Consider the following 72089-nt stretch of genomic DNA (forward strand, 5'->3'; position numbering starts at 1 on the left):
CGAAGAGAACTACGATGATGATGCAATTGATGGCCAAAATCCTGATGAGCCAGAATGGATGGACCTGGTTAGACCAAATCATGAACATGTCGTTCCCAGCACAGACTTCATTTACGATGATGGTGGTCCAGAGCACAACTGTAGTGCCTCATCTAGAATATATCCAGCAGATCTTGGTGTATCCTGGCTCAATGATCTAAAAAAAGCCCAAACAGAACCAGATCACCTAATCTTACCAGAGGTCTCTATGACATCGATGAACAATGAGCAAAAAGATATACACTGAAATAGCTTGATTGATTCCCGATCAACCCAAAGTGTATCTGCACTTCCTGTTGCAATAATATTGTGAAAGAACAGGCCAAGTTCTATTTACACTGCGTCCACATATTCCATGTCTCATGAATGAACGTAGTTAGCTAGAAATGTATTCATCATATACGAAGTCCTAGAATGCTCATTCATAATTCAAAAATTCGAAATTCCCACCAAATTTATTTAGTCTCTACAATATATGACCACGGCGTACATTAGCTGCGTATTGTGTACATAGTGCATGGGTGGTTTTAAAAGCGGAAATATAGTCCCTCGAATCATAGAGTCCTTCACAAATGCCTGTGAGGAATTCTAGTCCTAAATCCATGCCAGTTCATCCAGAACACAAATCCTGGCCTCTCAAATCCGGTGTGACAGCGGATATAGTCCCCCTGGAGTCATAGTCCGGTAGCATTGTATTTGATCAATTAAGCAGCATGATCTATTGTACCGCTAACCCTAACCAAGACATTTAGCAATGCGGGCTATTGTTACACGGACTATCAGCCCTAGGACTACTATCCCTTGCACACCGGGTCTTTTTTCACCGTGAGTGTAAACCTATCCTAACCACTTGAAATATGTCAAGTGAGTAGGAGTAACAGGTTGAAGTTGAAGTCGAGTGTCAATGGAATTTTGCAGACAGTGCAGTGACAAAGCAGAATTTCCAAGCATTCACGAGAGCTTTGTGCTCAATTACCCGACGCACATCCAGAATAAGCCCTGCTAGACCTGGCTACAAATACTAAACCTTGCCCGAACCAACACCCATTTCAGTCGTTGGACTCCAAGCGTAGTGCAGTGGCATCTTTTCAAAAGGTAAGTGTATTCTGCCAAAAATTCCCTCATTGACATCAGCAGATGGTAACAACGTAGGAGGGTGGTTCTCCCTGACCAAGGTGTCATCATCAAGCTACTTTTCCATACTGGCCCTTTTATATTCCTCATTCGACATGTTATTTTGAACGTCAAAAAGAAGCGGTTTTGTTCTTTTTTCATCTTATCCATGCTCTACGCTTTAGACCACGCTCTACGATGCATGAAAAGCCAATCACCAGGGCAAGGGTTGAAGGCATGACTGCTTTGGAGAATGGTTGAGGTATGATGGCTGGTTTGACAAAACCTTAGCGAGCAGTTAGAAACACGAGCCATCATTTGGGAGGACTATAGAGCTGCATGTTCGCGCATTCGAAGTTCTTCAGCTTTGCGGAATTCTTCATGTGACTTTACATTGGTTGATCCCGCGTAAACACACCACTGACTGCTAAGGATCCCCTGTTTATTGTGGCGATGAAAGCAAACTGGTTTAGTATACGTGTGAATTTCTACGTATTGAGATTTCGCATTTGTTTTAGGGCAGTACAGTGTGGCGTAAATTGAAAAAGCATTGCATGCGTTGTCGTATTCTGTCCGTTCAGTTTGTAAAGGGGGCGCAAAATGACGAAGCCCAGGGTCATTTGCAATCACGATTGCAGCAACGCACGCAATTCATACGGCTTTGTTATTTTACGCCCCACTGCTCGCCCAAACACCCAGACAAACGAGTTTGTTCTGCGATTCAAGCAAATTCGCGTTTGGCGACAAAATACCTTAACTCCTACAACCTTATATATAAGTTTACCACTGAAGGCGATTGCGAGAACGCACATGCCCGCCTTTGCTCTGTTATGCTTCACTGCACCCAAACCGAACCAGCAAAAGCTTATGCTTTGCAACATTGGAAGTGGCTGAATGCGATTCCGACATCGCAAGTGGCAATGCATCATATACAGTGCAGAAATAGTTATTGTATTGGAATTTTTTGCAACATCGCGTAAGTTGGCAATCTTTCAGTTAAAGCCTACCTTATCCCTTGACATAGACAGGTACATGAAGATAAGAACTCTAGCCCAACTGACAACAGTGTCAACATTCGTACTATTTTATGTGTGTTCTCATTGAGGGTGTGTTTTTCAGTCGAGGAGGGGGGGGTGAGCTCTCATTTTTACGTGCCTGTCGTGTATACTGTTCCATTGCGTCGAGACTGGTGCATTACCTCGACAGTTAGAGCAGCGAGATACCTTGTTGTAGTTATCCTAAAAAAAACAGAGTCAGCCGTATCCTCCTCCCCTCGCACACGTTCGGTCGTTAGTAATCTCAGTTTCCTCTTTTTGCTACATTCCAGGAAGTTACGTCTCTCTAGCAATATTTCTCACTGAAAAGATGAAGACCATTTGTGTCCTGTTCGTTCTGGTGGTGATCTTCTCCTTGGTCCTTGGTAGGTTTACATAACACGCCCCGCAAACGAGCAGATTACGCGCTGTTTCTGATTATAATCCCTGCTATGTGCGACAAAGAGATCTCACGCCTGCCTTTAAAACGGGTACTGAATCGCTCAGTTTGCGATAATGTTCATGACATTAATTTTATGAACGAGTAACCTTTGCGATCTCAGAGCCCAATATCCTACTTGCCTTATACTTGGGAAATCAGGAGTTTCTCGAATAATGCCCCGTAGCCTGCTCAGGGAGAATTCTTCCTCTAATATCATTACAGGCTCGTCGAAAGGTGGACCGACATTGCGCGCCGACTTTATTTACCGGGAGGCGAGAGCCTTTTTTCGACGGGGTATAGGTTTTATTAATTACTTGGCATGCGATTGTAACAACGCATGCGACAGTGCATTTTTTATTTCACACGGCTTTTTCAGCGGACACTGTACTCAAGCAATGCAAACATCGCGTGCTTAGTGAAATTCATGGGACAAGTCTTAATGCATTTGGTGACGCGATTCAGTTCCCATGGATTTCACAAATCATTCGATTTTGTACATTGCCTCGGTGCAGTGTGGCGTAAGTTGACAAAGCAGTGTATACCCGGTGGCAATCTCATTCACTTTACCCCAAACTTACTACCCTTACCAAACACCTGAATTAATATGCCCCGTCTATCCGTTACTTGCAGGAGATAACGTCGAGGAAGGATTCAATGAAGAAACGGATCTGGAAAAACGGTAGGTGACACAGCCTTTGGGTTCCTCTCTCTCGCTTGTTCTATTGGTGGCGTCACAGTAAAATTGGCTTTTGGTCACACACAAAGAGGCTTCAAACAGCATCCTCCCGTAATCAGTCCGCCAAGGATCCTCCTACCTTGAACCAGAATTAGCCATTTGCCCCCCCCCCCCGCTGCCGATCAAACTACGCTAGTCATGACAGTTACAGCTTGATCAACGGATCCATCATATGTAAACCTATTTATGGATCTCTCCTTCTCTCCTCCACGCTAATAGAGAGAAATTTCGCTCTCCCGTAACGCCGAGAAATCCACCGAGAAAGAACCCATTCCTGCGTTTGACGTCCCAAGTTTTCGTGAAAGATTTCCCGATCTCGTGCCGGTCTACGTGAACCAAGTGCTTTATCATATACCCTTATGCACTTGTATCTGGGCGCTAGTTTGGGATCGGGAACTCGGGAAATGCCGGACTGATCGGTTTTTGGAACGGGATTGCGAAGCCTCACAACCCCCTTTTATCCCGCTTTCTTTCAGGTCGGACTGCTTTCCTGTCGGTCACTTTTGTACCAAGAACTGGACTTGCTGTAACACTTCAGGTGGCATTCCCCACTGCGGCTGGGACTTTAAATGTTACTAATAATCAGACAACATACCAGTACCAAGGATGAAATGACTTGGATAGAACATTACAGCATCCTTCTGTACCACGTTCGTGCTTTTCTGTAATTGCTTCGACCAAGAATCAATAAAGATTATTCTTTTTTCCTTCTTGCTATACCAAATAAAGAATTAGTTGCAACCAATAAGACTTGTTCCTATGATTCAGTGTTTTTTTTCGCGCCTATATGTTCCACATATACTGTAGTTTCATGAAAATAACACCACTTCGGGATATTCAAGGCCCGGCCTCTTCTCTCGAGTCTATTCACCAGAGGTAACCAATGAGTGACTTCGCTGGCCCTTGTGATGGCTCAGCCGAGCTGTCACGGTTACGCTAGATCACTTATTACCGCAGCCCTATTGATTTCAAGTGTTGTGGGCCTACTGGTCGATGAGTGCGCATGTGGAATGACGTAAAAGGTAAGGCCACTCGCCGACCCTTTATACAGGTTGTATCATAAAACTGAAGCACCTTTTAGATTGATCCAAACCCCCAAAACAAAAAAAGTCCTTATTAAAACTCTGAAGAAAAATCTACGAATGCTTGCATCAGTAAAGCAAAGTGAGATTCAGGCAATGATAGTAGTCACGAAATTCCGAAGAAAAACGAGGAGCTCATCCTCTGTTTTTCTACAACCCTCTTTTTTTATGTAGACTCCCTAGGCCTACGTGGGAGAAAACAGAATCGAAGTTTCTAGGATTTGTGGTTTTCTTGAGTAATTCTAGGGCATCTTAGGCCTATAAATGAAGCCCCACTGAGGGTACCCACATTAGAGACAACCTGTGCGACAATGGATGCTGTAGAGCTGCAGAGAAAACGACGCCGGTGCTACACCGTGACAGAAAAACTTGCCTACCTGAGAGACCAGAAGGAGGCACTTGTGAACGGTACGGTGCGCAGTATGAGAGAGTTCGCCGCCCACTATAACATCCCCTGGGAGACGTTTAGAAGGTGGAATCTCGAGGACCTCGAGCAGAAGCAAGAACAGGGGCATGGCCGGAAGAAGACGGTGATGGAGCCCCGTGATCCGTTATGGCCACAGGTTGAGGACCAGCTTTACCAATGGCTGCAGCAGATGAGAGAGCGTCGCTTCGCAGTCTCCGTTCTCGACATTTAAGATAAGGCGTTGGTAGTGTGGCAAAGCTGCAGTGGAATGAGTCAGCCCAAGATGTCAGAGAAGGGATTCAGCATTGTCGCCCTCAGCTAGGGGATTTCAACGCTTCCATATGCTGGGTGGAGTGCTTGATGAAGAGACGCCACGTGTCCCTACGGAAGAATACAACGACCGTCCCCGCTGATGCTGCTGCAAGGATCCAGACCTTCTGAGATGCGGTTGCTGGGAGCATCGATCATCTTGATATAAAGATGCGGTTCTTCTTTAATATTGACCAAACATTTGTCCTGTTTGATATGAGAACCATGTACACGGCCAACACCACGGGGAGAAGGCCATAGACGTCCGATTATCCAGGTCCAATACCAAGCTGGGATACACCGTCACCCTCTGCATCGCAGCCTCTGGAGCAAAGTTGCCGGCGCACATCACCTTCCCCAGAACAGGTTTCGTCCGGGTGTTTGCAGTCCTCCAAGACAACCCACCAGCAGATGTAAAGATTACCCCATCGGAAACTGGTTGGATGAGGGAGGAAACGGCGCACCACTGGTTAGATGAAGTCCTATCACCCTACGTCACCGACAACGAGACCGACCAGTTCCTGTTAATCGTCAATCATTATCAGGTCTACCGGACAGAGAACTTCCGGACGAGAGTCCGCGACATGAGAGGCAGCCTGGATTACGTACCTGCTGGTTGCACATCCCTCGTACAACCGTTAGACGTTGCTGGACAATCTAATAATGTGTATCTTTAGGTTTGAAAAAAAATTGAATCGGGATTTGCATCGTTCTTTTTTATTCCTTCACTGATCACTTCGGACAAGACTGTACATTCAGAGGGATGTTCGGTTTTGTCTCCAGATATGTGACGGACAACTTCTCATTCTTACCAATTTCGCACTGCAAAGTATCTTTGAAAGCACGAAGCTGGTAAGGGATGATAAGACCCGAAGAAATGCTCCATTACCTCCCTGAGCAGTGCCTCACTTTGAAAGGGCAGGTCAGTCCCTAAAACCAGCAGAAGCCAATATGTCGGTTGGACTTTTTTCATGGACACCCTGTACACTATCAGCCATTAGCACTGGGACACCCTTTACACTACCAATGACGATTAGTTGAAAATGTTCTGGGACACTCAGTACAATGGCCGAAGGCCCGATCCCATTATCCCATTCATAGGAGACCTACGAATCGGTTTCAACAACCCAAACAATAAGGATCGGACTCGAAACTGAAGTATATTGGATATGAGGCCTGGACAACCCTCTCTGGAATCCCAGCCAATGATCGGCCTTCTCAACAGCTCTGTACGCCACCCTATGAGTTAGGGGCGGCGACACCGGCTGTTAATGAAGTGGTGTTATTTTCATGAAACTACAGTATATCGAGAGGCCGAGTATCATACTGTAATATACTATACTATTTTGTCTGCTTTGGAGAATGGTGGAATATTGAATACTACTGTACCAGGATGAGATACTATGCGCTCTTGGTTTCTTTTACAAGTAAATGTCCACATCCTTTTGGGCATCCTGAACCTCAAGCCAACACTCGGCACCAACGATCGAGGGGATGAGGATACGACTGACTCTGGTTTTTCGAGGACCTTTTGGGCCGCTGGGCGAAAACTACTGGCGCAATTTCTTCAAAGTTTGACCTCAGACCAAAAGTACTTTTGCCTTTAAGCAACCAGTAATTGGTCTCTATAGAACCATATTTTGCTTAATCATTCACTCTACATCCGTGCAGTGGCCAATCAGCGCCACCCGTGGGGTCTAACGGTATTAGGCTAGCTCGTTTGCATACCTTTAACGCGTTCAATTTCTAGCGCCGCGCTTCGGTAAGCACCGGATCTCGGGCCTTGAAGCGCATGCCCAGTATGAATCGAGCCCGAACGCTTTGGCACCAGGCCCGAGTAACATTATGGTAATGTAGCGTAAAAAGAAATGACCAGACACACTACCGGGTGTGCGTTGCGTTAACTACAAAAACTACTTACTAATCTTATTGACCAATTTTTTTCACATCTAAATATCAATTTCTTTCAACAGCTATTATATTTTTGCCAGAAAAGTGCAGTCTGATGCAATAAACACATTTCTTTTATTTCGCAAAGCCGGTGTAATGTTTTTGAGTGTTTCTATTTTTGAGTGTTTCCCCTCATTGTTTGCGAACGCTAAAAGATAGATTGACAAGTTTTTCTGTGTTTCCCCCTATTGAAAAGTCATGGTCTCTCTAGCTGCCTATTGTTTGGAAACACTGACACATGGGAAACAACCACAGATGTTACACCGGCATTTACAGGCTCGTTTGGCATACTTTCTCGAAGGTCACGTGCGGCGGCCATTTTATGTCGAAGTAACCCGCTCGCAGGGTCGCTCACTTCGGCCTGGCGCCAGTACCAAAACGAACGAGTGATAAACCCTTCATCCTTATTCTGGCCTTTCTATTTCATAGGATTTGAATGGGAATACGAATAAAAATCTTCAAACGCTTGTTAGTTTTGTTCAAAATCATTATCTACCTTATAAAAAAGTGTTATTGTCAACTTGATTGTTTTAAAATTGTTCACTTAGCCAAACAGTTGTGATCCATGGTTTTTATATGAATAACAAACATCTAGTTGACATTTAAATTTAGACAGATATTTGGATAATCAGAGTATTTTTTTTTGTTGTACTACAACGTTTAGGCCAACTATAGACTAATTAGGGGAAGATTTTCTCCTCTAGACTCCCTTGGAACTCCATCGCATCATCCTAATTTGGTCTCCTTATGGTGTGGAACGAGGTCGGTCCACTGCGTCCGGTGTGTAAACGCAGCAGGTTCACATAAAAACTCCGTTTAGGCTACTCTTTCCTTTAAATCTTGCCTGATTATAACTTTTATCAAACGTCGATAAAAGATCGCAAGGTCTTCATCGGGAAACAAAAAGGCGTGAAGTACAAGGCTTCAAATAGATAGCGCTGACATCAGAATTACTTGAAGGCGATATGCCGTTACATGACTTAAAGGCGATATGCCGAAACAATCTGATTATAGGGCCCTCCAGTATATACCCGAGGTCACAGACTGAAATTAACGACGGTGAGGGCTAAGCAGATGTGTATTAGTGGATTTCTATTTAACTGGACCACAAGTAATACGAACGGTGTTCCCCTTTAAGGAAGCAGAAAGAGGACGAGTTTACGGATAACAAAAACTGAAACATAGACAAGTCACTAGTCAGTTGTGAACTCTCCATTTGTACACAGGTCACGTCGCACCAACAACTTGTAAACCAAATCATCCGCGCATGTTGACAGTGATTTATAATAGCAGCGGCTAAAAACTCAAAAGGGTTACACACGACTATAATTATGATGATTTTGCAGGTTGTCCGTGACGAATTACTGACATAACAGCAGATTTTCGATCAAGATTCTTTCAATTAGCGGTTGTCTTTCTTTCACATTTTCTTGAGTGAGCCTTTGCATTTACACTCCGAGGGCAGTGGACCAGCCTCAATCCTCACCATCAGAATACCAAATTAGGATTACGCAATGGATTGCCAAGTTATTCTAAAAGAAAATCTTCCCCTAATAAGTCTACAGTTGGCCTAAACGTTGTAATACAACAAAAGAAATACTCTGATTATCTACCGGTAAATATCTGTCTAAATTTGAATGTCAACTAGAGGTATGTTATTCATATAAAAGCCATGGATCACAACTGTTTGGCCAAGTTTGGACAATTTTCAAATAATCAAGTTGGCAAAAACATTTCTCTATACTGTAGATAATGATTTTGAACAAAACTAATATCAAAAGTCAAGGACTTAGTGCGCCCCCCTTTAGGTCGGGGAGCACCCCTGAACCCCCCTACAATAGCGTAACGTTTTTACCGAGTACAGTGGAGGGGAACCCCCCCCCCCATGTTGGGTAAATCCATAGTTCCATCCGACACATTTTTGTTTTCGTAATACATTGTCCTTAGTGAGTGTAAGCCACTACTATATATAATTCGGGGGACACCCGCCGCACCCCCCATTTTTGCCTTGCGGCCAGTCAGATTGTTCACCATTCCTTTCCTCAAGTTTTTAAAAGTACACTAGTAAAGTTACCCGTGGTATGGCTTAAGCCACAACCACATTAGCAATTTTTTTTCAGCAAGATATGATGACACCAGATGTCGGGTGGAGCTACTTGGAGAACTAAACTTGCTGTGTCGTCCAGACTAAACATGAATTCTCCACAACACTTCCTAAAGATTCAGTGGGAAAGAGAGTCCAGATCAAAATTACTCGTTTACTGGCCTCTCTTTAGCAAGGAGGGTGCTAAAGGTTGGGTTACAGCATATTTCACAATTCGAGTGCCTGTTTTATACACCACACCTAAAATGCAAACGCCATAAAAATTTCCAACTTGTACAAAAATACGCCCCAAATTAATTTACAATATAGACCTAGGTCAAGTTTTTACATTACAACCCACCCAGAATGTAGAAATGCTTGTTTTCCCCTCAATGCTGTTGAAAACACTGGTTAGAAAGTGGTGCTGCACCATCCACATTACAAATAGTGACCACCTGGAGTGACAACATGTTGCTTGAAAATAGAACAGGCAGCTCAGACAACAATTCTGGTGGAAATTATCAAATTACTTGAATAAGAAAAGTTGTTGAGTTGACCACACTATTCACAGGTGTGTTCTGAGGTCTGGATGGAATTAAAATTCCATTAAAAATTGCTAATCTGGTTGTGGCTTTATAGGTCCACTCCTACAAATGACCGGCAGTATGGGCGGTTATTTCCGCATTAAATGATGTCCTAAAACGCGTCTTTATAACTCGCGACTCGTGTGTGTGTGTAGAGCAACCCGTGCGTACGGAGCAAAACGCGCGTTTCTAACTCGCGACCCCTACAAAGAACATAACGCGAATGTATAACTACTGTCGCATAAACGTGCCGTCGGATAAGTGTCGGATAAGTGCTGTCGGATAACTGCTGTCGCATATAAGGTTCCTCAGCCTCCCGCATCGCGGCGCTCTTGTGTCTTGATGATTATTGTTTTTGCTCTAAGCGACATACGATTTACCAATTGGTAACTGTAATGTAGTAGGCAATATTATCAACCCGATTATCAAGAGGGACCTGGTCCTGGGTAGGCCTGCCCAACAAATTCACAACGTCTTGCAGCATGCGTGCTGCCCGCTGGAGCACATGTGGATCTTGATTAGTAGCCATTTTTTGGCAGGCAGTTCAGCATGCACACACAGGGATGCGTTTGAACAGTTCAAGAATAGGAAAACCGGGAAAAATGATCACTAAAGTGCCTTCGGTACTCCCACTCCCAGAGATTAATTTGTTTTCTCTTTTCCGGTGTTTTAACTGCTGAAACGCGTCGTGCCGGCCGGCGCAGTGTACAGTGTGTCAGCATGCACAGGCCGGCACAGTGTGCAGTGTCAGCAGGCACAGGCCGGCGCAGTGTGCTGTGTAAGCATGCAGCCAGAGGCCGGCACAGTCATTGACAGTGTGCAGTGCGAGTGACGAACAACAGGCCAGCGCTTCTGTCTATTTAATTCCTCTAAGTTCTGTGTCAGTCTGCTGAACATGTTTCTGCACGCAGCATTCTGCACGCAGCATGCACAGGCCGGCGCAATGTTCAGTTGTCAGCATGCACAGGCCGGCACAGTGACGTAGGCCTACGAACGACAGGCATGACAGCCAGGCCAGCACTTCTGACATTCTGTCATTCTGTGTCAGTCTGTCTGCCGAGCATGTTTCTGCCCGTTTAATTTAAACAACCAGTACCAGGTCATGGTGCATAATATAGTAATCTCCAATATCTTAACATTTTGTAATCATAACTGTAACAGAAAGGACGGAAAATTACCAAAAACAAGTGCAAAACTCGCCGGACAACATTGACATTTTGCAAATTGACTGTTCTTCACTGGTCTGTCACTTTGTTCGCTACTGATGACGTCATCAACACGGAACGGTCAACTTCGGCAATGTCCGACAATTTCCGTGAGTTTTAGATCAGACAAAATTCCTGAATAAAATCGCTAAAAAGTCCACATTCCCGGCAAATGTTTAGACTGAGAATCGATCATTTTGTGAACGGAAAGGTAGTGAAAGGTTAGGTGAAGTTTCAAAGAGACAGTGCGCACGGTTGCCGTGATTTCCTTGGAAGTCTATAGATTTAGTAGTGTAGATGTAGTTCTTATTTGTTTGTTCCAATCATGGCAAATTGGTTCAATGATGCTCAAGAGAGACAGGATAGTATTCCTACTCCCTTCACAGACCGTAGTTTGTCGTTGTACGCTAGGGTACAGAAATTCGTTCAATCATGGAACTCTCACCAATTTGCTCGCGCAATCGGTGTTTGGATTATGATTATGATTTTGCTTATGAAACGCTGCTAAATACAAATGATTTTTCTAGTTATGTTGGCATTTTATATCGGTGGGGGTTCAAAAATTTTAATTAATTTAATAAAAGAATAATAAGAGCCTACAGCCAACCAACGACAATCAAATATGCGACTCCGAGGAGCTACCTGGTGACAAGTGTGCGAGGTGGTTGGTGACGAGATTTAGTAACTACCCCGCGAAATCGGCGCAATTTTGAAATCAGAAGTGCTACAAAAAAATATTTCTTGGTATATGGATTGGATTGACCAAATAAGGAAAATATTTCCCCACGTGCATATCGTGCACGTGCATATCTATGGTGGTGCAAAACCTGTTGCCTAAACTTTTGTCATGATTAAGATCAGTCCTTAAAACTCAAATCTCCTGCACAGGATATGACTTAAAGTCTCCACTACTGTAACAAGAGGCCCAAGGGCCTGGCACTCAGCTGAGTAAGCATATACAATTCATAGTTTAGCAGTTTTACTGATACTTTTATATAGATTTGGCAAGGACTATATATAGTTACAATAACCATGGATGCTTCAATTTTTCAACTGTGAAAGATGTAAGTGACATCACATGAAGTAATGCAGTGCGAGTGCGACATTTCCAATAGAGCCAGGATCTATGTCACAGTGACACACATACAGGATTGGTTTTCCTTCTGGTATCAAAATTGATGTCCTCATACTAGTATGTCCTGAAAAGGTATTTGGACACTTACATGATCATTGTACCGTTGAGCTTGGGTCTGGTGCAATACCAACTTGAAATGGGGGGGGGGGGGCGGGGGTTAGTGGATTTAGCAAAGTGTTTGGGATGTGTATGTGAAGAAGTAAGATAAAGAGGTGCTTAAGAAAATTAACTTTATTGTTAAAAGATTGACCTGACCTGCAGGTGATTGGAATTTAACAAAGGCTGATTGCAATCATGGAGTAAATTATATAAGAATCACTGATTTGGCAAAGATTATTACATTTACAAGACGTCAAGATGGAAAGTGATTGTACAGTGTTTGCCAAATCCGGACCTACTTTCCTTCAATGCTGAATACGTCGATGAGAGCTCTCGAACTATCATTCCATGCAAAAAATGGCAAGGACAACACCACTAATAACTTCAAATTATTTTCCGGTTATGATAACACAACACGCATCTTCATGATCATGATCTTTCTCAAACTAACTGAATGACCTAATCGCCTTGGACGCACAACCACATATCAATCCGCCCCGACGATCGACACATCCATCCGATTCGATAACACTCGATACAGTTTGATAAATAAACAAAGTTTTCGTGCTTTTAGCTGTCAACATCAATGGCTATAATATACTCCTGTAGAATAGTAGAACTAATAGAACTAATTTCCGAAGTTTCCAATAGTTTGAACACAACTCAGAACATCACCCATCAGCCAAGGAGAATACCGCGGTGACGTCACATCACGTGATCACGACCCATATTACTGATCGTTATGGCCAATCAGATTCAGTCTACTGACAGCACCAGCACTAAACACATCTCCACGTCTCACTGTCTGGTCTGCTCCTGTACACAAATACACCAATAGACATGAAATATTGCAATACCTTGTATGGATTCTTCCTGTGTAAAATAAAATTTACAGAGCAGATTAACTTCCACGAATAAAAGAGACGTTTGGCGTGGCCAAAGTGTGGAAATAATGTCTCCGCTAAAATACACTACGAAATACACTAGGCAATTGACTACGCGATACACGGTAGAGATGCAGTTGAGTTTGTTATTGTTTTGACTTAGAAGCCCGCCCATATCATAATATATTCATGTATTCATGAAGTATGAACTCATTTCTGTCCCATACAACTCTAAGAACAGTCAATTTCTCCTTAAATCATCACCGAAACCGCGATATCCGCAGGAAGATTTCGTTCTAGTGTCCGAAAATGCATGATTTTACAGGGGCGCTAACTCGACAAATAGAGGGGATCTATGGGGATCTATGCGAGTTTTAGGTCCTACAGGTCTCGAACTTGTAAAATCTGTAAACATGCCTCCAAATCCCATTATGATAATGAAGAGATTGCCCCATGTCTGGGAGACTGTTTTGAAACCATCGCTATTTTGCCCATCAGCTGGACTCAGATCTGCATAAATTACGATAAATAATGAGGTCGTCGCTTCAATTTCGCAAAGGAAGTTGACTCCATTCGAAGGTTGTTTTGACCAAATTCCGTTGAACTCATCGTTATGAGGGCATTTGAACACATTCTCGTTGATCTTTTCTATAAACGTGTGAAGATTCGTACCAAAATACATTTCCGTAAAGGCTTAAATAAGAAAATTTGTCACTTACAAAATCATCGCTCCGGTAGAAATAAAAAGGTCACCGCCATTTTCTTGATGATAGTACTCCAGGTAACCTCGACCGCGCAGTGGAGGGTCGAGCCGCCTCGTCAATTTACCCCAGACGAGCCGTTCATACAGTGAATGCACTGGCAATACCAGCAGTCCGGTATTCCCTGGTTCGAGGTTTTCATGTCAGTTCGCGGCGGGAAATTTAAAGCGGGGTCATCTGGGGTCAAACAACAGTTTTGCTCACTACCGCCAACTGGTGATATAAATCCACACTAATCTATTTTATATCTAAACTTCTGTATCATGAAGACCTTTTCAACTTTATTTCAAGCTTTTATCTGCTCGAATAGAGCGTCAAAAAATTGTTTTTTCATTTACGCCTTTTGCCCCCTGGGGAGCTGAATTTGAGTCGAATCGCCCAAATTTTTTTCTGTAAGCAACATTTTCTGCGGTGTTTATATACAAAACCATATTTGAAGTGCCTTGGCTGTACGGTTACACAATGCCCAACATGGCTAGATGGATGGCAGGATGGAAGGACAAACACCAATCAATTAGCTATTTGACTAGCTCCGCTGACTTTGTCAGCAGAGCTAAAAACACTTATAACATGAACTTTTAACACTAAAATCAAAGAACATTAACTGAACAGCGCTTCAATCCACTATTATGACATGATAAAACACAAAATATCTCATCACTGAGTGTAAACACCACCAATCTTTCTATTCACCAAATAAAGGGAACAAGGTGATCAATCTTGTCCCAAAGTCCACAGACTATAATGGCTCCTAGTTTCTGCTTGCAAGAGTCAGTTCTTTTAAAGGTGCATGTAGGCTTCACCTGTGAACTTCAGATTAGCATATACCTGCACAATACACACTCTATACTTGTATGACAAACACTATACTGGAAATCATTTTATTTTCTAGACTTCAGAATTATTCCCAATTTCACCAATTTCAGCAACCGTACAGTATTCACGCAAGATTGTCTCAGGAATAAATCATTCCCAAATAAAGACATGCTGACAAAATGAACATAATCTGAAGTCCTTCAAAACAAAACTCAAACCAGCATCTAAAATGTCATCTAAACGTCACCAGAAACACTTTAGAAATCAACCACAATGGGGAGAGGTTACCAGTACTTCACCCATATGCATATTTCACTATTTTTCTCGATGCACGCCCAAAGTTTCGAACATTACCTCTTGTGGTGCGGTTTTATCGTCGCAAAGTTTCATTAAATATTGTCACAAACATTCACCACGTATCCTGACTAGATTTCGTGTATGAATCAGCCTCGAACTGGATACACCCATTGTCCTAGGGACGGATTCCATAACGGCTCTGGTGGTCTGAACATTTGCCACCACAGGACAGGTTGTTGTACTGGAACTCCTTGAAGATTCATGAGAACTGTTTTCTGATGTGAAACTCCATGCCCAGTGACTGAACCTGCCACACTAACTGGTACCGTAGAGACAGACGGTTTTCTTAGTTCATCATACGTTAGTCTCTGCGGTTTTCTCACATTCCTATTTCTGGTAGCTCTAGGCTGAAATTCTTGAGCCTCCGGGCTTAGGCTCCCCAGACTTGACTCAGTGCTAGATCGATTCTGTTCAACTCCAGGACTAGACTCAATACTGGATCGATTCTGTTCAAACACTCCAGGACTGGAACCAGCGCTAGACGTCTGTCTACTACTGTTAGGAAATGACCGATTTTCCTCAGAAAATGACCGATTGATATCCTCAGTAACAAGCTGATTTTCCTGTTAATGTTCAAATGTACCGTTCTGCGAACCATTTTCAGAGTCAATTTCAATTTCTCTAGTGACAGACACCTTATCTCTACCCCTCCCTGCTTTCAAAAGGTAGGGTGCAGCCAAATCACATAGTTCATCAAATTCATCATCACTGTCTGATTCAGGATCGGCACAAGTTGACTTTGGAGGATCAGATTTCGACACAGTTTTCGATTGTTTAGTTTTACACAGTTTGCTAGTGTCCGCGAGATCTGTGTCCAGGTTTAGCTCTGGACAAGGCATGAGCATATTCCTGTGAAGTACACGTTCCTTGTCTGAAACATTCTCCGGCTTCACACCGTAGACTGGACTGTTGTCTGGATCGCCTTTCCTGGATGTGACTATGTGAATCTTATCCTCCCAGTAAGATCGTAGTTTACCGGGTCCACCCCTCTGGCTGAGATTCCTGACCAGCACTCTGTCAGAAATTTCGAGAGGTTTACCATGTACGCTTATCATAGCGAGCTTTGCTCTTTTTTCCTGCAGTCTCTGATTTGTCCTTGGCTGTGTCATGTGCATCCTGCATAGCTTTTGCCAGTTTTCGACATATTTCTGATACGATGCTTTGCTGGAGTCTTCAACTAGCCCAAAAAGAGTGTCTGTTGGGAGTCTAGGAGACCGTCCGAACAATAGAAAGTATGGAGAATACGATGTAGATTCATGCTTTGTACAATTATAAGCGAGCAACACTTTGTCCAAATGATCACTCCAAGCACTTTTCTGTCTCTCATGGAGCGATCTCAACATTCCCAAAAGAGTCCTATTCATTCTTTCAACCTGACCATCCCCTTGCGGGTGATAGGGAGTAGTCCTGGTTGCTGACATGCCAGAAAGTTGCTGTAGATGAGAGAAAAATGAATTTTCGAACTCACCACCTTGGTCATGGTGAATTCTCCGAGGAAAACCATATCTGAATACAAAGTTATTGAACAGTTTCTCGGCTGCAGTTTTAGCTTTCTTGTTTCGAGTAGGGTAACCAACTGCAAATCTACTGAAATGATCCACGAGCAAAAGGACATACTCATAACCACCTTTGCTCCGTTCAAGATGGAGAAAGTCTAAAGATATCAAGTCAAAAGGAGCAGACGATTTGAAATTCACTAGTGGTGCCCTCGGTGGCAACTGAGGTCGCTTGTTCACCAGACAACTACACTTTTTAGCGATGAAGTGTTCAATGTCTGATTGCATATTAGGTCAATAAAATCTGTCCCTAGCCGAATTCACAACTCGATCGGCTCCTAAATGACCCATTTCCTTGTGCAATTCTATGTAAACTAGAGAATGAAACTTTTCCGGCAATACCAACTGTTTACATCCACTTACGCCACAAAATACCGTGATTGTCTACCTCAAGTTTATTCCAACTCCTGAGTAAAACCTGAACCCTGCGACTTTCCTGACGGCGAACTTTGGAAGTTGGCAATTTCCCGACTTTCATGAGATTCAGTACCCGACCGACGACTAAATCCTTCTCCTGACTTGTCCTAATGTCATCACGAGACATTGCAGAGATTGACTGTGAGTGCTCAGCTAAAAGAACTGGGTTAATTGCAACTACAGTTGCCCAATCTGATCCCATCTTCTTACTGGTCTGCATAGCTTCCAGTGTAGCGGACACATCCTTCTGATGTACAGTTTCTGTACATTGTTTTATGTACTTAGACATGTCCATAGGCAAACGAGACAGGGTATCAGCATCGATATTGAGCTTGCCTGGGCGATATTTCAATGCCAATGGAAACTGAGAGAGTTCAGCCATCCACCCGTGGCCAGTCGCATTCGGCTTAGCGGTAGTGAATATATAGGTGAGAGGATTGTTATCTGTAAAGACTGTTACCTCTGGCGCATAGAATAGATAGTCTCGAAACTTGTCCGTTACCGCCCATTTAAGAGCAAGAAACTCAAGTTTTCCATAGTGCATATGATAGTTCTTTTCAACTGGGGAAAGAGTTCTGGACCCATATCCGATCACACGAAGCTGTCCTTGCTGTTCCTTGGTACAAAACACAACCTAGCCCATCCGCTGAAGCATCTGTATTGAGAATTAATGGCTTTTCCATATCAGCGAAAGCTAAAATAGGTGGTTTGACTAGGTTGTCTAACAGGTCTTCAAGAATATTCTGATGCACAGGTAACCATTTCAAGGGGGTTTTAGATGGTAATTGACCAGTTTTGGTCCGAGAGTCAGTCTTTTTACTACTGTTTGGTACTTTCGATTCAGTCACTTTCAGCAGATCATACAACATTTTGGCTTTCAAAATTTGGCACAAAAGATCGATAGTACCCCAAGAAACCTAGCAGTTTTCGCAAATGTCCTATGTTTTCTGGTGTTTTCTCTTTCAAGGCCTGAATTGCGGCAGTATCTGCAGGATCAACAGTATACCCTTCCTCGGATACCAAACGACCAACGAAACGTGATTGGCGCAGAAATATCTTGCATTTTGACGGCTTGAGCTTTCCCCCACTCTTGATAACTTTTTTCAAAATCTGACGTGCATCGTCAGCATGGTCGTCGAACGTCTTGCTAAAACCTATCACATCATCCTATTATGGGATACAAGTTTTGAAATTTAGTTCATCAAGCATAGTGAACATATGACGCTGGAATGCTGGTGGCGCCCCCTGGAGACCAAATGCGATTCTTTGGTATTCATACAGACCCCACGGCGTGGCCACAGCACTAAGATGACGCGATTCCTCGTCTAAAAATCCCTGGTGGTAAGCAAAACCAAAATCAAACACAGAAAACCACGAGTTACCACCCAAAAGGTCAAGAATGTCCTGAATTCTCATTATTGGATGACGATCATGGTAACATCGGGAGTTGAGTAACCTGTAATCCCAACATACTCGGAGTTTTCCCGAGCGCTTGCGAACACAGACTAGCGGAGATGAGTAGTTCGAGTTTGATTTGCGCATGATCCCCCTCCTGATGAGATCCTCTAAATGCTCACGGAGTTCTTTATATAATGGCTTAGGCACAGTTCGGTAATGCTGGTTGCATGGGGTAGGGTCTTTGAGTTTGATATGCATTTGCAAACCAGGCATACAACCAATGTCAGACTCATCCTTAGCAAAGGCATCACTGCATTCCCTTAGCATGTCCTCGAACTTGACCCTCTGCTCAGGTTCTAAATGACTCAAATCCACTGGAGGCAACCAAGTTTTATCATCGGATGCATGCATACTATTCCTACTATCGTTCCTATCATCCACATGACTTCCCAGATCAACTGTGTGTACTCTGGCATTCTTAGAATCACTATCAAAATCACATGGGTAAGACCCATCCCATTCATAAATCGCTTTGACAAAACTAACAGTTCCGAGAACAGTTTTTGCCCTGAGTCGAACTGTACGATTGGTAGGGTTATTCACCAATATCTGAACTTTTGATGAAGAACCTTGAGACAATGACACAACAGAGGCTGGGATTACAAGTTCACTGAGTTCATTACTTTCATCAACCACGTCAAATCCCTCAAACAGCACTGGAGTTTCCTTGATAACTGGCCCTGCATGTACACGACACACTACATTGAGGTCGCTCTTAGGACCTACTACAATGTCCTTCCTACCAGTTTTGACTAAAAAACTATCCTTAGTAGGACCCTGCTGCAAAACAGACAAAAGTTCCACCCGAGTTTTCTCTTTCACTGTAGGAAACAAACATCTCAATTCATCAGAGTCAGCATTACATTCCTTTAGGATCTCCTTAATCACATTGTAACCTATGATTGGATAGCTAATGTCATTGGTGCTGACTAAAATTGGGACCCGAATGCAAGGTTTATCAGTACTGGTATGAGACTCAGGCTCATGTTCAGTGCTCCTTACGTGTTTCAAATCCAGTTCCACCCATCCCAAGTATGGAATTTGCTGTCCATTTGCAGCATTCAGCTCTAAAGGCTCATTCAGCAATTCAACTATATCTCTGATTTCTGTGGTGGGCAGGTTATCCTTTAGCCATTTTTGTGACACTATCGACACCTGCGCCCCTGTAACCCAAAGTGCAATTGTAGCAACGTCATTAAACTGGCATCTGATAAGACACTGCTTGCCTATCAATGAAACCAATTTCGAATACTTCTTAATATTGCACATGTTCATACTTGACTCACATACACTACTTATATAAGCACCACTGTCAGAAATTCTACTACTAGTCGAACTTGTAAATTCCGTCTTTTCTGCATGGGACTGACTACAAACAGATTCCGGGCCTACACCGTGTCCCGTCGGGAAGACCCTCTCCGGTTTCCCTTCCTGCAGCCACGGGAGAAATGTTCACCGGAACCACAGGCCCAGCAATGGTCACATTCAGATTGACCTGCCTGTTGACACTTTTCACATAATTTCTTTTGCCTAAATGTATTTGACTTTTTGGCACCTGTCTCAGTGTTTCTCTTACTAGTGCCAGAAGCTTCAGGAACAGAGCGAGTGGTCAAAGAATTTTTGACCTCCGTGACTAAAGCCTTGATTTGACTCATTTCCGCTTTAAGCTTTTCAAATTCAGGATCCTTTGAACCAGTGGTGGCGTTCACTTTGGCTTTTGCACCAGCGGTACATGTACTGTGACTAACGCCAGCCCCTTTCGCTTCTCGTTCTTGCCCCTTGGCTGTTGCATGATGTAGGGCTTCTAACAATTTCTCGTCAGTTATGTCTCGATCCTCAAGCGCGGATTTTAACTCTAGACTGATACTAGTGTTACGTAAACCTGTGGCCACTGCATGAAGGAACATGTTTTTAACCAGCTTTTGATCATAAACTAAAGAGGAATCAGCCTCCTTTGAGGCAAAACAGACCTTCTGCCTCAAGTCCATTGCCCTAAAGATGAATTCTTGGACACTTTCCTTTTCACCTTGACAAATGTTCACCAGGTCCTTGTAGAGCGCTGTCGGCTCCTTCTCGCTGTAGTATGTACGGAGAACCTTCCTTAGAGATGACAAAGAAACATAACCCTTTCCTTCTAGGTACGAACGGAACGTTGACCCAGCTGAAATGCACTTGACCACTGCTGCGACCACTTCTCTCTCCGAATATCCTTTGTCTAGACCAATGTCTATTTGATGGATTAAACTTGAGAAAGACAGTTTTTCCTTTTCGCCCGGTTTCCCAATCTGCCCCTGGATCTTGAACTCTCGTTTCAGCAACTTCTGCAGATCCGGTTCATGTGTTGACGATGAGGACACTGTAGCCCCACCTCCACCACTGATCCTGTCCAGGTCCGCCAGACGTTGTCGCAGCTCCTTGTTCTCGACGCCTTTTCTACCGTCTCCATGGCCTTTATCATTCTACGTAACTTTTCGTTTTCAGATTCCACATTCTCACGCGTAATCACCTCCTCATTCCAGAATTCCTCGACGTCCGGATTCTCTTCCCAGTCCTCGTTATCCTGCGACATGATTGCAGTGAAATGACAATTTTTACACCACAAGAGTCCAGAGATTAGACCTCGAAAATCACGACAAAACGGTGCTTAAACTATATGATATTGTTGAAACGAACAGGTCAGTAAACAAACAGGACTTCAACAGGCAGCATCAGCAGCAAAGACGAGCTGGTCAGCAACAACAACAATACAAGTATCTCAACATAGCACTAGATCCAGTCAGTCAATGAGTCACCATCATCACCCTGGATTTCATGCACTGCACAGGCATTGCACACACTTCATGTACATGGATACTGTACATCAGCATACAGGGACAGAATTTCCCTGCTACACGGCAGCAACACAGTTCAATATATGGCGAAATGCACTGTCTATAGTCCACGAGGCTCGCAAATCGTGACTTCATTTCGCGAGATCGACACAAGCTTTTCACCTTCAAAGGCTACTTTTTACAGTCTATCATTATCTTATTAATCTCGGTAGAACCTCCGATTGTTACTGGTGTCAGTCTGGTACTTAGTTCAATCGAACAACACCGTAATTAAAATATATAAACGTTTTCTTTTAATAAATCTTCTCACTTTCTTCTTACAAAATCGCTAATGTGTGTCTCCAGGAGTCCCGGAGCTGACCTCCACAAAGCATGTAAAAGACACACAAGGAATTTCGGAAGTGACTTGTCACAACCTGTGACACTGGTTAAGACAGGGACATAGCCACAACCTATAGGTCATTATGTATAGTGTATGTTAAGACAGGGACATAGTCACAACCTATCGGTCCTTATGTATAGTGTAGGTTAAGACAGGGACATAGTCACAACCTATCGGTCCTTATGTATAGTGTAGGTTAAGACAGTGACATAGTCACAACCTTTCGGTCCTCATGTATAGTGTAGGTTAAGACAGGGACATAGTCACAACATATCGGTCCTTATGTATAGTGTAGGTTAAGACAGTGACATAGTCACAACCTATCGGTCCTTATGTATAGTGTAGGTTAAGACAGGGACATAGTCACAACCTATCGGTCCTTATGTATAGTGTAGGTTAAGACAGGGACATAGTCACAACCTATCGGTCCTTATGTATAGTGTAGGTTAAGACAGTGACATAGTCACAACCTTTCGGTCCTCATGTATAGTGTAGGTTAAGACAGGGACATAGTCACAACCTATCGGTCCTTATGTATAGTGTAGGTTAAGACAGTGACATAGTCACAACCTTTTGGTCTTCATGTATAGTTTAGGTTAAGACAGGGACATAGTCACAACCATTCGGTCCTTATGTATAGTGTAGGTTAAGACGGGGACATAGTCACAACCTATAGGTCATTGGTTGATATGAATAAAGGCTAGCAAATGCTTTTACTTCAATTTTGTACAGAAAGGCCAAGTGTAAAAGTACATGGAGTTTTAGATAAAAGCATTTACTTCTCTTTATTCATATCACACATTATGTATAGTGTAGGTTAAGACAGGGATATAGTCACAACCTATCGGTCCTTATGTATATTGTAGGTTAAGACAGGGACATAGTCACAACCTTGCGGTCCTTATAGTGTAGGTTAAGACAGGGACATATGCACACCTTTCGGTCCTTATGTATAGTGTATGTTAAGACAGGGACATAGTCACAACCTTTCGGTCCTTATGTATAGTGTAGGTTAAGACAGGGACATAGTCACAACCTTTCGGTCCTCATGTATAGTGTAGGTTAAGACAGGGACATAGTCACAACCATTCGGTCCTTATGTATAATGTAGGTTAAGACAGGGATATAGTCGCAACCTTGCGGTCCTTATAGTGAAGGTTAAGACAGGGACATATGCACAACCTTTCGGTCCTTATGTATAGTGTAGGTTAAGACAGGGACATAGTCACAACCTTTCGGTCCTCATGTATAGTGTAGGTTAAGACAGGGACATAGTCACAACATATCGGTCCTTATGTATAGTGTAGGTTAAGACAGTGACATAGTCACAACCTATCGGTCCTTATGTATAGTGTAGGTTAAGACAGGGACATAGTCACAACTGTTGTGTATTTGGTTGAGACGGTTTTATGTGTAACGACAACAATGAGCAATGGCGAGATATGAGAGCACGTGCGATGAATTTGTATTTTAGAATCCTTAATCAATATACAGTCCCTACAGAACATTATGGTATCTCCGACCGGATCAGGACAGTCGCCAATCGATCCGATGTGCCGGCGCGGCAGTGGCAGTGATCGCAGTGATGCACTATTGATGCACTAAGCATATACAGGCATCCAATGCACGTGGTTGCAAAATGTTGTCTTTCATGCACTCCGGAGTTGTGCGGTGTGCAGTCGAGTAGTACGGTGGACCTGAGGTGGGACACTGTGATCAACAGTACTCAATACAAATGAGTAATTTGACATTGTGAGAGTTGTGCATCCGAAAAAACGAATTTTGAGTTGAGCCTTGACAGAGGTGCAGGGTGTGACTTTCTCTTTTGTCTTTCGAGGATTCACCCAACCCATGCAATGACAATTCGTGCATGGCCTGAGCAGAGTGAGTCGGACTGTCTTTAGCGTGTAGTTTGTGGAAAACCCGAGTTCCTGAGTTCCACGTGCACGTGCTTTTCGAGCATCCGTTAGTTGTCGTACATTGCTGAGCAGCTCCCAGCACAGATGCATCATCTATGAGGACCAGGAATCTTGACGACTACATGAGTGAGAATCGTCGCTGTTCCAGACATCGCCGAGTTATGCAGATACGTCTTGTCGCTGAGTTAAGACTGAGTTGTGGAGGACATCTGCGTGTACTTTGACTAAATTCGTATCTGAGTGTTTTCTAGCTTTCCCCTAGAATTATGAGTTGATGCTTTGACTAAAAGATGTCAAACTTACTGCAGTGTGTATGAGTTCAACCACGTATGAATCCAAAAAGGTGATTCTTTCTTACCCTGAGTTTTAAGTCTTTGACTTCTTGTTTCACTTTCAGTATAAGTGTCCTGTCTTACCATGTGTTAAATTTATGCCAAATACTGAGTTTGCATTTTACAGAGGTATTACTGTTAGTGTATGTTTGGTAATCATTAACAGGTAACGGTTTGATAAATCTAAAAGTAAGGATTTAGTCAGCCTAATCTGAGTTGAGTGTGAGCCATCAGAGTTTCTTTCAGTGAGTGTCAAGAGTATAAGTGCCACGTTGTGTTTATTGGTATTTACTGAATCTGGCATCTGCCATGTTGAGGCATACATGATACAGGTATTCAATTTTAATATGGATTACATGTAGATTAGAGTTGCATTTTATTTAAAACGGTTACCGGTAGTGATTCTCAAGAGTGTTTGAGTTACAGTTTGGTTTTACTACATTTGTATTTCATAGAATAATCATAGTAAATACTGTGACTAATTATTGACCTTAAGATAAAGTGACGCTGTCACAATACTTAAGAGGTGACCATGTTTGTATAGTGTTGAGTTATCGTGTGTTTATACATTGTACTTTTATAGTCAAAGTGGTTATATGAGTCTTGAGATTGCCATTCAGTTCAAATCTCAGTGGTTTTCATGAGTAGATAGTGATTTTGGTGCAATATGCAATGGTCTTTTTATGGTAATTACTACAAGGTTTAGCATTCCTCGGTATACCAATTTATTATAAGTCTCAAAGTTTTACCAGGTCACAAATAGTGAGGGTTAAGTTCTCAAGTGGGTTACGTTAACGTAATAATTGTTTTAAAAATTATCAATACTGCTTCATCTGTCCTAAAATCACTGACATACATGTAATGGCGACTACTAAGGGTAAAAGTGTGGCTGCTGAGCCAGCAACGCTTGAATTCCTATTGGAAAGGAGGCGCATCAATCGGCAGAGATACACCAAGTTGGAGAAATCCTTGTTCCGATATTATGATGATGTTCTTCCAGCATTAGACGATGATGACCGTTCACCCGAGAATGAGATTAAAGTGAGGGCAGCCATGTCTGCCAGAGAACAGTTGAAGTCAGCCTACATGGACTTGCAAGATACTCAAGACCAAGTGGATTATCACAGAGATAACGAGGAGAGGCTGAACGCTATGTCTGACGACCAGAGGAGAAGAGAAGATAAAGATGAGCAAGACTATAGAGAGAGGTACTTCAACTGTGATGCCAAGATCCAGAGGTTGGAGAAAGACTGGTTCAGGCCGACAAAGGAGAGGAGTGAGAGTGAAGGCAAAGGATCCCATCATAGTAGCCAGAGCAACATTGAAGTGTTAACAAAGGGTTTAGCAGAGGCTTTTAAATCCATGAACAATGGAATATCAGGAGAGCAGCTCACAACCATCTTGTCAACTTTGACCAAGAAGAAGAGAGAGCTACCCATACCAAAATTTAGCGGCGACCCGCATTTCTTCGATCAATGGCGAGAGCTGTTAGAAGCGGAGTTGGCGAAGCCAGGTTATTCGGAGGTGTAAAGGCGCACTTTACCATTACATTACTAGAGGGCGAGTGTAGAAAGTTAGTAGCGGGTATGAAAGATCCTGATTACCAAGACATCTTCCAAGTTTTAGAAAGCAAGTATGGTGACGTGGAGAGTTGTGTGCAGAAGGCTGTAATCGAGATAGCCAACATGGAGGCACCGAGACATGGAGCCATTCTGCCATAAGCTTGTGTCAGCATGGAATTATATTTTAAAGAAAACCGAGGCTCTATGTGAACTAGACGAAACAAGTTGGATTTTCACGGCATTGGTCAGGCCCAAAATTCCCAAAACACTGTTGCGAAAGTGGGATGGCGAAAAGCTGAAGGCAAAAACAAAGTCGACTTTGCCTCTGAAATTTCCCGACTTACTGGAAAGGCTACTCGACGCCCTGCAAGTTACCCGAAGGACGGAAATGGAGGGGGGAAAGCGACCAACCACAAGTAGTAGTACTTCACACTCACAGAAACCAGAGAAAAAACATACTAGTACTAGTTATGGCAAGCCAAGTGCATATGCATTGAATGTCAATGCTACAAGTCACCCTAAAGCTGGACAATCAAAACAGAAGACGCAGAGTCGAACTCCCAAGTGCCCTGTATGCCAAGAAGCACATCTACTTTATCAGTGCCAGACCTTCAAAGCCATGAGTGTCAGTGATCGCATAGACAAGGTCAAGAGTTTAAAACTTTGTTTTAACTGCTTTGCTTCGCATTATGTCAAAGACTGTAATTCAAGACACTGTCAGAGATGTGGGAAGAAACATCATACCTTGATCCATTATGATCGTGAGCCAGAGCTACCGGAAGAAGAGCAAGTACAAGGTCTACGTCAAAAAACGGAGGTTCCCAAGAGTGTAGGACTTGTCAAGGCCATTACAGGTCCAAAGGAGATATTGATTCAATCCACTCTAGCAAGAATCGAATCACGAGGAGCAATTTCAGTAGCGAGAATCTTATTTGATACAGGCAGCGGTGTATCATTCATAAGTAACAAGATGGCAAGAAAACTGGACTTGCGAGGACCCAAGGTTGAGGCAGAATTTTCACTAGCCGGTGGTAACCAGATGAGATTGAAAACAGAGAGAGTTAAGTTTCATCTATCAAGCGCTATTCCTAATTGGAAAGGTGAGGAATTTGAGATAGAGGCCTACACAGTTGATCAGCCTAGCATGGACCTCAACTGCGTGAGAGTAGATTTGTCAAAGCTGCAACACTTACAGGGATTGCAGATAGCAGACACATACCCCCGTGAATCGGCTGAAATTGATGTTATGTTGGGGCTAGAGGATACCACAAACATCTTACTGCCTGTTAGAAAAACTGGACCACCAGGAATGCCAACTGCCACAAAGAGTCATTTTGGATGGGTACTTTCAGGTATCTGCCCAGTAGAGGAGCCAAACCAACGACATGGAAAGATTGGTATGGTAAACACGTGTCATAGAGTTTTTCCTTGGAGAATGAAACTGACTTTGCAGCCAGACATTGGGACCTAGAACACTTGGGAATATTACCTAATGAGGTCAAGCACCAAGCCACAGAATTGGAGACTGATGCATTGCAGCAGCATCTTGATAATACCAAACTCGTAGATGGTCATTACGTCACAGGTTTGATTCGCCATCCGGACTGGAAGGACAAGTCTTTAGAATCAAATCGAACCTTAGCAGAGAAACGTCTCGAGGGGTTGGAAAGAAGATTACAGAGGGACCCAGACTTGGGAAAGGCCTACCAAGAACAGATCCAAGAGTTAGTTGATAAAGGGCGTGCCGAGAAAGTTGAGGAATTGGAGAAACAAGCGCAAGCAATATGGTACTTGCCTCATCACCCTGTTGTTAGAATGGATAAATCAACCACAAAGGTGCGTGTTGTGTTTGACGGCTCCGCCAAAGGACCAGAGGGGGTGTCACTAAATGACACATTGTTTAGTGGACCAGCACTGCAGCCCGACCCACTTGCCATACTTTTGCGTTTCAGAAAACATAAAGTAGCGCTTGTAGCAGATATAGAGAAAATGTTTCTTCAAATCGGCATGCAAACTGGAGATCAAGATCTACAGAGATTCTTATGGCGTGACATGGACACTAGTAAAAAACCTGATGTTTACAGGTTGAAAACAGTAACATTTGGTCTGAAATCATCTCCATTTTCGAGTATCAAAACTGTAGTGGTCCATGCACTCACACAGACAAAGGAATACCCAAAGGCTACTGATAAAATAACAGAAAATATTTTCGTGGATGATGTACTGTCTGGAGAAGACAATAACACAGCAGCAGCAAGCTTAGCAGTAGACATGAAAACAGTCTTGAAATCTGGAGGATTCCCACTCAGGAAATTTGTGTCCAACAAACCAGAAGCTTTGGCTGGATTAGAGGAGTCAGATCTTGCCTGTGGTATAGTAGTCGTCACTGAGGAACAATTTACTACAAAAACGTTGGGGATCAAGTACATTCCTAAAGAGGACGTACTAATGTTTTCCTTTTGCGAGACGATGGAAAATGTACCCTGTGAAACTCGTAGGACTGTTTTACAACAACTTCATCGAATTTACGACCCGATGGGTTTGTTAGCACCGTTCACTTTGGTAGCCAAGCGGCTATTCCAACAGTCCTGGATGGATCGTACTGACTGGGATGAGAAGTTATCTGATGAACTTCATCAGAACTGGGTACGTTGGAAGGAGCAAGTTTCTGATCTGGATCAGATAAAGGTCCAGCGATGTATAGTTCCTGAGAGCTTCACTCAATCTAGATTCACACTGCATGGTTTCGGTGATGCGTGTGTAGCAGCATATGGAGGAGTAGTTTACGTCAGGGTTGAGGACTTGCCAACAGGGAGAGTGCACACAGCTGTACTGTGCTCTAAAACTAGAGTGTCACCACTTGGAAAGAAGAGAAGCTTACCAGAGCTAGAGCTCATGGCTGCGCTAATCACATCACGCTTGGTAAACTACGTTCAACGTGAAATCAAGTTGGAAATAGAGGATGTACACTGCTGGACTGACTCACAAGTAGTACTTGCCTGGATTAGCAAACCTGCCTACACTTGGCAGACGTTCGTTGCCAATCGCGTGAGTGAGATACAGAATCTAGTACCACCTAGGAAGTGGAGTCATTTGCCAGGGAAAATTAACCCCGCTGATCTATGCTCGAGAGGATGTTCTGCTGAAAGCTTTGTTAACTCGCAACTCTGGTGGTGAAAGCCAGACTTCCTAAGAAAAGAAGAAGAAAGTTGGCCAAAACAGCGAATTGACACAGCTGAACTGGAATTGGCTGAACAGAAGAAAAAACCCAAGACTTTCTCAGCACTGCAAGTCAAAGAGAAAACAACTGACCAAACCAAAAGTGAGCAGCTGAAACTAGTGGAGAAATATGAGAGTTACCACAAGTTTCTGAGAGTGATGAATAGAGTCCGAAGCTTAAAGTACCGAGTGAGGACAGGAGATGGGCAACATGTTCGAGAAGAAAATGCAATCTTGACTCTCACTGATCAAAGAGAAGAGGAGTTGTATTGGTTACGTTGGGCTCAAGAACAAGCATTTTCAGTGGAAATTCATGCAGTACAGAATAATCTTTCGATTCCTGCAAATAGCCGCTTGAAACAGCTTGATCCGATATGGGATGAGAAACTGAAGTTACTCCGTGTTGGGGGGAGACTACACAAAGCACTACTGCCAGATGAGCTTAGAAACCCCATCATATTGCCTAATCACAATAGATTTGTGGAAATGTTGATAATCCACTATCACATCATCTTTGGACACACAGGAGTTGTTCAAACCTTGTCTAACTTGAGAAGCAAATACTGGTTAGTATGTGGCCGGCAGGAAGTTCGCAGAGTCCTACCATGTAAGAAATGTAGAAGTGCCAGAAAATTAGAGCAGAAAATGGCGCCGTTGCCAGAGGAAAGGGTTAATGTATCGCCACCATTTACCAACATTGGAGTGGACTATGCTGGACCACTCTATGTTAGAGAAGTACATGTCAGTGGAAAACATGGAGCTGGAAGCAACAAGGCTTACATCCTCATATTCACATGTATGGCCACCAGGGCAGTGCATTTAGAGCTGACAGCAAATTTGACAACAGAGGAGTTCCTACAAGCATTGAGACGCATGATGAATCGGCGTGGAAAGTGTTGTACCATCTACTCCGATAATGCAAAAACATTTGAGAGTGCAGCTTCATTGCTTTACCGTTTGTTCCACAACAATGCGAGAATCAAGGATAAACTCCGACTGGAAGGAATCGAGTGGAAGTTCATAACTCCTAGGGCTCCATGGCATGGAGGATTTTATGAACGACTTGTTGGAAGTGTAAAACGAGCTCTCTCAAAGATTCTCAGAAAGGCCAGCCTGACATTTACCGAGCTTCAGACCGTGCTCACTGATGCAGAAGCTCAAATCAATTCTCGACCCTTATCGGATATCTCGGCTGACAAGGAGGATCCTCTTCCATTAACCCCTGGTCACTTGATCATAGGAAGAAATCTGCAGTTGCTGCCATCTGTATACAAGCCAGAGTTGTCACTTGAAAGGAGATGGGCCTATCAACAGAGGATATCCAAACAGTTTTGGAAAAGGTGGACAAGTGAATACCTTGTGGAATTACAGCGCCGTTCAAAATGGACAGAGATACGAGATAATCTGCAAGAGGGAGACATCGTTCTAGTGGCGGAGGACAACATCAGAAAACTAGATGGGGCACTAGGACGTGTGATGGCCACACACCCAGGAAGAGACGGGTTGGTTAGGTCAGTCACAGTGAAAACCAAGAGAGGATTGATGAGAAGGCCTATTCAGAAGTTGCGTTTGTTGGAACCCGCAGAATAGACATTTAATCCAGAGTGACATACAAAAATTGGAGTTGAGTTTTGGTTACTCAGTCGTAGTTGTCAGATACATGCATGTCAACTGATTGCCAAATCTCTATCAAGGGGTCAAAATTCTTAACATTTTGATTACATGTATTAGTATACTATTATTACTATTACTAGGTATATCATCATCAGAGTTTCTTACCAGAAGGTTGTAATTTACATTTCCCAGGTTGGTAAATGGGGGGAATACTCTTAGCATTAGATTTGTCATTATGTGTATTTGAGTTATTTGACGGTATATTCTATAGGGTATAGAATTAGGTGTAGTTGTTTACTTATGTATGCTAGGTCTTGCATTTTGGAGCTATTGTGTTCAGCATACATTTCTCAGAATTAAGCCTTACGGCGGGTTAGGTTCATTGTGTTATTGAAAATCTCGCCTCCTCGATTTTCAGGGGGGAGTGTTGTGTATTAGGTTGAGACGGTTTTATGTGTAACGACAACAACGAGCAATGGCGAGATATGAGAGCACGTGCGATGAATTTGTATTTTAGAATCCTTAATCAATATACAGTCCCTACAGAACAACAACCTTTCGGTCCTCATGTATAGTGTAGGTTAATATAGGGACATAGTCACAACCATTCGGTCCTTATGTATAGTGTAGGTTAAGACGGGGACATAGTCACAACCTATAGGTCATTGGGTGATATGAATAAAGGCTAGCAAATGCTTTTACTTCAATTTTGTACAGAAAGGCCAAGTGTAAATGTACATGGAGTTTGAGATAAAAGCATTTACTTCTCTTTATTCATATTACACATTATGTATAGTGTAGGTTAAGACAGGGACATAGTCACAACCTATCGGTCATTGTGTATAGCGTAAGCTAAGATGGGGACATAGTCACAACCTATCGGTCCTTATGTATAGTGTAGGCTAAGACAGGGACATAGTCACAACCTATTGGTCCTTATGTATAGTGTAGGTTTAGACAGGGACATAGTCACAACCTATCGGTCCTTATGTATAGTGTAGGTTAAGACAGGGACATAGTCACAACCTATCGGTCCGTATCTATAGTGTAGGTTTAGACAGGGACATAGTCACAACCTATCGGTCCTTGTGTATAGTGTAGGTTTAGACAGGGACAAAGTCACAACCTATCGGTCATTATGTATAGTGTAGGTTAAGTCGGGGACATAGTCACAACCTATAGGTCATTATGTATAGTGTAGGTTAAGACAGGGACATAGTCACAACCTATCGGTCCTGATGTATAGTGTAGTTTAAGACAGGGACATAGTCACAACCTTTCGGTCCTTATGTATAGTGTAGGTTAAGACGGGGACATAGTCACAACCTATAGGTCATTGGGTGATATGAATAAAGGCTAGCAAATGCTTTTACTTCAATTTTGTACAGAAAGGCCAAGTGTAAAATGGAGTTTTAGATAAAAGCATTAACTTCTCTTTATTCATATCACCCATTATGTATAGTGTAGGTTAAGACAAGGACATAGTCACAACATTGCGGTCCTTATAGTGTAGGTTAAGACAGGGACATATGCACAACCTTTCGGTCCTTATGTATAGTGTAGGTTAAGACGGGGACATAGTCACAACCTATAGGACATTATGTATAGTGTAGGTTAAGACAGGGACATAGTCACAACCTATCGGTCCTTATGTATAGTGTAGGTTAAGACAGGGACATAGTCACAACCTATCGGTCCTTATGTATAGTGGGTGAGGTCAAATCTCAGAGTTTACAGTGTTAACACCAGGTGTTAAGAAAGTGTTCCAAAACCCCGAGATTTGACCTCCTCACTTGACTCCTAGTTAACACTTTCTTAACACCGAGTTGACACTAAGTTAACACTTGGTAGACACCTAGGAACACTTTGATCGCTCAGGTGTTCCCTTAATCTGAGGAAGTGGCCAAAATGCATTACAGATCGTGTACCTCCTGGAGGTTAACACCTGTGAGAGGTCAATTCTCAGAGTTACAAAGGCAGCCATGTTTGCGATTCCTATGTTTCAAGTTGTTGCCTTAAGACATAATAGAAGAGCAGAGAACTTTATTCGAACGCCTGCCTACAGTGGAGAACCGATTGAGCGGCATATGAGGCTCAACCAAGAACAATTTGATCACCTTGTTGATTATTTTCATGGATGGAGGCAGGCTAATCACCAGGGGAATGGCCAAGTCAACGCAAGTACATCTTCAAGAAGAATGAAAACTTTTCTGCACTACCTCGCTTCAGGAGGCTCTCACAGACAGGTCGGTTATGCTGTTGGTTATGCTAAGCCAACTGCAATATTACATGTGACTGAGGTTTCTGACTTTTTCTTTGACATAGCTGCGCGTCATATTTCATTCCCTGAGCAGGATGAGTTTGATCAACTGGCCCAGCCTCTGGTTGATATCGACGGAGTTGAGCGACAAGTGATTCTTTTCATAGACGGCGTTATTGTGAAAATCCAAAAGCCTGATAGGGCTGGTGATGCGTATTACTGTGGGAGGCCGGGGAAATGTTGCGACTCCATCAACGTGCAGTACGTTGTAGATCGATTTGGCAGGGTAAGACACGTTATAAGCGGAGTACCTGGATCGACGCACGACAAAACAGCGGCCGAGTGGTCTCGAGAATTGTTCGACTTCCTTGATCAACTTCCAGAGGAGTATGTTATGCTTGGTGATCCTGCCTACAGGAACCTGCACCGATCTGTGCTGATTACTTTTACTGGAAATAATCTTCGACAGGAACAACTAGATTTTAACAACAGATGCACTCGACTCCGTCAAATAGTTGAGAGGTCTATCGGATGTACTGAACTGATATGGAGGATCAATCAGCTAAAAGAGAATAGGTACGCTGCGAAATATGGCCCTGTTTTTCCATCAAAATGCACTGTAGCAACATGCGTGTTACACAACCTTTACACCAATTTCTTGGCTTGAACCATATGTGAAAGACAAAGACAAAAGTAAAATAACTGAAAATGATTGCTTATTCTTAGTATCCCCAATTTAGTAACTGAAAGAGAAGCCTACTTGGCTGTCCAATCTGTGGCATGTCACTACTTGTAAACAAATCCTGAACCAAAAATATGATGGAATAGTCATGGCTAGAACTGAAGAAACAAAATAGTCTGTTATCACACAACAATTGTACCTCTCTGTTTTGTGGGTGTAGTATAGATCAAGCCACCACTATAAAGAGCCATCTATAAAATTAACTAAAACTAATTCCTTGCTGTTAGCGTGACAAATCGCAGTTTCTGTAACTGTTTTCATCAATAAAATGTTGTTCACTCAGCAATCATGGTAATTAATTGCATAAAAAGAGTCTTGTCTGTATGACGGGACTCGGTGCTTGAAAAATCCGGTATTGAGCGGGTTAGTAGGGACTGTAATTTAGTCGGTATCAGGTAATTGTTCAATAATGGTTATTCCTCTCTCCTCCAACACAGCAGCACGGAATAAACGAATCTCGTACACAAGTTCACGGAGCGTATCCCTGATTTCTTTCATCAAGTCACAAGTTTGCTCTTGATGTTGCACAGAAGAGTTCATGAAATCACTTTCGTCCCTGGCCTTCTTTCCTGTGGTCACCGGGGGCATCATTTGTGAAGCAGGACGTTTTTTTCCGGCACTGGTACTGGCATCGGTTCCTGCCTGAACAGTTGGCGTTCCAGACCTTGATGTCGAAGGGGATGGAGTACTCCTATCTGAGCTGATGACAACACCGCGGTCATCTGGTATGCTGCAGTTTTCATCGCTAGGGGTTTGGGGTCGGGAGTTCGTTGCAGATCCTGGCCTAGTGATGCCGGTTGGTGTCATAACAATTGCAGGTCTGGCTGCCCCGCCCTTCGGATAATAAAGTCGATGGAAAGAGTCAAAAAGTTCAAATAATTCACGAGAGTCCTTGAGTTTTAAACCAGGGTGCATATCATCTGTTGCAGCCCCTGAAGCCTGCTGTGTCTTGATGGCATCTCGATATTCCTTCCCTAGGTTCTTAAGCATATTTTCAACCACTTCGGCGTGGGTACCAACGTAGTTCTCTACTGCTGCATAAAATTCCTGGACCAGAGCATTCTTCTTGGCACGACGAAATGCCTCATGGTGATCAATCATGTACTCAAGAGTTTGCATCCTCTTCTCGAGTGTCCACTGGAAGCGTTTCTTCCCCTTTCCGTCCATGATGACTGCTCAGATGACAGACTTACACTAAAGATCTACGCATAGTCCAATTCAACCTTTCTTCAACATGGGCAAAGTGCCAGACCTGTGCAACCAGGAAACCAAGTGAAACTAACATCATTATGTAACTGTGGCATGGATTATTTACCACTGACATTTGCCAGGCTTGGCACCTTGCCCATGTAGAAGTAAAGTATATAGAAGGTGTTAGGAAAGTATTATTCAAGTGTAATCTTGGTGTAACCCAGGTGTCACCAAGGTGTTAACCTGAACTTGGTGTCTAGGGTTCAGGTTAACACTTTTCACAGAGATTACACTTGGATAATCTAGGTGTAGAGTTAACTCTGAGATTTGACCTCACCCAATGTAGGTTAAGACAGGGACATAGTCACAACCTATCGGTCCTTATGTATAGTGTTGGTTGAGACAGGGACATAGTCTCAACCTATCGGTCCTTATGTATAGTGTAGGTTAAGACAGGGCCATAGTCACAACCTATTGGTCCTTATGTATAGTGTAGATTTAGACAGGGACATAGTAACAACCTTTCGGTCCTTATGTATAATATATGTAAAGACAGGGACATAGTCACAACCTATCGGTCCTTATGTACAGTGTAGGTTTAGACAGGGACATAGTAACAACCTTTCGGTCCTTATGTATAATGTAGGTTAAGACAGGACATAGTCACAACCTATCGGTCCTTATGTATAGTGTAGGTTTAGACAGGGACATAGTAACAACCTTTCGGTCCTTATGTATAATGTAGGTTAAGACAGGACATAGTCACAACCTATCGGTCCTTATGTATAGTGTAGGTTAAGACAGGGACATAGTCACAACCTATCGGTCCTTATAGTGTAGGTTAAGACAGGGACATGGACATGATGATCCCGTGGAGTGCGGATGAACGATCCCGAGGTCCCAAACACGTCGTTTTCTAAGCCGTTTTCTAACATTATTTACACGTTCTGAACACGTCTCTCGTAAAGAATGGCGGTGACCTCTTGCCGCCTTTGCTGACCTTGCAATCGAATTTGGCGTACAGCCAAAGGAGCATCTGCAGCCTCGGGTTCTACACCATCCTCAGCCTCTTCCTCTTCATCATCACCGAAATCATCTGAGTCATTAAGTGACTTTGCGACATTGTGCAATACAACACAAGCAATGATGCATTTTGGAGCGTTTGCCAGTTTGAGACGAATGCCATAACGCAGTATCGGAAAACGTCGTTTTAATTGTCCAAAGGCTTGCTCGATGACCACACGATTTCTTGCATGTTCTCGGTTGAAATGTCTCTCAGCTGCAGTATTTGGGTTACTGTATGGTGTCATCATGTATGGGGCTATTCCATATCCTGAATCGCCAAGACTCCCTTGTACATTCCTTGCAACTTTCCTGTGCAGGTCCGATGTTTGGAATATTCGAGAATCGTGCACAGACCCTGGCCATACGACATCAACACTCGTGAAGGTACACTTTTCATAACATGTCGCCTGAACATTAAATGACGCAAAGTTCTTTCGATTGATGAAGTCATCTCCAAATCGGCCGTGTGGCTTATCAATGCGTACATGCGTGCAATCGATAGCTCCCAGTGTGAATGGAAAACCAAGCTTTTCTGCCCAAAGTTCCTTTGCCCGCGCCAAATCTGCATTTGAACTAGGAAACGTTATCCACCTTGGGTGCTGTTCCGATATGAAATCCAAGGTACTCGCAACGTACATCGATACCGTTGGCTGCGTTATGCCCATCACCTCTGCAACAGTAGTCTGGTATCCAGGAGCTGCCAAATAATGCAAAGTTGCCTCCATGCGTTCCACTGGAGACAGACATCCGCCACGAGTCTCGACGGTTTCAGGTAGAAAAGTTTGTGCAAGCCATTCAACATTATCCTTCCCAAATCGAAATAACTTGCGGTAAGTCGCTGGATTTATCTCAGCTCGATCTATCCGACTCTTATAAACCTTCACTTCTCTTACGGGCATGAACATAGCGCAAGTTAGGTACAAAACGGACGCTGTAGAAAAGGGTCAAGCACCTCTGGACGAGCTCGCCAAACTGCGAGCAAATGCTTCGGTTTGTAAGGACAAGCACGGTCTTATGTATATGCATTCAAGCATTTTCTATTAGTTCAAGCTCATGCTTGTTAGACCAAGCTTTTGCTTTTTCTACTCAAGAAGTTGCTTGTTCTATGAAGCAAAAGCTAAACTTTATGCATACCGTTTCAAGAAAAAGCCTCGAAAAAGCAAATGCTAGTTTTTATGTATTCGGGCCAATAACTATGGTTATTCCTGCAAATACAATAGTGTGCCCTGCTTAGGAAAAAATAGGCGCTTGTCTCATATATATATATTTTATTAACGTGTCACCTTTTACAAAAAGCCAGCCTGCAAAGGCTTACGAGACACAATAATTCATAATTTGCAAACGGGAGTGCAACATGTCGACCGCGGCAAATGGAGGGGTGGTCCGACCATACACGACTTATTCTACTTAAGATTTGAGGCGGTTTATTTACGCATTTGGTAGATGAGTCGTATACAGCTAGCTACACGTCCTGCCACTGTCGGACTCGACAGAAGCGCATTCAGTCCACCGCTCCGGTCCATGGAACCAACATTTTCACCAATATCCAACAGCAAGTCCACCCGCTCTCGGCTATATTTTGTACACTCCAAAAGAAAATGGAACTCATCTTCCACTTTTTCATCACCACAGTTCTTACAGGTTCTATTTTCAAGCGGCACACCCCGATATCGTCCTAATTCTATACCTAGAGGGAATGTACCGTTACGCATTCTTGCTATTGTAGACCTACTTGCCCTACTTAGTGGCAATAAAACATATCTCTCCGTACCGAATTCCTGTTTTAACAACTTAAACGTTCGTAGTTTTGGCATGTTCACCACCTCATTTTTCCATTTAACCACATAATTTGCCATGAGAGCGTCCCTTATCCGGCCTGAAAGCTCCCTATTTTCTGCTGCTGAGAATGTCCTGTGTAGCATGGGAGCATCATAAATGTTAGTCATATTACAATCGTTCAAAATAGTTTTTATACTTTTGCACCAGTTATCTTTCCCTTGTCTAGATAACTCATAATCCCATAGAAATATGTGTTTGGCAATTCTATGAACAGGCAAAGTACACAGCTTAAACCACAAGTTACACATCTTGACATGATGCCTGATAGACAGCGGTATGGAACCCATGTCGCCCACTATTGCCGGTATACCTGAAAATTTACCAACTCCTAGAAACGATCTTAAACACCGCAAATGAACTTTCTCACATTGTCTATAAGTTTTAAAACCCCAAACACTGCAACAGTAGTCCATCACTGGCACCACCTGAGCGTCATATAAGCGTATAATATACGAATTATACATGAGTCCTCTTGCCGTCGAGAAATGCTTCGCTAAAATACCTGCTAGAGCCTTTGAGGCCCCTGTCGCTAACACGTCTGCAGTGTGGGTATAATCTAAATATTCATTCAGTTCTACACCCAGATAACGATAGGCATTAGTTCGCTCAATATCATGTTCTCCAAAATGAAATACATAATTAGTTGGCGCTTCACATTTCCTACGAAAGTGCATAACTTTTGTCTTTTCAACGTTCACTGCCATACGCCACTTTATACACCAAATCCGCACCATGTCTATCATGTTTTGGAGCGATTCCTCATTGTCACTAATCAGGGCGATATCATCAGCATACAACAGAATAGCTATATTTCTACCGTTTATAGCTACGCCATTTCCTTCACTGTTTATCTGTTCCGCTAGATCATTGAGATATAAAGCAAAAAGAGTTGGCGATAGGCTGTCCCCCTGTCTAACTCCGCACGTTGTCCTAAAACTATCAGTCAGACACCCATTGATGCGCACGCGTGCATCTGTATCCTTGTACATTGACACAACCGATTTAAGGAATCTGCCGTAGATGCCTCATATGGACAAAATGCTTCAGAAAAATGTTTGTGTAAGTTATATGATTTAAGTTGTCTGGGGGCTATTGTCCTGGTACAAAAGAAGAATGATATTTTCATTATTTTGATAAATTCTTACGAAACTGCCGAGTTTTATTATGTCTGACTCACTAAATCATTATAAAATTCACTCACTGTGTTGAACTCCCGAGTACCGACGATGCCAAAGTTGATCATACGTAAGAATTAATTGTAACTCTAGAAACTCATTATATTTCCATACCTGATTTTCAGATCCTGGGTCTTAATACACCTGGTGAAGTCGAATGGCTTAGCAACCATATGGGTAATACAGTGGATATCCACAAGGAAGCCTACAGGTTGCACGAATCAACTATAGATATTTTCTTTTATCAGAATGTTCCCAGGCTTTATGTCTCGATGTAGCATCATAGGCCTAAGGGAATGCATATATGCAATTCCCTGCATGACCTGCTTGATGTATTACCCAGCTTATCTTCAGGTTTTATTCCCATCGCCTTCTTAATATCTTGGTCGAAGATGGCATCGTCCATATTGGAGCATTTAATGAATTCGCTCACCAGGTAAACACCACCGGTGTATTTAGCAGTTGCAAGAAACTGGACGATGTTTGGATGCCTGAGCTTTGTATTCACCATTATCTCCTTCTGGATCGTTTCTGTAATGGAAAGTCTCGAACCTTTCGGTAAAAGAATTTCTTTTACCGCAACATCCGACCCTGCCCAGTGTTCTTTATAAACTTTGCCGAATGTTCCTGCACCTAGCAGCAAAGATCGTTCTAAGTTGAGGTCACTAAGTGGCACTTCTGGGACAGCAAATGCTACATCGGTTATGTCGGGAGCAGGGCACTTGCGCTCACCACTTGGTCCAGCTTGGACATCAGACCTCTCGCTTGATGCATATACTTGCCAAACTAATTTTATTTTCTTGGAGGTATCGGTAAAGTTGCCGTGGGTTACCTGGCAGTAGTAGACTCCTGCTTCTTGAACCGTTAGTATGCATGACCGCCCGCCGCTATGAACGAGCGCACCATCTTTGTACCATGTTGTGGCAATTTTCCTTGTTTCTCTGGAGTTTAAATTTCCCGCCTTGTAAACCCCTTTTTAATGAGCCCTGTTTGTTACTTGTGTGAACCCCTTTGCTCTGATGGACCCTTTTTAGCCTCCTTTTTAGATCTCCACCATTTTGCTTTCTTCTAACTCATTCATTTCTAGTTTTACCAATTTCAAGTTATGATTTTCCTTGGGGTAGCTCCCATTATCAGCACACAAATCGTTTGGTAAGCTTAAATAATATGTATAGAACCCTTCTTTTAATATGATTTATGTATAAACGGTCTGCAGGAAGGATTCTTGTGCCTCTCTGTGCAGCCCTAAACCCCCTTTCCAGTGCCCATGTTCTCAGGCAGCCTTGCAGAGCATGTGGTCCCTTTATATGTTAATTTACATGGGGGTTTTCCTTGGGATTTCCCTCATTATCATGCAAATTTTGGGGAATTTCCAGCTCTGGCTTTTTGTCACCTGGTTTGTTTACAAACAATAATGTACTTTAGATGTGGTGGGGGAATTTATTGTAAAAACGTATAGGAGACGTTAGGTCTTTTTCTTTTCGCTGGTCTTTGGTCTTTCTAGTGTTTATTTTCTGTACTTGTTGGCTATTATTTCACATGTTGATGCTATACTTGCATTTACTTGTCTTTATTTGTATTTTCAGTAAATCTCTATAATCAAGGGAATTTCTACGTTTGTGTTGTTTTTTGAGCTGCCCCAATATACCAGTCATATCGGATTGTGTCGTCGTCTTCACCGTGATATCCCGTGATGATACCAATAATTAGATCAGCCCCATCGTAGCCCCAAATTTCGTCTGGATGGTGAAGTATGATCCCATCAACACGTTTAGGGGCAGATGGACAGATTACTTCTTTTGTGCCTTGTTCATTCGTCTCGTTCTAGATAATTTCAAGGAGTTTTCTTTCGCCCACAACAACAGAAGAAACAGTGAAGCCATCTGTGCTGGGGCTATACCATTCGTCATCAGGCAAGGTGTTGGTGTTGGCGTGGTCTTTGCATTGTGAAATGCTGCAACATTTAAGATATCTTGCATTTCCCGAGTACATTGATATCATTTCCCGGCCGTTCGTGACTGAAATAGCCGGGGAATCCGGTGCACCTTCCTTGGTCAGCTTCCTCAATGTTGGAGAAACTACAATAACACTCATCTCATTAGTTGTTACATCACGTCTGTTTGCAGGCATCACTGTGGCTTCGGAACCTGCTGAATCTGCTGCATCATTGTCATGCGTTTCAGTATCTGATGTAGGGAAAGTGCCATCTATTTTCTTAGTAGTCATCATATAAAGAGTGCAGTTCGAAGAAAAGAGTCCACGAGATTTAAGATACTGTCCATAGTTGGAATTGTTGCCATTGACGTCTTCGAATTTCGATATAATCTGTCCTTGAGCATCACCCAAGCTAACTTCCATATCGCACAGTATCCCAAACTTCGACTTTCCATCCATAAAAAACAACAGCTGGCCTTCTTCTATTATGTCCTCCACACTCATATCTAGGGATTGGTTCGTAGGAATACTTCTAACCCCACCACCGTCCTTCAGAAAGATATGTTTGAAACATGCACCCTTAAAGTGCTTCCAACCGAGACGGACGAGTGGCTTTCTTGACCTCGACATCTTCGCTGAACCACTGCTGCCCTGGAATAGAAAGGTGGAAGAGGTGAGAATATTTCACTGTCAGATGATTTTCAAATCGTTCCATAGAATAATTGTTATGCACATTCCTGATGAACATTCCTTATGTCTTTTAAACGAACCAAGTCTCCGTGCATTTGAATAATACATATTTAAAAGAGATCAGGGGGTACGGGAAATAGTCAAACTTACATGCAAGCCTACTTGCCAGTATGTCTAAAATTCGCAAATGACATTCTATGATCACCGACAGGCGGCTCCTCCAACTCGGGTGACTACAAAACAAAGACTCAATACCCAAGACCTAAACAAAGATCCCCTACTACAAAACAAGACCCAACTACAAAACAAAGACCACCCCTACTACAAAACAAAGACCAGATCAAACACTGTTCAGTATTATTGGGGCCTTTGTTTTGTAGTAGGGGTGGTCCTTGTTTTGTAGTTGGGTCTTTGTTTTCTAGCCACCCCCTCCAACTCACCTTTTGGCCTACTGTCGTTTCAAGTGTAGTCTTTTGTTTCTTTGCTGCAAATCCTTTCCCTTTCCCAAGCCTTATTGTCTTCATTATGTCTTTAATCTTAGCATCATTTGTTGTTCCGCCGCTGGCACCTGAAAGAGAATTATATATCATTTAGATACGGCATCATTCAGTCATACGTGAATTTCTGAATGGAATGCTATCAATGCCGTATTTAACCCTCTCCCACAGAAAAATCAAAATGGCTAAATATGCATTTTCCAAGCACCTGAGGGCAAGACGTTAGGATATCCCTATAGCATCATTTATTGCACATCTTTAATGAGCAGTGCCTAAAAATAATCTAACAAGGCCAGGGCCCGCCAAAATAAAAAAGTCCTGGGATTTTTCGTTTGGGTCGCTAGGGTATGCGTAGACTTGCCTGAGAGTTGCTTGGGTTCAAGGGGTTAATCAGTTCGATATCAAATAATTTGTACCTTTTATAACAAATTACTTCCGGCCGGCCTTTTCCCACCCTCCAGGTGGCACTTTGAAAACACCATCTTTGGCGCATACAACATACTTTTCTTTTTCTCCATTGGTTTGTTCAGTAAAAGCTAACGATGATGCACCCGGGAATGGCTGCCCTGTAAGTGAAATACAGAAACATGTTTTGTTATCCTCATAGATCTACCTCCCTGCGTCTACATCAGGGGGCAATGAGAGAAACCTTGCTACTTTGGCCCTGAGCCAACAGAAGGTCTCAGATGAAAATTATTTCCACCAAGATGAATATTATTTCCACCCACAGGTGTAAACTATTTTCACCCAGGTGAATATTATTCTCAGGTGAATACCATTCTCACCTGGGTGAAAACTATTTTCACCAAGGTGAATATTATTTTTACCCAGGTGAATATTATCCTCAGGTGAATACCATTCTCACCTAGGTGAAAATTATTTTCACCAAGGTGAATATAAGTTTTACCCAGGTGAATATTATCCTCAGGTGAATACCATTCACACATAGGTGAAAACTAATTTCACCTAGGTGCTATTCACCTAGGTGAATATTATTTTCACCTAGTCGACTATCTTTATTGTAAAGTAATGGACGTCTGTATGATCCATATCAACTATCTCTGATCTCTGCCGGGAAAGGGTAGACACCAGCCTGGTATATCACTTACACCATTTACTTGTCAACATATGTCCTTTTTTAGATTCTTTCTGACCTCGGGGGAAAGTAGGCCTATATGCTACAGATCTATGCTTGCAACTGCACAGTGTATTATACGCCCAAAGAACATGCATAGCATAGGACAGGTAGCCTACACGTGAGAGGCTTCGTATTATAACCTATCATATGTGGTATATACATCAAAGCATACATCAAAATACCGTTTTTAACATTAAGAGGTATTCTTGAAGTGAAACCTACCTAACTCATTCAATGAAAATAGCTGATTCTGCAGAAAAAAGGTGTATGAACCACCGGTGGTCTCGTCGATTACTTTTACTTTCTCCATGACTGTAACGGCAACGTACTAATATGTTACACTTTATCTGATTGGCTAAAAGTTTCCTAGTGATTGAGGATTTTGAATTTCGGATTTCGGATTTCAAATTTCGGATTTAGGATTTCGGATATCGGATTTCAAATTTCGGATGGGCTCTCTTGGCTTTCGTATAGTTGAGTGTAATGACCACCTTTACACATTTTCTGTAAGGTCACAAGACTTTATCTTATTTAAAGACAAACCAATTCCTTGAAAATACCTCTCCTCAATCTGAGCCTTAATGTACATGTAGTTTAACTGATTTGTTATGGCATAAATTGCCTGATTCCTCGAAATTATGCTTTCCATTGGAGACTGAATGGGGTGTACAACGTTTTTTATTTTCACCAGATCGAACTCTGTTTTCTGGACTTTGTCCGGATCGAGCGAAGCTCTCTGTTTGAACTCCGTTCTCATGACATTGTCCAGATCTAGAAAATTCTGCAAAAACCGAGATACTAATTTTGTGATGGTATTCATTGAGTTTGAATAGGACCTCTTCCAACTTATTTCTGTTCTCATAAATCTGTTTTGCTTGTTTGTCAATGTTAAGACGAATAGTGACAACAGGCTTACCAAATTCATTTACTACTTCGATATCTTCAACTTTTCTAATGTTATCTAATTCTTCTGTTTCAAATGCAAGTTTCTTATCCATTGTCGAGCCTTGCTCTCTTGACGAAGTCATAGTAATAGACTTAAGACCTGGAACGTTAGGTTTACCCTGATGTTCCATTTTAGTTTGATGACCCTTGGTTTTTCTATGAGATGCCATGTTGGTATATGAAATATACCTGTCTCATGTATCACAATAAAATTTCTTATTTCTATCCATTTCGATGAATAAAACGTTATTAAATTTACAATATTGGGTCTATAATTAACTAATGTGGTGTGTAAGGAGATGCTGATGGTAATGTAGCTTGACAGTAGTGATAGTGATTCCTGTTACTGGCGTTACAGGAACTGACGTTCCATGTACTGGCGTTACAGAAACTGACGATCCTGTTACTGGCTTTTCAGTTTCTCTAACATCTCTGTCTGTGCTAGCTTCTTTCCTTCTTCTAAAAAAGTCTTCTTAAGGGATTCTACATCAACTCCAGTCTGGCTCTCCCTTAATTTCTTTTTAATACATGTACCATTTTTCATTGAAATGTACTTCTCCTTCTCCTTTAGAATTAAGCTGAATTCCTCTGTAGAGATGTGTGAATCATTTAAGGCTTTACGAACTAAATCATTGACAGTGTTAAGTTGAAATGGCTAGCATACCTATCGTCCATGTTTTTCTGTCTTATTAAGTATCTTCTTCTTCTGCCAACTTAGAAATGAGGAAAAAAGAGCACTTCCTATTGTCACACCACCCAAAGCTAAACCTATCGGTGCAATTATGTCTCCAGCTAATGCTGAAATACCAACAGATCCTGCCGTTACACTTACAACAGTAAGACCATGGCTAATACCAGTAATCGTGTCAAATGCTTTCTTGTATTTGAAAAATATGTTTCTTCTGAATTCAATCTCCTCTTCAAAGAACTTCTTTACATCACTGATTTGTTGAAGTCGGACACTCTGAGGTCCGTTCTCCTTTGATCTAATCAAATCAGGATAAAGCTTATTACCTTCCTGCATTTAATTAATGAGAAAAATTAGAATCTAGTGTTGGCTCTGTTCGAACTCTGTTCTCAGGACTTTGTCCGTCCAGACGAGTTATGCTAGGAACTGGCTTACCAGTAGTGGGTTGAGCTTCGCTCCTGCTACTTTGTTATGCTCTCTTGACGAAGTCGAGCCTTGCTCTCTTGACGAAGTCATAGTCAAAGTCATACTGGTAGATAGTCATACTGGTAGATCTTGGAACTGACGTTACCGGTTCAACTGTAATTACTGGTTTACCAATAATGGGATTACCAGTAGCTGCTTCTTCTTTCTCCTCATTTTTTTCTGTAAAACTCTTCTCGTACAGTCATTTGGCCTCTTTGAGTAACCCCAAGTTATGTTCATTTAACTTCAGGTAAACTTACTAATCAATTTTAAACTTACTAATCAATTAAAAGCTTAAGGTAATACTAGATTAAATCGGTATTTTAAATCATCAGGAGAAGTGAAATTGAATGTATTGAAATTACTTTGAAGTCTATTACTAAAGTTCAATAATTAAATTAACAGTTTCAGGGTTTATGCCATTTCGAAACATATCTCAGTAGAACCTCCCCTTGCGGACACCACTGCCAGGCGGACACCTCCGCATTATGGACATGTTCGTTCAGTCCCTAATTTTTCTAAGTCATTTGCTTTAACCAAAACCTCTGTAGGGCGGACACCTCTCTACTCCGAATTGTGGACACGGCCATGGTGACTTTTTAGTCCAATTGCCTCGCAATTGCGGACAGTAAACAAAAACAGTGGCTTCCCGTGTTCACTCAGGTAGTCGATTAGACCAGCTAACAGGGGTGAAGTTTGCGTAACTGATGAACATAATTAGACACTGTGTTCAGTTGATTACAGGGTAGAGTGAGTTTAATGTCCGTTTCTCTCCTAATTATAACCGAATGTTCGTTTAATTATCTTCACTGCGCATCACATTGCCAAGCTACTATATATTGTAACATTAATTGCAGTTCATTGAGTTGTTTGTCCCCTTGTGCTCTAATTACAAAGAATAAAGCTTGATGTGTAGTAGCTCAATCAAATGCTTCTATTAAACTAAGTAAGGATTACGCTGTCTATGTAATAGGTAGCGTACGAGTACAATCTGCATATAGTTTTGTACAATAATGCACATATACGTATGTCGACTATAGTTTGATATATAATGTTGAATATTAACAATACATGATGGTTTGATATATAATGTTGAATATTAACAATACATGATGGTTTGATATATAATGTTGAATATTAACAATACATGGATGAGCTATACTGTTCTTACTAATACGTCGAATTTAAACAAGGAATCAATTAAATCTTTTTTGGTTTTTGTCATAGGCAATGTAAGTAACAAGGTGATACAACTAGAACTTTGGTTCTTACTAAATGTTAGATGGTGTTGATGGGCGAACCCATTTTGACCCAATGTCAGTTTATCAAAATACTATCACGGACGTAAACCTAAACTGGCGGCGTGTAAACGAAGGAGATGTACGACAGCGGAATGCCAATTATAATTCCGGCTATCGAGCAATGTAGACACGAATGCTATTTGCTAGTAGTCGAATAAATTCAACTACAAATTCAACCACAATGGCCGAATCGAATGTCTACTACGAAGTATGCTAGAAGTGCTTGAATGCACTATTTAGAACATGACGTCACCGATTAACGCCTAGTTCTTTCTGTAAACTAGAAAACAACCAAATTTATATAACACGCCTACAATTTAGGTGCTTAAAGAATGGTGGCCCTTCCGTTCAACCCGGAAACAACGACTAGAACCGAGCATCAAGACCCATCCAACGATGACATATGTAACCACAGGACATTCTAACACACCATCACGAAGGACTATAATTATTCGTCCAGACCTAAGCATATATGACATAAATAGTAAGATTACCCAACTAACTGGAAAACCAGAACAGTGCATGAAACGTCAACGATATAAAATCTGTCCACAACAAATGCGAAGACAAACCCTACAGGCCTACGAAACCGGCCAGAATAGGTATAATACTATACGAATGCATGAGCTAGCGTGTAGCACAATTTTGCACATACACAAGGGAGAAATCCCATACAAAGCGATTATGTCAATACACAGGTTTGGAAACGTAATCAAAACATGAGCTCACAAACAAAATGGCGGCTCAATTTAAGTGCATGTCATTACGACATTACGAAGTGGAGTGACGAAGACTACGCCCTACTGACTCCCAGTCAAATTTTGGAATTAAAAGGAGAAATTATCGGAATAATCCTACCAGGACCTTCAAACTTCAACTTCCTTCAACGAACCGCCTTCAAACAGAATAACATGGCACATGATTCCAACCAGGACGAATGATACAAATAAAAACACAGGAAACCCGGGAAGAACGAAAAGGCCGTGTGCTCCCTGCAGGGCCCTAGCAGAATGAGAGCGAAAACCTAGTGCGAGGCCGTGATCTCGCGTAGTTTTATTAATTTTATAATATTTCTTTTTTATTTGACTCCCATGAGCCTCTATTAAAATGGCGTCCGTTTGTTTACAATGACTATAGCACATGAGGAAATGGCACTTCGCCAAAACACAGTGGATGCACAGTCATACAAAGCGCTCTGGTATCGCAGATTATTCACTTGGATCGAGGTTACCCGTCAAACAGAAAAATAAAACGCCCCCAAATCGAGTTCATGACGAGTTTATTGCCGTCAAGTACTCGACTCTAAAATCTGTAAATGGAGGAGACTGGAGAAAGAGACTAAGCATGATCTAGAACAAAAGAAAACTGAAATCACAAAGTTTGATGAATATTTATAGACTTTCCATTATGACCAACAGCCCAAATTCCTCAATCTGTCATGTGCCACTTCCAATTCCCGTGGCACAGTTGCCATCTTTAGATTTCAGTTGCCACTATCAAGACCAACTCAAACCAGTTCGCCCACACCAGTCTCCCTGTAGTCATGACTTCACAGCTTGTGAATTCTCAGTTCTAGTTCTAGTTTATGTTGTTGTTCGCCCTCGCAATTGATATAGACTATAGGTATTTGATGATTTAGTGTGATCTGCTTCCTCGGAAATCCAACTCGAATGGTTTGACTAATTTCTATGATGGCCGAACCTCTCGAAGCGTTTTGCTAACCAACTGGCGTAAACCGCCTAGCGTATTTTATTGTCTTCTTACTCTGTCCTTTACTCATATCTTTAATTGTGTGTACTGGTGATAATAGAACGCTATTAGGTAGCATTACTAGTCTGCGTTCTTTTCGATATTTACGTTGTTTCCACGGTATCCCAATATGCCAATTACTGACCGAAACAATGGTCACCTTATTAATCTTTGTTACAGTTTTCAAAGGAGCCAGAGGAGAGCATACGTCTCTGATAAATGTTACACTGGAAAGTAAGTTTTTGTTTTTATGTGAAAATAAAATCGTTGATTCCTTTTGATAGTTCAAAAAATAAAAAGTTTGTACATACGGGACCAACAACACTTCCAACCGCATTCTCGGTTGAGGAAAGACACGATATAGTGCAAGGAATCCTTTCTTTATCCTTTTATAGAATAAGATATGACCTTGTCGACTTACGAAATAATGTCCTTTGGCATTGCGTTCGAAACTTTGCCAATTATTCAGTTCAAAAAGCGCATTTTGCCCGCGTATCCAAGTTATATTAAAGATGGAGAGAAATGGACGACGATAGCTTCCTATGACAGTGCCACCTATCACAAAGATGTTTTTCAAGCCAATCAGCAAGCCAAAAATACAATGTTTAGTTGAACATGGGTGATGACGAGGTAGGATTATTGTGTCAAAATGACGAGTTGATATATCAAACAACTTAAATACAACCGTTTTGTATCCACTTTCCCGGCGCACGTAATAGAGTAGCCATAATTTTCCGTTGTAAATATTTCCAAACATCACACTAAAACGATAGGAAACAGACACATTATGAACGAGTGCATAAACATTCCTTTGTTTAGGTTGGTAGACAAGTATATTTCTTAAGGCATGAACATGTCCTCTATCATCTCGATGAACGAATAGTATCGAATTAGAACTGCCGTCAAACAGAAACAGCCTGGCTTCATATTTACTCCAAATGACTGATACGGGTGGTTTGAAAACGACTGGTTCAGAAACTCTGTACGTTTGGGTTCTTTTTTCCTGAAAGAGCAGTTGTTAAAGTGTAAGTAGATGAGCGCTGCACTGCTTTTCATTCTTGTTACCACAGTACAGTGAGCCTTTAACCAGGGACCCAGAAACTTCTGTACGGAATGCCATATGGTATGATTTACTGCCACAATTAGTATCATATTTGACTTTGAGACGGATTTTAGCTTAAACACGATCGAGACTTGGCATGTGATAAAACCTTGCCTCTAGTTGATACATAAGCCATCCTGTAGTAATCGTTACATCTTTCCTCTCCAAACATGTTGCCTTCTCACTGTGCCGTCGGCAAACATGGCCGCCATTATTCCCTCGGGTATTAATAGTTTTGCAACTTAGCACCAAAAAGCAAACAAATGCGCAATGACACCTCGACCGCATGTTTTTATCAGCAAAACTTGGCTGAATTATTTCTCGATCATGTGTAACCTTTTTGTAAAACCTGCTTTGGGTTGGGACCATTGTCAGTTATTGCCGAAAATGTACGAGACCACTATATCAAAGACAAGGCATGATCATGACCACTAGGCAGTATTAATCAACGTTGCATTAATTCATCCAACATCTTGACCTAATTCAATCAAAGATCTGATTGGCTTTTTCAAACAACAACATTTCAACATGAGAAAGCATCAGAACTATTTCTGTGAAGCCGAAATAGTGCCGATATTTTACAAATACATGTAATTCAATTTAACAAGCATTATTACCGGCTATTACTGTAGAAGAATTATAATAAAACACACCGTGGCAACACCTTGGATACTTTTATTTAATTTGTTAATTCGGGTTTTCCGTGAAGCAGGAAACCGCTTTACCACAAGTGGTCCGTTTCAGCCAATCGACTGCTCGGAGTCGAAAGTACACCCTGCTTTATGAAATTTGGTACTATATATTATATGTACTTCCTGTAATCATCTATGTGCCGTCGACGTAACCGCAATAGCTCACCTACCGATTCCGATGGCCCAGTTGACCAGGCGACCGCCTCATAGATTGAAGGTCGAGAAGTCACCGGTGACTATACAGTAGTTCACTGTGCTTTATGAATTGTGGTACTCTACTGCCTGAGGTGTCACCTTCTTGAGGGGCTAATGTGTTGAAAGGCACTGCTGCTCAAAGGCGTTGTCGCAAGTGCTCAAATACCGAAGCTCGAGCAGTCGCTGGAGTCGAAGGTATACACCGTGCTTTATGAAATACGGCACTCTAATATCAAAACACTCTCCCTGGTTCAGGCAATGAGGCTACGCATCGCTTTATTATCAACAGAAACATAATGTGTTTTTCACGATGTTATATCCGATATCTCACCTGCATCGATCAAGTGCGTATTAAAACTAAATGATGTATTTTTGGGAGAAAATGCCCTCTAGAAAAACAAAATTTCAGGTTATTGTGTGTACCCCCCCCCCCCCCCCGCGCCCCAAAAAAATGTACGGAGCGTTGACCCGAAATGTCATGAAAGTTGGAATTCTTTAAATTTTGCATCCAAATATCATCGATGGGTACTTGTAGTTTCAAAGATTGTGGTATTTCTTCTCTCTTGTAGTGAGGGAAACAAGAAATATAGTCCAAGTTTAATGTTGTCATTGCGACGAGTTGTAAATTCTTATACATTTACCCACTTTCAAAAAATGACTTAAAAAAAGCTTAATACACATTTTAAAATAATATTTTGCCATACAGGGTAGAGTGAGTTTAATGTCCGTTTCTCTCCTAATTATAACCGAATGTTCGTTTAATTATCTTCACTGCGCATCACATTGCCAAGCTACTATATATTGTAACATTAATTGCAGTTCATTGAGTTGTTTGTCCCCTTGTGCTCTAATTACAAAGAATAAAGCTTGATGTGTAGTAGCTCAATCAAATGCTTCTATTAAACTAAGTAAGGATTACGCTGTCTATGTAATAGGTAGCGTAAGAGTACAATCTGCATATAGTTTTGTACAATAATGCACATATACGTATGTCGACTATAGTTTGATATATAATGTTGAATATTAACAATACATGATGGTTTGATATATAATGTTGAATATTAACAATACATGATGGTTTGATATATAATGTTGAATATTAACAATACATGATGGTTTGATATATAATGTTGAATATTAACAATACATGGATGAGCTATACTGTTCTGACTAATACGTCGAATTTAAACAAGGAATCAATTAAATCTTTTTTGGTTTTTGTCATAGGCAATGTAAGTAACAAGGTGATACAACTAGAACTTTGGTTCTTACTAAATGTTAGATGGTGTTGATGGGCGAACCCATTTTGACCCAATGTCAGTTTATCAAAATACTATCACGGACGTAAACCTAAACTGGCGGCGTGTAAACGAAGGAGATGTACGACAGCGGAATGCCAATTATAATTCCGGCTATCGAGCAATGTAGACACGAATGCTATTTGCTAGTAGTCGAATAAATTCAACTACAAATTCAACCACAATGGCCGAATCGAATGTCTACTACAAAGTATGCTAGAAGTGCTTGAATGCACTATTTAGAACATGACGTCACCGATTAACGCCTAGTTCTTTCTGTAAACTAGAAAACAACCAAATTTATATAACACGCCTACAATTTAGGTGCTTAAAGAATGGTGGCCCTTCCGTTCAACCCGGAAACAACGACTAGAACCGAGCATCAAGACCCATCCAACGATGACATATGTAACCACAGGACATTCTAACACACCATCACGAAGGACTATAATTATTCGTCCAGACCTAAGCATATATGACATAAATAGTAAGATTACCCAACTAACTGGAAAACCAGAACAGTGCATGAAACGTCAACGATATAAAATCTGTCCACAACAAATGCGAAGACAAACCCTACAGGCCTACGAAACCGGCCAGAATAGGTATAATACTATACGAATGCATGAGCTAGCGTGTAGCACAATTTTGCACATACACAAGGGAGAAATCCCATACAAAGCGATTATGTCAATACACAGGTTTGGAAACGTAATCAAAACATGAGCTCACAAACAAAATGGCGGCTCAATTTAAGTGCATGTCATTACGACATTACGAAGTGGAGTGACGAAGACTACGCCCTACTGACTCCCAGTCAAATTTTGGAATTAAAAGGAGAAATTATCGGAATAATCCTACCAGGACCTTCAAACTTCAACTTCCTTCAACGAACCGCCTTCAAACAGAATAACATGGCACATGATTCCAACCAGGACGAATGATACAAATAAAAACACAGGAAACCCGGGAAGAACGAAAAGGCCGTGTGCTCCCTGCAGGGCCCTAGCAGAATGAGAGCGAAAACCTAGTGCGAGGCCGTGATCTCGCGTAGTTTTATTAATTTTATAATATTTCTTTTTTATTTGACTCCCATGAGCCTCTATTAAAATGGCGTCCGTTTGTTTACAATGACTATAGCACATGAGGAAATGGCACTTCGCCAAAACACAGTGGATGCACAGTCATACAAAGCGCTCTGGTATCGCAGATTATTCACTTGGATCGAGGTTACCCGTCAAACAGAAAAATAAAACGCCCCCAAATCGAGTTCATGACGAGTTTATTGCCGTCAAGTACTCGACTCTAAAATCTGTAAATGGAGGAGACTGGAGAAAGAGACTAAGCATGATCTAGAACAAAAGAAAACTGAAATCACAAAGTTTGATGAATATTTATAGACTTTCCATTATGACCAACAGCCCAAATTCCTCAATCTGTCATGTGCCACTTCCAATTCCCGTGGCACAGTTGCCATCTTTAGATTTCAGTTGCCACTATCAAGACCAACTCAAACCAGTTCGCCCACACCAGTCTCCCTGTAGTCATGACTTCACAGCTTGTGAATTCTCAGTTCTAGTTCTAGTTTATGTTGTTGTTCGCCCTCGCAATTGATATAGACTATAGGTATTTGATGATTTAGTGTGATCTGCTTCCTCGGAAATCCAACTCGAATGGTTTGACTAATTTCTATGATGGCCGAACCTCTCGAAGCGTTTTGCTAACCAACTGGCGTAAACCGCCTAGCGTATTTTATTGTCTTCTTACTCTGTCCTTTACTCATATCTTTAATTGTGTGTACTGGTGATAATAGAACGCTATTAGGTAGCATTACTAGTCTGCGTTCTTTTCGATATTTACGTTGTTTCCACGGTATCCCAATATGCCAATTACTGACCGAAACAATGGTCACCTTATTAATCTTTGTTACAGTTTTCAAAGGAGCCAGAGGAGAGCATACGTCTCTGATAAATGTTACACTGGAAAGTAAGTTTTTGTTTTTATGTGAAAATAAAATCGTTGATTCCTTTTGATAGTTCAAAAAATAAAAAGTTTGTACATACGGGACCAACAACACTTCCAACCGCATTCTCGGTTGAGGAAAGACACGATATAGTGCAAGGAATCCTTTCTTTATCCTTTTATAGAATAAGATATGACCTTGTCGACTTACGAAATAATGTCCTTTGGCATTGCGTTCGAAACTTTGCCAATTATTCAGTTCAAAAAGCGCATTTTGCCCGCGTATCCAAGTTATATTAAAGATGGAGAGAAATGGACGACGATAGCTTCCTATGACAGTGCCACCTATCACAAAGATGTTTTTCAAGCCAATCAGCAAGCCAAAAATACAATGTTTAGTTGAACATGGGTGATGACGAGGTAGGATTATTGTGTCAAAATGACGAGTTGATATATCAAACAACTTAAATACAACCGTTTTGTATCCACTTTCCCGGCGCACGTAATAGAGTAGCCATAATTTTCCGTTGTAAATATTTCCAAACATCACACTAAAACGATAGGAAACAGACACATTATGAACGAGTGCATAAACATTCCTTTGTTTAGGTTGGTAGACAAGTATATTTCTTAAGGCATGAACATGTCCTCTATCATCTCGATGAACGAATAGTATCGAATTAGAACTGCCGTCAAACAGAAACAGCCTGGCTTCATATTTACTCCAAATGACTGATACGGGTGGTTTGAAAACGACTGGTTCAGAAACTCTGTACGTTTGGGTTCTTTTTTCCTGAAAGAGCAGTTGTTAAAGTGTAAGTAGATGAGCGCTGCACTGCTTTTCATTCTTGTTACCACAGTACAGTGAGCCTTTAACCAGGGACCCAGAAACTTCTGTACGGAATGCCATATGGTATGATTTACTGCCACAATTAGTATCATATTTGACTTTGAGACGGATTTTAGCTTAAACACGATCGAGACTTGGCATGTGATAAAACCTTGCCTCTAGTTGATACATAAGCCATCCTGTAGTAATCGTTACATCTTTCCTCTCCAAACATGTTGCCTTCTCACTGTGCCGTCGGCAAACATGGCCGCCATTATTCCCTCGGGTATTAATAGTTTTGCAACTTAGCACCAAAAAGCAAACAAATGCGCAATGACACCTCGACCGCATGTTTTTATCAGCAAAACTTGGCTGAATTATTTCTCGATCATGTGTAACCTTTTTGTAAAACCTGCTTTGGGTTGGGACCATTGTCAGTTATTGCCGAAAATGTACGAGACCACTATATCAAAGACAAGGCATGATCATGACCACTAGGCAGTATTAATCAACGTTGCATTAATTCATCCAACATCTTGACCTAATTCAATCAAAGATCTGATTGGCTTTTTCAAACAACAACATTTCAACATGAGAAAGCATCAGAACTATTTCTGTGAAGCCGAAATAGTGCCGATATTTTACAAATACATGTAATTCAATTTAACAAGCATTATTACCGGCTATTACTGTAGAAGAATTATAATAAAACACACCGTGGCAACACCTTGGATACTTTTATTTAATTTGTTAATTCGGGTTTTCCGTGAAGCAGGAAACCGCTTTACCACAAGTGGTCCGTTTCAGCCAATCGACTGCTCGGAGTCGAAAGTACACCCTGCTTTATGAAATTTGGTACTATATATTATATGTACTTCCTGTAATCATCTATGTGCCGTCGACGTAACCGCAATAGCTCACCTACCGATTCCGATGGCCCAGTTGACCAGGCGACCGCCTCATAGATTGAAGGTCGAGAAGTCACCGGTGACTATACAGTAGTTCACTGTGCTTTATGAATTGTGGTACTCTACTGCCTGAGGTGTCACCTTCTTGAGGGGCTAATGTGTTGAAAGGCACTGCTGCTCAAAGGCGTTGTCGCAAGTGCTCAAATACCGAAGCTCGAGCAGTCGCTGGAGTCGAAGGTATACACCGTGCTTTATGAAATACGGCACTCTAATATCAAAACACTCTCCCTGGTTCAGGCAATGAGGCTACGCATCGCTTTATTATCAACAGAAACAAAATGTGTTTTTCACGATGTTATATCCGATATCTCACCTGCATCGATCAAGTGCGTATTAAAACTAAATGATGTATTTTTGGGAGAAAATGCCCTCTAGAAAAACAAAATTTCAGGTTATTGTGTGTACCCCCCCCCCCCCCGCGCCCCAAAAAAATGTACGGAGCGTTGACCCGAAATGTCATGAAAGTTGGAATTCTTTAAATTTTGCATCCAAATATCATCGATGGGTACTTGTAGTTTCAAAGATTGTGGTATTTCTTCTCTCTTGTAGTGAGGGAAACAAGAAATATAGTCCAAGTTTAATGTTGTCATTGCGACGAGTTGTAAATTCTTATACATTTACACACTTTCAAAAAATGACTTAAAAAAAGCTTAATACACATTTTAAAATAATATTTTGCCATATGATACAAACCCTTCATAAATCATCAAGTCAACCGGTTTATATCCTCTTCTCCGGCGCACGCGGTGGAGCAGCCATAATTCCCCGTTGTGAATATCACTGAACATTTCAGTAAAACGAGAGGAAACAGACACATTATGAACGAGTGCGTAAACATTCCTTTGTTCAGGTTGGTAGACAAGTATATTTCTTAAGCCTAAGGCATGAACATGTCCTCTATCATCTCGATGAACAAATAGTATCGAATTAGAATTGTCGTCAAACATAAACAGTCTGGCTTCATATTTACTCAAAATGACTGATACGGGGGGTTTGAAAACGACTGGTTCAGAAACTCTGTACGTTTGGGTTCTTTTTTCCTAAAAGAGCAGTTGTTACAGTGTGAGTAGATGAGAGCTGCACTGCTTTTCATTCTTGTTACCACAGTACAGTGAGACTTTAACCAGGGACCAAGAAACTTCTGGACGGAATGCCTTATGGTATGATTTACTGCCACAATTAAAATCATGTTTGACTTTGAGACGGATTTTAGCCTAACCACGATCGAGTCTTGGCATGTGATAAAACCTTACCTCTGGTTGATACATAAGCCATCCTGTAGTAATCGTTACATCTTTCCTCTCCAAACATGTTGCCTTCTCACTGTGCAGTCGGCAAACATGGCCGCCATTATGCCCTGGGGTATTAATAGTTTTGCAACTTAGCACCAAAAAGCAAACAAATGCGCAATGACACCTCGACCGCATGTTTTTATCAGCAAAATTTGGCTGAATTATTTCTCGATCATGTGTAACCTTCTTGTAAATCCTACTTTGGGTTGGGATCATTGTCAGTTATTGCCGAAAATATACGAGACCACTATATCAAACACAGGGTATGATCATGACCACTGGGCAGTATTAATCAACGTTGCATTAATTCATCCATTATCTTGACCTATTCAATAAAAAATCTGATTGGCTTTTTCAAACAACAACATTTCAACATGAGAGAGCATCAAAAATAAATCTGTGAAGCCGAATTAGTGCCGATATTTTACAAATGCATGTAATTCAATTTTATAAGAAGCATTATTGCCGGCTATTACTGTAGAAGAATTATAATAAAACACACCGTGGCAACACCTTGGATACTTTTATTGAATTTCCCATTTGTAAGCAACATATTGGCGATGATCGCTCGACCGGACAACTGATCCGGGTATTTCCGAGTATGATTAGGACATGCGAACATTGCCGAAAGGAAGGGGACTAAACTGAATGGGGGACTGCCGTACGAACGCACAAACTGAATCAAAACATGCTCGCTGCAGTGACGGCAAACTCTCCACAAGTTGAACCTCTGCCCGATATGATTCATTATGATATTTGATTTATTTCTCCTTTCTTTTTGCCATCTATAGTCGATCCTATTATCACTTGAATTACCCTGAAACAGCGTGGTATTCAAATTACTATACCGGATACTGGCCGCCGGATATTGACAATAGACCCGACGAAAATCTTTGTTGGTTGGTGAAATTAAGGGGCGAATTATTTGAAAGGCGCTGCTGCAGTTTCTTTGAAATTATTGCTAACGAATCTTAAAATTTCCTGCGTCATTTTATCATGCGGATGAACGAAATCAATATGCAGAGGTTTAGAGTTTTTCGGACAAATTTGTTCCATAGGAATCGAATTCTCCATTCAAATGTCGGTAAGAAACGGCATTCGCATGATATTTGGAGCCTACATGCCGTCGACGTAACCGCTCACATACCGATCCCGATGGCCCAGTGGCTCAGGCATCCGCCTCAGAAATGGAAGGTTGAGCAGTCGTGGAAGTCGAAGGTACACCGTGCTTTATGAAATTTGGCACTCTTCTATTAAAACTCTCTCCCTGGTTCAGGAAACGAGGCTACGCATTGCTTTATTGATCAACAGAAACATAATGTTTTTTTCAAGATGTTGTCTCCGATATCTCACATGCATCGATCGAGTGCGGATTGAAACTAAATGCTGTATTGTTGGGAGACAATGCCTAGGAAATTTAATTTTTTCTTTCTTGTAGGGAGGGAAACAAGAAATACATACTGTTACGATAGGTCTTAGTCAATCACACAAGACGTAACACAAAACGAACTACACAAGTCCATTGCACAAATGAACACAAGATCGATTCAAAGAACTACCGATAAGTGTATTTCAAACTGGTACAAAAACTATTATAACGAATTTACATCTTTTGAAAGTAACACCATCTTACCCGGCGACTTGCGTCGTCTCCAACCAATTCCTAACCGGCCGGGATGACCGAAGACAACCGAAGGATGTCACATCCCCCCCCCCCCCCCCACTTAAATGTTTCATCCCTGATGAAACTAACTCACAAGGAATACTTAGTACCAAATCACCATAAAAATAATCACCATTTTCACAGACACAATACTACTAAAAAAACACCTTACAAGCATCTTTTACAACCGAAATAGTCTAACAGTCAATCGACTGTGCCACAAAATTATCTGTGCAAGTACAAATATTGTTTATATAACAACTACAATGCAGTCAGAACCAGTATTTGAGAAAGTATCAAGCTACTGATAATATGTAAAGAGCAATCTCTAGTGAACTCACACAACTGTTTGACATGGGGGAGCCCCCCAAACCCCCGTCCTTCTGACATATATAGCCAGTACATTGGGGGATGAGTCCCCCAAACCCTCTCCCCCGTTCTCTGAAAGTGACAGGTTTTAGTCAGTACATTGGGGGGAAGGCCCCCCTACCCCCCCCCCCCCCGTTGGACTCTAAAAATATAATTCCTTGGAGTTGGAGACGCTAAACAATAAGGCCCCATAAAGAAATAGTCCCCGCCCCGGTAGCTGTCTCATATCTGCTAGAAGAAGCAGCTATTTGTGGTGAAATAATAATTGAATGCATGTCATGACACCCAGGAGCTTTTTCTCATTTCTGAAACAGTTGCATGGTTGGAATGAATTTCCAAATCAGTCCGTCAAATCTCTATGCAATGAAAATTGAAATGTCACAACTGTCTCCACCGACGTTGTCCTGTATGTCCTAGCAGACGATTTTTAAATAAATGATGTGATTGATATACTTGTAGATTGGACTGAATTATTTCTTCAATGATATGAAAATTGAAAACCCTCTGACATGCCTGAGTACAAAAATGCAGAGGCAAGACACACCATGCATGACATGACACCCAGGAGCTTTTTCTCATTTCTGAAACAGTTGCATGGTTGGAATGAATTCCCAAATCAGTCCGTCAAATCTCTATCCAAATGGAACATTATGACCACTCTATATTTGTGCAGTAGTGTTAAAACTGACTTTTTTGAAGTAAAGTACGTAAATCGAGAAGAAGAGGACGTTTACTTCGTCTGCAATGAAATGTCACAACTGTCTCCGCCGACGTTGTTGTCCTGTATGTTCTAGCAGACGATTTTTAGATACACTTCAAGACGGTGGCGCCGGTGTGAATAAATCTACTTGCGTGATTGGTCAATGGCTCATGACGTCATGAAATAATTGCGTCAACAACGGGAATCATGGTAACTGTGGTTGCGGTGCGTCGTGAAAGCAGGATCGGCAAGCGCGGCCCGTATGGAATGCAACAAACTCTACCGGAACCGGAACTGTCATGGGTCTGCACAAATTTTTTTCAGATTCGATGGACATGATGGATATATGAATTTTGTTTACACTTTATATACACACGTAACCATTTCACTCACTACGTTGTGTGAGTTAATAAAGTAATACTTCACAAGTACACTTAGACATACTTAATATTATCAGTGCAGTGCCCTAGTAAGCGCGCAGCGCCTTTAGGTTGGGGGGAAACCCCCCAAACCCCCTGGTTGGGACCCTGCTATAGTTCCTTCCGCCAATTTTTTGTTTTGATAGACAGTTTTCTCCGTGTATCGCATTAGCAGTAACTCAACTCCATCGTCATATTAATAGCCGGCAAAGAAATGGAAAATGTCCCCCCCCCCCGAAAGGTGTCCAGACAGATTCTAAAAGTGCAAGCTCTATTGAACTCGCGCAACTGTCGCCATGGAGAGCCCCCCCCCCCCAACCCCCGTCCTTCTGACATGTTTTAGCCAGTGCATTGGGGGAAAGGCCCCTCAAACCCCCTATTGGCCTCTCAATAAGTCCTTCCGAGCTGCTTACCCTGGGGCGCTCGAGTGGAACCCCGAAATCTTCATGATGGTGCAGTCCTTTGACACGTTTAACCCAGAGCGAGGAAGAGGTACTCCTTTGATGGTACCCTAACTGCAACCCTCAACCATCATTACCCTTCCTTTTCACTGGCATGATATTGGCAAGACTCCCAAGAGGTCGTACTGGTGGCTTCCTTGAGACAATTGCTTGTGGTCGTACCTGGGCAACCAATTCAAGGGGTCAGGGATCTAGGGATCAGGTTTTTCCCCCACCAACATGTTGCCGAATTGTTAATGCATACAAAATTGGTTGGAAAGGGTTTTTGCTGGCCAAGAGACTGGAAGACACTTGACTCTTGAGGAACACCAGACTGATGAACAAAGAACCTGAGGAACATAGAACCTTCTTCATACCTGGGAGCATAAAAAGCCTGCTAGCAAATATTGATTATTCTTTAGAAAAAAACAGAAGATCTGCAAAACCAATCGTACCCCATAAAAACATACATTCCTCCTTAAGGTGTCTCCGGATCCCACCACGGCCCATATGGAATTCGTTCAAAAGGTTTATTGAAACCTCAAAATATTTTTTTTTTCTCGAAACGCCTGTCCGTCTTTTGCTTCATTAATTCTGGATTATGTCCAATTGAAAGCATCTCTTGGATATTATTACTAAATTCAAAACACTTATGACGGGGAGTAAACCCCCAAACCCCCCTGAAATTGAAGTTTGATTAAAAATAGTGTGAATATTCTTGTGGTTCTCTCTCGGAGCTCAGAATAGTCGAGTTGCTTCCTTCGCGCGTTTATCTCTTTTGGCGGCCATTTAAGTCAAATATAAGCCATTTGAATCGAATCCATGGACTTGAGAAACATTGTTTACATTGGATACGTCATGTATGTTAAACATAGTAGCGCTTCGCAGAAAAGCCTTCGGCTTTCTGCTGCGCGCTTATAAATTAGCGACGGGTTAGCAGTTTTATCGGGGGTTACTTTCGTCGAGGCACCGGCACATACGTCAGGCTGTTCCAACTTCCAACCCCCACAGCAAATTGCGCCAAAATTGGCTTGGTACTCCGTCTACGGATAGCTGATGGTGATTAATCATGAACGTTCCGTCCATGGGCCGTCCACGGATAGCTGATGGAGAATCTCCATCAGCTATCCGTGGATGGGCGTCCGTGGATGGAACGTCCATGGGCCGTCAATGGATAGTTGATGGAATCCGTTATAGAATCTATCATGTTCCATCATAGATTCTATGACGGAAGAAAGTTAAGCTTGGCCAATTTTTCTCCTTATTTTCCGTAAGTTTGATTAGTGACGCCGTATCTTGTTTATGCTCCAATGCTTTACATATCGTTTTTTGCCAATCCTGCGAGTTCCGTTTGGGGGTTAGTATTCAGATTCTTTGCGGGGATATCAGTCATTTGTCTGGGGCACGGATAGCTGTAGCTATGTAGGGGGTGGGGGAGGTGGCAGGGATGTGGCCCCTTAGTCATCAGTTTCATCTCCCCCTGACGAATCAACTTGGAGTCCCCCTGATCGCATCCACTCAAATAGTCAGTTTGATAATAATGCATATAGTCGATAATTAAGAAGTAACATAACATGGTACTTAAGGGTTTTTTTAAATACTATTTCACACATGGCATACATGTATGTTTGAGAACATCGAATCATGTACACTGTCACATTTAAGCCAACATAATCAGCTCTTGCGCATTATAATCAATGTTACGAATTCAAAATGCTTCTTCTTCGTCATAACATTTATGCCTAACCAATTCGTTCAGTTCCAGTTCATGAATCATGTTCACTTTCTATTATGGTTGGCTTTGGTCTCACTGACCACCTGATGACCTGAACCGTAATAGGTTTGGCTTTGCTAGTCTGAATGCAAAACCAAAGGACCCAGTGAGGCACGACCCCTAACACTAACTGCATGAAAATGGTCCGAAACTAATTCCAAGTCTCGATTACTGTAGTCTCATTAAATCTTAACATGTTATTGTGTTCAAACTTTTTATAACTATGTACATGCAAAAGCAAATGTATGAGGATAATGCAGCAACCATGAATTAGAAAATTGGAAGCTGGAGTTGTAAACGTTATTGTGTCTCAGAGACTATTGCTTGACTTGGAATTAGTCGTGGTCACGGTGTTAATAATATTTAAGTCTCGTTTCTCCGGGCCTATGACAATACCCAAGTGAACCGCCGTGCTGTCGGCCTGAACACGGAACCTCTGAAAGAGAACAAACATATCCCGGTAGTCGACTCTGCCGTGATAAGATTGGAAAAACAAAAGTTTGCATTTGGTGGGATTAAATGTTATCATATATGCGACTGAAAACTCTCCCGCTATCAGCAGCTGTATATTCAAAGATAATTTTGATGGGCATAAACTAATGATATCGTCGGCGGAGCCAAACGCACCAACAAAGTTAGTTCCTATATAACATCCGACCCCTGAGCCCTTTAGTTTCAGGAGTAAAACATCGATATAAGTCGAAAAAAGAAAAGGGGATAGGATCCCACCTTGCTTAAGCTGAAAGGGTAGATGTCGTCCTGGGTGCCGACAAATGGTACCCAGGTCCGAGATCGACTGGACAATAAGCACCCTGGGTGCCATTACACTAGAAAAATAGCACCCAGCTTCTTTTTGCCTGGCTTACGGATCTTAGGGACGACGACGTTTCTTGCAATCTCGTTTTATCTCGCGCCGTTGTACTTGCGGCATTAGCAGTGCGCGAAATAAAAAGAACAGATAAACAGAAAAAAACGCGTTTAGGCCTAAAGGTCTTTGAAAGCACATTTCGGATGATTTATTCAGAAAAGGTATATAGGAGGGATATATCCAAAATGTGCTTTCAAAGATATATATAGTAGATAAATATACGAGAAATGCAGGACCAAGACCTGCATAAACGCGGCCACTCATTAGTAGGCCAAAAGGCCTCAATCGTGCACTGGCGGTTTCTGGCTAGGAATGAGTCTCATTTCAGTGCTGCATAGAACCAATCCAACAAAATAGTTTACTGAATGATGCGTGTGAGGGGATTTATTCCTACGCAGCCCATTGTCTCACAGACAAGGATAGGACCTTACTATTGTAAAGTTCACTGCTATTTACAGTGTAGACCATCCACAAATGCACCACGCCTACTACCCAGGTAGATATTTTTATTAAAATTCGAGATCAGCATAGACTGTTGATTTTGACATGTATTTCCATTGGCAATACACATATTTCCATAACATTAATTGCAAACATTGCAAGACAATCTTGCAATGTCCGTAATCTACTCACGTCTGTAAGTGGTATCAACGATTTGTCTGGGCGATGTATTTAACGGCTCTATCAAAGCCGAAGAAATACGAGAATTATCGATATCGTGAAAATAACCAGTGGAGATATACGATTCCATTCCAATACAAGCGATGAATAGCGATCGAAATACGATATTGTTCGACCATCGGATTATGCCACCTGCGGATGCAACAGGTAAGGCCTTAATCACAGTAATGCGACACCAAGAACCTATTGCAGAACTGAAAACCTGGGCCCACCTTGAAGAGTCTCGTATTCTGATCTCCTTTTCTGATCGGATTCGATCGAATTTACTCACGATTATTAAGGATTAAATCTACGAGAATTCACTATTCGTGGAATTTGAGAATCTGCTCTGCATGACTTCGCAGTCGAGGCTTATAATACGAAATTAATTCGATGCACAGATTAGGCACTCCTGTAGATTTACGAGAGATGACGATGCTGATACAGAATACGATCAAAATACGAGTGAAATACGAGATCTGGGGTTCACAGTGCTATCAATCAAACAGTTTAATTTCTTCCTCATAGAATTGGCAGATGTAAAGTCAATTCTATGAGCTGGTTCATATGATACTTTCTTCACCCCAGATGGTAAAAGCTAGTATACCTTTTCTTGTGTGACAGTTTTTTTTTCTCTATGACGAACAGCTGCCTCCACCCAGAAAAGCGTAGCTGCCACATATGTACAGGTTCCACCCTAACCCGCTTTAGAGTTGCAGTTGGCAAATGTTCCCACATTTCTCGACGATTACCCATGGTTTGGTGGCTGTTTCACTTAAACTTTGTGAGTTGAGCACCTAAAACAAGGAAGGCACATATATAGCAGGATATAGGGGTATATCAGAGTACGAAAATTCCACCACTGCGCAGCATGTTTACATCACTTAGCCAATGATTATCACGGAAGTTATCATCGCTATTGTCAGTTAAATTTTTCAATTCCTTTCCCTTCATCATCATTCGGAGACATATGTCGTGGAATTCTGCATCCTCATGTGAAACTCTACAGCAGTGCTGCATGATTCTACAATTTTCTGAAACCTTTTCAAGTGCACCCCTTGCATCGCCTGGCTATAAAATAGGTTTGTGGCCTGGCCTGTACAAATTATCAATGGTAAATTAAAGCATCAGCCCACACAATAAAACTAAACTCACCCTAGCTGTAAGGACAGCAATAGCATCATTCACATAGGCCACTCTGACCTCCCGGACCCATCCAAAGGTGAACTGATTGTGTGCATCCAGTCTTTTATAGGCACGCATTTCCCGAGTGCTGTACACTGGGTTGGTAGACAGAACAAGGTAGTTAACCAATTCAATGTACGTTATTTCAGGCAATGCCTTGCGTTCATTGCTAAAATCGGACTTCTTCATGCAATAAGGATCAACTCCATTAATGTATTTTAACTTATATTTGTATAATCGTTTGTTTTCAGGTCGTAAATTTCATTGATATTCGCTTTCTTCTGCTAAACAAGACACGACCGGCAGGCACACGGCCGCCATATTGTATCGATGGTGGCCCCCCAACATGGCGGTCGGTGGAAACCTGTGACGTCATTGCAAAGGGTCTATTAAAAGCGGGTTTCGCTCGAGCAACATTCACAGTACCCTTCCCACGACAAAAATCATTATCAAAGCGATCTTAGAATAACCGTCATCAAGTTAAACGAGAGTTTCTGAGCGGAAGCCTATTGTCAATATGATATATGCTTGTTAGAGCAACTGATCTGCACCATACTGTTGAACAGGAATTAAGTAGGCACATTTTTAACGACCAGGACATGTACGCTAAACAGTAAGCTGAATCGGCTGTAGTATGGCGAAGTCCGCATTTAAGCTTACGTTATCGTAGGCTCTTTCTTGAATTGCCTGTCCCCGCTGCAAGTTTGTTTCAATTCGTGATGATACACAAAAACACTTCAACAAAATGTTTGACAGCATAAAACCGATCTTGATTGAAGAATTAAAACATTAGGAACGTGCTTATTGTATTATAACGCCAAATTACTCACTGTTGTTGCGGACTCTTGATAGTTGAGGTTGCTGTCAGTGATATTGTAGTCTCTGACAATCGAACTGTTCTGGTGATCTATCGTATACTCCGTGCTGTTGTGAACGCTGGATATTGTGATTGGTCAGTGTTGTTGGTGATCTCTCGCATGAAAAACTGCTTTTATGATATGTTGAATATTTTCCATGGCACGGCTTTGTGATCTCTGAGAATGCTTCCGCAATAAGTGTGATATTACTCACTTCTGCTGTAAATTGCGAAATCTGATGGCACTGCAGTTTGTGATCGTTCACAATCGGACCGCTTCGAGCCTTTATGTTGGTATAAAGTGTCTGTGCAGGCAGTCCTGGTTTATGGGATATACAGGACGGTGTTTACAGACACGATATGCAGACAAATTCGGTTCAAATGAACTGAAGGGTAACAAGTTATTTTATAACATGTTTAAGGAATACAAGAATTGGACCAAAAAGTTGAGTTGGTGTTGATGTGTTGGCTGAGGAGCGGTTATACTCCCAATGGCTTAAGTTCCTAGAAGTATTAGCTGTCGTCAATATGTAAACACGTTCTCGCCAAATGATTGCGAAGATTCAACCCCTTCGTTAAAGGGTTAAATGACCACATTTAAGCAAAGAAACCATCCAAATCCTGCTTTAGCAAGAGTAGCACAATGCATTGCGCTGACAGAGAAAAAAATGTACTATTCAAAATATCCAAAAAGAAAATAACACAGGAGGATCACAAAGTAAGCTGGCGCTTAGAAGCCACGGGGAATATTGGGCTGCTTGCGAGGTGGTTTGCGTGTTTAAATTTTGCGAGGCTTTTGTAAATATCACGCAAAATTTGAGTTTACGTTGCGATAATTTTGCGTGGTCGCTAAAATTTGCGTGGTTTTTCCGATGCGTGGCTTTTCCAGAGTCCTATGATCTCTCGTGGAGTTTACTGCCATCAATCCTTGCATTTCGACGTCTTATAATTCTGGTAATATATTTTGCATAGTTTGTTTGATTTCAAGAAGGTTACATAGGTGCAGTTTCTATTGTAGGTGATATTACAGAACCTAACACATTCCTTGAAATTTGTGGCTCCAAATTGAAGGTCAAGAACAGAATAACCAAGGTCACGTAGTGGTCGTCGAATCAATTTCAGACACCGAATGTCGGATTTTTTAATCAAATGAGTAACGGCGAAGTGGTCTGCTGGCTCTAGAAAGTGAATAATGGTTGGGTGTGATAATGAAACTATTCTGAAGGGAAAAAAACATGTTGTCGTGTACAGCTGCAATCTTTGTTCTGAATGAAGAAATCATTGCTCCACCAAAACAATTTAATGAACCACGAGTATTCTATTTTCTATAATGTAAACAGTCATTCCTTACAAGCGTCTGTTATCTTTGTGTATTTTGCAGACTCGTGCAAATGTGACCCGTTCTAGCAGAACCAGTCGCATGTCGAACATAAGATGAGCATAGATGACACCAGAAGATAATAGAAGAAATTGATGACGTCAGATTTCACAAAAGGTAGACTACAGTGAAATGAACAAATAGTCCGTCTCAACCGGTAGGTGATAAAGCTTTGAACCAGTGAAACCTTGAAACCAGTGATAAACCTTGGAATCAGTCCTAAAAATGCATAAAAACATGAAATGATGCCATTTGAACCTAAGGTGGTTACGAATCAATATTTGGAGCTTATTTTTACATGATCAGGGGCCATATTTACGAAGGTATCGCAAAAAATGCGTAGCGACGTGTTTGCGATGGGTTTGCGGGCACGCTAATTTTGCGATGCGTGTTATTTACGAAGACCTCGAAAATTCCTCGCAAAAATATTGCAATTTGGTCAGCCCTCAAAGTTTGCGAACACTACACTCGCAAAGTTCCATTTCATGATTTGAATCCACGCTTTTTATGTGCCGTCCATCCCGTAGGTAAAGTCTGAAAAGATATCGATTACAGGGTGTTTATATGGTGTATTGAATGGACGTAACATTGAGACCTAATTCAGGCCTACGTAATCGTTGTCTTGGCAAAAGGTTACGTAGTCTTGTATAAGTAAGATGTTCACATGAATTGGGTGATCAAACATTTCCAGTCCATTTACAATCTTATCATCATGGAGCAAGCAGGGAAAAAAAGTTAATGGTGGTCGCAAGAAGAGAAGGAAGTGTTGGTGGAAGGCGTTGAAAAAAAGATTCGTGTCATCAACAGTAAATTTTCGGATACGGTCACGAATGCAAAGAAGAAGAAGTGTTGGGCAGATATTACTAAGAATGTAAGCGCTTGTGACGTGTGCCTTCGATCAGTGGATCTTGTAAAGAAAAAATGGGAGGACCTTAAGTCGCGAACGAAAGCCAAATCTGCGGCCATCAACCGAGAGGAGAACGTGACCGGGGGAGGCAAAAAGATCAAAATAGATTTGACGCAGTTTAAGAGGCGGATTTTAGCTCTTACTGGTGAAACAGCCACCAAGGGACTGCAAGGAGCCATTGACACGGCCGAATCATCCCCATGCTCGGTAAGATGATTATTACATTAATATTTGAATCCCCCCCCCCCCCCATATTGCTTGTAACGTTGGAGTATCTTATCCCCCAGACAGCAGGAGGCGATGTGTTTCAGGATCAATTCTATTTGAACTCGAAAAAAAATTATGCCCGTGTATTCTGTCAGTATATGCTTAAAGAGCAAATTAATTGTTAAAAGATACTAATTTTTTTACAGGGTTTAAAATCTTTTCAGGCGGATACATGACCAACCAAGTCGGAGCATGATGACAACGAGTATGACATCACGTATGACGACGCATTCGACATGTATGAAGAGGAAGCATCTGACGTTGACAGCGAATACTGCGTCAGTACAAATCGGAAAAAAACAAGATGCAACTCAACTACCCCAGCAGAAACTCCTGCAGCATTTGGAAACCGGAGGTCAATGCCAGCAGTAGTTGGAAGGTCCACCTCTGTCACTCTTGCAGCAATTGCAAACCGGAGGTCAACGCCAGCAGGAGTTGGAAGGTCGACTTCTCCCGCCGCCATCGGAAATCCAAGATCAAGCTCGGCTATGATTCCAGCAGGTAATGAAGCAGTTCAGAACAGAAACAAAATATTGAAGATTGAGGAAGAGAGGCCAGTTATCGAAAAAGCTAGACTTGAAATTGAGGAAAAACGGTACAAAGTTGAGGAAGATAATAATCGTCTTTTACAGGAAATCGTGGTAATCCAAAGGCAGGGAGCTCAATATCCGACACCAAGTAAGACCACTCCAACTCCAAGTTCCGGCATTTACGTTCTATCTAATGCATGAAATATCTTTGAAACGCTTCCTGAAAAAAAACTAAACTAAAAAGACAGCAAACTTTGTAGAATACTAGTAGTATGTGCATTGACAGTCCATGTACAGTACAATCACAAGCCCTACAAAGATTTGTGTGCAACAGTTCATTAAAACGAAAATACGTTTGGTACATCTACTGCCAAAATCGGTGTCAAATGACTTTCATGACTGCCCACTTATTAATATTCTTGAACCTTCGGAGTACATTGTATTAAAATGCATAGATATTTCGTACTCTATATTCCTCTACTGTAGCCTACTTGACTTAATTTTCAATTAAAATCACTCAAAATACCGGTCATCTTTCTCTATGTTCTTTTTTATCGATTGTGATAAAATAACTGTGTAGATACTGGCAATGCGATGGATACCCTCCAAAAAGTATCGACGAATCGAGGACAGCTATAATGTTGGTTATTTTATTTATCACACCATTAAAGTCCTAGCCATGAGCAAAGTATTGCTGGACGATTTGGTTTCTCGCCTGAACACCGTCTTCGCGCATGAAGTTGGGATTAGGTGGTTTGACATCCTCCTCTGGGTTATCATCTTCATTAGGCGGAGCATCGACAGGCATTAGAACACCATGCTGTTCACAGATGTTGTGAAGTACAGCTGTTGCAGAGATGACATTGACGCAGGTTTCCAGCTTTACTCGCAGAAGGCCCCCTGAAATACAAATTACTGATATAACAGGAAGGAGCTTCAACCATTTATTGGGGACCTGCAGGCGGATAACCCAAGGTTCTTACTAATACCTAACTGGTGAAGAAATTTATTGAACTTGGGTGGGAACCTCATTTCTAACCCCCCCCCCCCCCCCCCCCCCCCCACATACACTATACCATTACCAAATAACATATGCATGTACAATTAATGAACTAATTAATGGAGATTATTAGTGCTAAATAGACGCATTGGTTGACTATTATAAATGCTATGCATTGAGTACTTTGAAAAAAAACCCAGGACAATATAGGCCTACCTTTCATTGGAATAAAATATTTCCTAACAATTTCTTCGATAACGCTTAATGGAAAGAAATCACTAGAAACAATGCATTTCAATTATTATCAAAACATTGTCACTGCACACTATAATAATTATATACACGTTAAAACGCTGTCGCCAAATAATTGAGAAGGTTCTGCCTTAAGTTAGGGGTTAAATGACCTCAGTAAAGCTACAAAGTGTCAAAACCATGCAATAGTAAATATGCTACAGTGACTTGCTAAAAATATACACTTATCAATTCAAAGATCAAAATAATTAACGCCGTTTTGGTAGGCTCGCAAATTTTGCGGGAGCTTGTGGACCTCTCGCAAATATTGAGCTGTTTGCGAGGTGGTTTGCGTGCTCGCAATTTTGCGAGCCTGTCGTAAATACTACGCAAACTTTGCATTTGCGTTGCGAAAATTTTGCGTGGTCGCTAAAATTAGCGTGGGTTTCGCGATGCGTGCCTTTCATAAATATGAAACATGGCTTTGCGATTGCTTCGCGTGCTCGCAAACTTTGCGAGCCTTTCGTAAATATGGCCCCAGATCGGAATTTGACGGTAGTTTAGAAGTCAGTCGTATATCCGATTCAATAATCTATATTTTAGAACAACCCAGTCATACCTCGCCTCCAGTGTACATTACTGATCTCCCAAATATAGGCATGCACGTCACGACACGCCCACCACACACCCATAATATGGACCAATCAGCGCTCAGCTTACTACGCCACCACACGGGGCCTATTTGAACTACGGAGCGGTGTGATCATACAGGGTGATACAGAGAAGATTGACTACATCATGCATTACCGGCTGGCACTTATCCGTAGAAATGTAGATGAAGGTTTATTACCGAAGGTTTTAGCCGGGTTTGGAGATGAAAAATGTGAATAAATTCCTTCGCTGTGAGCGATTTCGTACATATTCATGTACACATCGAGGGATGTAGAGATATTTTCGTGATGTAACCAGTTCTAAGCGGACACATTTTTTAGTGATACCCGTGTGCATGTTTGTCATATCTACTGAGCTTTATCAGAGCATTATATATACAAATGATTCTTCTAATAAAAACGTTTTATTTTAGTATATGGAATATAAAACAATCACAAAAGCTTACTTTTGCTTTCATCGAAGAGCAATAATTAGATATATGCAAATGGCGGCTCGTCATGAATATAAGTTTATTTTTTAACGACAACAACATATTTCCAATGCATTCAATGATGACGTCATCCTCCACAAAAAGGTTGATTCTGGAACTACTGGCAAATTGCTACCAATAAAGTCAGCTGGGACGAGATTGGCAGTTGGGAGGGTATAAATCGTGGAAGGAACGCGCCCGATTTCACGCGGTACTTGCACAGTGATTCCACGGTTTAGTACTGACTATTCCAAGGTTTATCACTGGTTACATGGTTTCACTGATTCCAAGTTTTATCAACTACCGTCTCAACCTGCCAAGCTCCGAGCAACATGCGACCGGTTTTGCTGGAACGGGTCACAAATGCTCTAGACTCGCCGATCTAAGACCGGTCCATTTATTTGAGGTTTGACCATCCCCAGTATGATATGGATAGAGCAGGTCAAGGTCATACTGATTGGCTAAAACGCTCCGGTGTTCAGTGGTGATACGTTGATGGAATGTGGGTGGCATTCGAAATGAACTGATCACTTGTGACCTAACCACTTTTATTTCTATCAACGGTTATGGTGTGGTCGATCAATTCTCCTGACTATTATTAGCCTACGTATATTGACGACGGATTTTCAATAACAGAAATCGCATTGAAAATAAAGTGGCAACTTAATGAGCTTATTCTGACCTACTGGAAAGGCGAAATGCATAGTCTTACTTCCACTACAGGTTTTAAACCCGGTGTAAAAGTAACCCACGACCTACCTAGCTGGAGTCCGCCGGACTCTAACTCCTGGGAATCTAAGTCCTACGATCCTGGACGGCTAGGAGCTGGAGTCCTAGGACTTAGGTTACTAGCAACCAATGTCCTTGGACCGTGACTCCTTAGGAATGTAGGTCCAAAATCTAGTAATCTCCGTCCTAGGTGGACTTCCATTACTAGAACAAACTAGTATTCCAAGTCCTATGCAAAACTACAGTAGATTTTCAAGGAAGATACATTACTCTACTCAAAGTGCCTGCACCTAATTTTCATTCGCAGTGAGGTGTTGCAGCTTACCGATTTTCTATGGCAATGGCTTTTACAATTTCATTCGCCTTGTACTGTACATGTATGTACATAAAGAAATCAACAAGTCATTCTGTTTAACCAGATTCTGTATTTGATGCAAGTATTCACAAGGGTGGACATAAATACTAGTATCATACCCTGCTCTTGAATTGGGCTCTCAAATCACTCTGTTTTTAACCAGAATTGATACATATTGTGGTATTGATAATGTGTTGACAGTGACATGAAGACTGGAACGTAGTTTATTTCTTTTCATTCTCAGACGGCCCCTCATGCCATATCTTTAAGTTCG

At 41.8% G+C, this 72089-nt stretch overlaps 4 protein-coding genes and 1 long non-coding RNA gene across 5 annotated transcripts; 4 read left to right on the top strand and 1 right to left on the bottom strand.

Annotated features, from left to right (window-relative positions):
* The first annotated feature begins 1028 nt into the window (after positions 1-1028).
* On the top strand, positions 1029-4112 carry LOC135498241 (uncharacterized). The gene is made up of 4 exons (XR_010449030.1): positions 1029-1134; positions 2480-2572; positions 3259-3307; positions 3841-4112. It is a non-coding gene; the product is annotated as an uncharacterized LOC135498241 (long non-coding RNA).
* A 21768-nt stretch (positions 4113-25880) lies between these two features.
* On the top strand, positions 25881-28669 carry LOC135497691 (uncharacterized). The gene is made up of 2 exons (XM_064787524.1): positions 25881-26844; positions 26946-28669. Exons 1-2 carry the CDS (start codon positions 25881-25883, stop codon positions 28667-28669), a joined length of 2688 nt encoding a protein of 895 aa, XP_064643594.1.
* Positions 28670-29356: 687 nt separating this feature from the next.
* On the top strand, positions 29357-30301 carry LOC135497692 (uncharacterized). The gene has a single exon (XM_064787525.1). It carries the CDS (start codon positions 29357-29359, stop codon positions 30299-30301), a length of 945 nt encoding a protein of 314 aa, XP_064643595.1.
* Positions 30302-32523: 2222 nt separating this feature from the next.
* LOC135497693 (uncharacterized) lies at positions 32524-34291 on the top strand. The gene has a single exon (XM_064787526.1). It carries the CDS (start codon positions 32524-32526, stop codon positions 33250-33252), a length of 729 nt encoding a protein of 242 aa, XP_064643596.1. The 3' UTR covers positions 33253-34291.
* Positions 34292-35456: 1165 nt separating this feature from the next.
* LOC135497694 (putative nuclease HARBI1) lies at positions 35457-36488 on the bottom strand. The gene has a single exon (XM_064787528.1). It carries the CDS (start codon positions 36486-36488, stop codon positions 35457-35459), a length of 1032 nt encoding a protein of 343 aa, XP_064643598.1.
* Positions 36489-72089: the final 35601 nt, after the last annotated feature.

The sequence above is a fragment of the Lineus longissimus genome, chromosome 13, assembly GCF_910592395.1.
Source record: "Lineus longissimus chromosome 13, tnLinLong1.2, whole genome shotgun sequence".
NCBI classification, from domain to species: domain Eukaryota; kingdom Metazoa; phylum Nemertea; class Pilidiophora; order Heteronemertea; family Lineidae; genus Lineus; species Lineus longissimus.

Bases quoted from the DNA above. Each gene is read 5' to 3' on its own strand.
- LOC135497691 (XM_064787524.1), top strand. From the start codon at position 25,881: ATGGAGGGGGGAAAGCGACCAACCACAAGTAGTAGTACTTCACACTCA. The intron at 26,845-26,945 runs GTATCTGCCCAG...CTGACTTTGCAG, and splicing joins TTTTGGATGGGTACTTTCAG to CCAGACATTGGGACCTAGAA.
- LOC135497692 (XM_064787525.1), top strand. From the start codon at position 29,357: ATGGCGCCGTTGCCAGAGGAAAGGGTTAATGTATCGCCACCATTTACC.
- LOC135497693 (XM_064787526.1), top strand. From the start codon at position 32,524: ATGAAAACTTTTCTGCACTACCTCGCTTCAGGAGGCTCTCACAGACAG.
- LOC135497694 (XM_064787528.1), bottom strand. From the start codon at position 36,488: ATGTTCATGCCCGTAAGAGAAGTGAAGGTTTATAAGAGTCGGATAGAT.